General features: G+C 51.6%; 5 protein-coding genes and 1 long non-coding RNA gene across 9 annotated transcripts in view; 3 read left to right on the top strand and 3 right to left on the bottom strand.

Annotated features, from left to right (window-relative positions):
- The first annotated feature begins 6458 nt into the window (after positions 1-6458).
- ADAR (adenosine deaminase RNA specific) lies at positions 6459-27479 on the top strand. 4 transcript variants are annotated; one of them, XM_007438921.4, is made up of 15 exons: positions 6459-6575; positions 14846-16430; positions 17273-17465; positions 18142-18299; positions 19257-19392; positions 19481-19692; positions 19906-20065; positions 20995-21166; positions 21849-21942; positions 22110-22229; positions 22510-22643; positions 23116-23298; positions 24110-24222; positions 24938-25065; positions 25432-27479. In XM_007438921.4, exons 2-15 carry the CDS (start codon positions 14941-14943, stop codon positions 25670-25672), a joined length of 3534 nt encoding a protein of 1177 aa, XP_007438983.2. In that variant the 5' UTR covers positions 6459-6575; positions 14846-14940; the 3' UTR covers positions 25673-27479. The 4 variants fall into 4 exon arrangements, with proteins under 4 accessions (XP_007438983.2, XP_025029378.2, XP_025029376.2 ...); XM_025173610.2 differs by lacking the exon at positions 6459-6575 and adding an exon at positions 8434-8514; XM_025173608.2 differs by lacking the exon at positions 6459-6575 and adding an exon at positions 12690-12928.
- LOC112541988 (uncharacterized) lies at positions 10687-12521 on the bottom strand. Its single transcript, XR_003085905.2, has 3 exons — positions 12354-12521; positions 11542-11826; positions 10687-11410 (listed from the first exon to the last, which is right to left on the bottom strand). It is a non-coding gene; the product is annotated as an uncharacterized LOC112541988 (long non-coding RNA).
- Positions 27480-29008: 1529 nt separating the features above from the next.
- On the bottom strand, positions 29009-37118 carry CHRNB2 (cholinergic receptor nicotinic beta 2 subunit). The gene is made up of 6 exons (XM_088137527.1): positions 36937-37118; positions 34097-34242; positions 33592-33636; positions 33052-33161; positions 31325-32327; positions 29009-30168 (listed from the first exon to the last, which is right to left on the bottom strand). Exons 1-6 carry the CDS (start codon positions 36992-36994, stop codon positions 29998-30000), a joined length of 1533 nt encoding a protein of 510 aa, XP_087993653.1. The 5' UTR covers positions 36995-37118; the 3' UTR covers positions 29009-29997.
- A 4611-nt stretch (positions 37119-41729) lies between these two features.
- On the top strand, positions 41730-47892 carry UBE2Q1 (ubiquitin conjugating enzyme E2 Q1). Its single transcript, XM_088137238.1, has 13 exons — positions 41730-41937; positions 42535-42639; positions 42740-42844; positions 43146-43196; positions 43363-43503; positions 44403-44487; positions 44619-44679; positions 45015-45105; positions 45207-45265; positions 45722-45770; positions 45872-45967; positions 46369-46435; positions 47359-47892. The coding sequence occupies exons 3-13, from the start codon at positions 42815-42817 to the stop codon at positions 47388-47390; spliced, it is 762 nt and encodes a 253-aa protein (XP_087993364.1). The 5' UTR covers positions 41730-41937; positions 42535-42639; positions 42740-42814; the 3' UTR covers positions 47391-47892.
- A 1024-nt stretch (positions 47893-48916) lies between these two features.
- TDRD10 (tudor domain containing 10) lies at positions 48917-57318 on the bottom strand. The gene is made up of 13 exons (XM_007438919.4): positions 57253-57318; positions 56693-56731; positions 55999-56075; positions 55170-55225; positions 54648-54718; positions 53614-53764; positions 52578-52620; positions 52323-52386; positions 51792-51939; positions 51431-51576; positions 51036-51190; positions 50342-50412; positions 48917-49343 (listed from the first exon to the last, which is right to left on the bottom strand). Coding segments are annotated over exons 2-13 (1035 nt in total). The 5' UTR covers positions 56695-56731; positions 57253-57318; the 3' UTR covers positions 48917-49292.
- A 1126-nt stretch (positions 57319-58444) lies between these two features.
- SHE (Src homology 2 domain containing E) overlaps positions 58445-67195 on the top strand; it is a 10445-nt gene continuing 1694 nt past the window's right edge. The window contains exons 1-7 of the mRNA XM_088137237.1: positions 58445-58630; positions 59056-59974; positions 60486-60612; positions 63941-64195; positions 64663-64837; positions 65449-65568; positions 66501-67195. The exon at positions 66501-67195 is cut by the window's right edge and continues 1694 nt beyond it. Of these exons, the coding sequence (XP_087993363.1) occupies positions 59489-59974; positions 60486-60612; positions 63941-64195; positions 64663-64837; positions 65449-65568; positions 66501-66693 (1356 nt within the window). The 5' untranslated portion in view covers positions 58445-58630; positions 59056-59488 and the 3' untranslated portion in view covers positions 66694-67195. The remainder of the gene's footprint in view (positions 58631-59055; positions 59975-60485; positions 60613-63940; positions 64196-64662; positions 64838-65448; positions 65569-66500) is intronic.

Genomic DNA, 67195 nt, shown 5'->3' with positions numbered 1-67195 from the left:
TAGGGCCTGCGTCCAAGTAACTCAATTCTCGGATCTTAGGAATTTGGGTATCAACCCATCGAGACGTTGCGATATGGCCCAAATGGCCCGTTTGTCTTTCAGAGCCGCAGCGGAAGTTGAAATTCGGGCTCCAGAGGGCTGCAAACTCTCATCTCAGTCTGGGCCCAGCCTGGACTCCAATTGGGAGGTTGCAGGCTCAAAAGCCACCGTTCGGCTGTGCACCATAGGCCCAACTCCTTTCGTAGCTTTGCAAGGGATCCTGGGTAAGAACCTGCTGAGCCTTCTGCAAAAGCCGGGCTTTGATCAATCAGGATGAGTTTGCTCACTTTAAAAAGAAGCGGGGGGGGGGGGACAATTTATTTTGCTGGAAGCCTCCTGGTTTCCTGAAACCTACAAACCCTCACTCCCGGGAATCGGTTATTCCCTCCAGCTGGTTTTTAAAAGGCGACGCACCTTCAAAGCAGTCTTGTTTCCAAAGGCAACGCAGACCTGGGTTTCCCTTCCAGAAGGCAGCCTTCTAGTCCTCATGAAGGCTCTGCTCAACTACCCAAAAGGAAGCCTGCGGGGAAAGCCAGGTTTAGAAGAAGGCCGAATCAATCTCGTTTCCAGATTCTAGTGCTCAGGCCTGAAAGGAGACATCGATATTGAAGAAAACAGAGGGGTGTGCAATGAGGTGTATAGAATTATACCCAAGTGGCCCACCTTGCTCAGAAACTCAAAAAGCCACTGGAAAGCAGCACTCTGTAGAAATAATAGAGGGAACCCCAAAAGTGAGGTGTATTCATTTTTTTAAATGCAAGGATCTCACTTTAAAGACCCCCTTGGGTCAACCAAAGTGTCATTTCGACCCCCTTTTCTCTGGGCCAGGCAAGTCTAGGCCTCTTTAGGCCTAGATTTTAAGCTGGCTTCCAATCCGTTCAGGCAAATGGGCTAGGCTTAAACCCACAAAAGAGCCTAGCAGGCAGGGACTTCAGAGGTCATCTAGTCTGCTCTGGAACAGCTGTGATCAAAATGCTGCACCCTCTCACGTTGCCTGTCCTGCTTTCCAGCCACTCTGAAATTTTTATTTATTTATATATTGAATTTGTCACCGCCCGTCTCGTTGACACGACCCTGGATGGTTTACAACAGAGATAAAATCAGTTAAAATGCAAGATAAAAGCCATCTTAATAATAAATGCATTCCAAGAAAGATGGAGAATTGGCGAATAACTCAAGGGGCGTTGTCAGGGGGCTAGCCACCCCCTCATCACCCCCTTCTTCATTAAACCCCGGGGACTGGGTGTCGGGCTAGGCCATAATTGTAGTCCTGGTTCATGCATCACTTGTGGCTGTGGCGGGAGTGTGATGTGTGTGTGTGTGTGGACGGGGAGGGGGGGAATCGCACAACCTCTGCTATGCTTATTATTACTGTTGTTGTTATTCAAGGTCCACCCCCCTGCCTGAATCAGAGGTGTCAGTACAGCCCCCAACCCAGCACAGGCGCTGATCCCACGGCCTGGCTGAGCTCGCTAGCAAACGCCGTCAATTGTGGCGTAATTGATAGACCGAGTCCTCCAAAGGTGAAAAGAAAGATAGGGCACTCTTGGCCTTTCTTTTCTGGCGGCACGCTTCCAATACTTTCTCAGCAGCGGCTGGCAGGTCGAAAGTCAATTAGTGCAGCCCCATTGAGTTTCGGCGGCGCTGTTCTCCTGATAATGTGCCTTCTGTCCTGCTCGGCTCAAATGTCACTCCCCCCCCCCTTTCTTTCTTTGTGAAGCTCACGCAAGTTGCCAGCACATCTCAGGCACTGGGGACCACAGACTTTCAAGTGATCCCAGCGACTGTAACCTATTCCAATCTCCCTTTTTCTGAAAAATGCAGCCCTGCTCTCAGCCACCGCTTTTCTCCTGCCCTGACACACACACACGCATCTCCTCCTCCTTTCTCCTTGCTGAATCACAAGCCAAGAACTTTTCATTTTGTTTGCCCAGCAGATTTTTTTTTGCCATAGGTGATGACAGACAGACAGACAGACAGACAGACAGACGATTGATAGATGATAGATGATATAGCTGATATAGAGAGATGATAGAGAGAGAGACAGAGACAGAGATCTTGGCAGGAGAGAAGCAAGGACGGGCCTTCATCTTACCTAAAGACGAGAGAGACAAATTGTATCAAAGCCCTTAAAACCCAGGGCAGAAATAAAGGAATCCCAGGGGGAATTTCGAAAGAATTGGGAGTAAATTTAGATCCCAGCACCTTCTCAGGATGCAGAAGAGTCCCCTCTGGATGCCTGCCTGAGTCGCCAAGGAACCGATGGGTGCTTTGGCAAAGCTCCCCTATCCCATCCCCTTGGCGTGGATTTCATAGGGCATAAGATTTCCACTTATCTTAAAGTCGCCAAGGTTGAGAAACACTGGTCTAGACTCTCTCTGGGGATCGCAAATCCCATTTTTCTCTGCTGGGGCGCAACACGTCTTGAAAAAGATTGCTAGGTCGAGGGAGCCAGGAGCAAGCTGATGCCTCCCCTATCAGCCCCAGCCAGTCCAATCCTGGTCAGGGAGGATGAGGGGTGTAGTCAGACTGTTTGAAGGGGGCCAGGTTGAAAGACCTTTGACACAGCCAGGTGAGCAGGGCCACAAGGGGCCGGTTGAACGTTGGCCAACACTGCCACCTGGTGGCCAAAAGTGGAAACACAGAGAGTAGAGCCATCTAACAGCTGGGTGTCCTTAAAGAGGCCTGGGGGTGGGGTGGGGAGGGGAGGGGGCACACACTTTCTCCTAGACCCTGCCCCAATTCTGGGTGAACTGGCTTTAGAGCAGCCCTCCCATCGAAACCCAGGCCCCCCAATCTGTTGGGCAGTTTCTCCGATCACATCATCAATTGGGGGGCCCAGCTAGACGAATTATTATTATTATTATTATTATTATTATTATTATTATTATTATTATTATTATACAAGCAAATATTTCACTGGATGGTTGTAAGACTTCTCAAGGGCTCTCTTAGATTAGCCACAACAGGGGATGACTTTTAAAAACGAAAAGATGAGCATTCTGGGAATCTCTGGAAGAGGGTGCCTGTTGCATCACTGCATGAAGATCCGTGCAGACCTCCTTTCCCCATCCATTTACTGGTGGGGAGGGGGAGGAATTTATTGTACCTCTGCACCAGGGACACTTGATCCCTTTCACAGCCGAGGAGGAGACACAACACACAGTCCAGCCTTCCTGGGAGGTTCTCTGGTGCACCCCTGCATGATTTCCAGCTCAGGCTTTTCCCTCTTTGCAATGAACTCCCAGCAGGACTGAGGTTTGCAAGCAAAGAGGAGGGATATATCAATGTGAGTTAAAATAAAACTAATTTGGGCTAAGAACAGCTGCAATGTCGATTTGGTTCAGATATCAACAACATCCTGTCTGTCTGTCGGCCACTTTGCTAATGTTAGTTCCCTGTTCCCTGGTTGGGGAGTGAGTTCGAGTGTTATTAATACCTGGCGGTGACAACAGCATATAAAAGATTTATTTTATTTTCCTTACTAAAAGAGATTAGCAACGGAGGTGCTCGGAGAGAGGATTTTGATCTCTATGTATCATGAGAATTGCCAGCAGGTTTTTGATTACTTCATTTGGAACAAATGCTTTATTTTTATTTTCTGCAAGGAAACAGAGGCTTATTAAATCGTTCCAGGAAGATCCGCAGGAACGACAGGAAATCAAATCACCGGACGCAAGTTTAAAACTGGCTCAACATCCCAAATCAAATCAAAGGGGGAGCCCAAGGCAGTCCTTGAACACCCACCATTTGCAACATGCACTCCTAATATGTTATGAACAGCAAAAGCAAAGGTGAAGCAACCTCTGAACGTGGCTGATAATCGATTAAAAAAAAAAAGAAACAGGAGAACTGAAGTAGGACAGTTCCAACATGCAAATAATTATTGTTTTATATTTTCATAATGGTTGTATTTTAATTGTTTTTATTTGATTGTTGTACGCCGCCGAGAGTCACTTCTTGTGAGATGGGCGGCTGCACAAATTAGATAGATAGATAGATAGATAGATAGATAGATAGATAGATAGATAGATAGATAGATAGAGGAAGGAAGGAAGGAAGGAAGGAAGGAAGGAAGGAAGGAAGGAAGGAAGGAAGGAAGGAAGGAAGGAGAAAGAAAAAAAGGCAGGAAGGCAGGAAGGCAGGAAGACAGGAAGGAAAAGAGAAGGAAGGAAGGAAGGAAGGAAGGAAGGAAGGAAGGAAGGAAGGAAGGAAGGAAGGAAGGAGAGAGGAAAAAAGGCAGGAAGGCAGGAAGGACAGAAGGAGAGAAGGAAGGAAGGAAGGAAGGAAGGAAGGAAGGAAGGAAGGAAGGAAGGAAGGAAGGAAGGAAGGAAGGAAGGAAGGAATAATGGAATGGAAAAGGAATGGAATGGAAGGAAGGAAGGAAGGAAGGACAGGAAGGAATGAAGGAAGGAAGGAAGGAAGGAAAGGAAGGAAGGAAGGAAGGAAGGAAGGAAGGAATGGAATGGAAGGAAGGAAGGAAGGAAGGAAGGAAGGAAGGAAGGAAGGAAGGAAGGAAGGAAGGAAGGAAGGAAGGAAGAGAAGGAAGGCAGGCAGGCAGGCAGGAAGGCAGGAAGGCAGGAAGGACAGAAGGAGAGAAAGAAGGAAGGAAGGCAGGAAGGCAGGAAGGCAGGAAGGCAGGAAGGCAGGAAGGCAGGAAGGCAGGAAGGAAGGAAGGAAGGAAGGAAGGAAGGAAGGAAGGAAGGAAGGAAGGAAGGAAGGAAGGAAGGAAAAGAGAAGGGAGGAAGGGAGGAAGGGACAGCAAGCTTTATTCAATTGTTCAAAACAGTTTAGTTCACACGTTGCCCCAAGTTGGAACCTGGTTTCCTGGGTTCCTTCTGTTGGTTAAAGTGACCAACCCGCCCCCCCCGCCCCACTTATGACTTAGCACCATTGGGTGAGTCTGACTAATGGGAGTGTTTTGTTTTTGTTTTAACTAAGCCACACTTAATCCAAGCAGGCTTTAGGATATTGTGTGAACACTGAGCGAAAGGCCGGCCCCATCGCCTGCATCCCGTGAAAGACCCCTGTGGGGAGGGGGGGCTACGGCTGTGTTTCAGGACACGCCCCACCCGGTTCTTGGTTCACCCCACGCCGCCTTCACAGACCTCTTTGTGGGTCGGGCAACCAACCCAACTCACCCGCGGGGGCCACGGGGCGTTCTGCCGACAAGCCACGATGGGGTGCCCGGAAGATCAAGGGGAGGGTTTAGCCCCGGAGGGGAGCCACGATCCACAACCATCCTTCGGACTAAGAGCCAGATGGTGAATTACACACTTATTTACAGGGAAATGAGCCGACACCCCCAATCTGCTCGGTGCCAGGCGTCTTCATGCTAATCCAATTAAGAAGGATTTACTGCCAGGGGAGGGAGAAAACAAGTGCAAATGAATTGGGGGCGAAGCCCTTGGGGCGACCCCCCCCCCGCTTATGTTTAAATCAAAAGAAACGGCTTTGCTTCCTTCCGCGTTCCCGGAAAGCAGCAAGAGAGGAATTTAAATCAAGGGCGGCTGGGAGTAAACCTGGCTTGTTCGGAAGCGGAAAATGCATTAAAAGGATGCGTTCCACATGGGTGGCTAGATTGGGGGGCCTTTTCCCCCAGAGAAAAGCACTTTTTTTCCCTGCATAAAAGGGATAGAGGAAGAATCAGGGGCTGAGGGGGATTCCCCCCCAAGTTCGGGCGATGCCAAAGGGGAAAACTCTGGTTAATTGAAACAAGCCAGGTTCAGCCCCAAGGATGCTGGTTTGGTCTGATTTTGTTCGATTTAAAAAATAGACGGGAAGCAAGCAAGAGAGCGGAGCCTGCCCCGCGGAGTTCGTAAGGGGCTGCCAATATGGGCAGCCTGGTGTGGAGTACAGCTCCCATCAGCCCCAGCCAGCTTGAGCATTCGAGATCCGTCCTTGGCCCCTCTGTGGTTTTATATGCTTTTGGTATTATTTTTTATATCATTTTTAATTGTAAGCCACCCAGAGTCAAGTCTGGGAGAAGGGTGGCTACATAATCAATCAATCGATCTAGAGAGGACAGTGGTGGGATTGCAAGTCCCATCATCCCCAGCCAGCGGAGCTATTAAACTTGCCACTCCTCTCACCCCCATCAAGGCCACTGGGCTTTTTCGCTCTCGGACTACAACTCCCAGCATGTCCCATCTCCAGAGCCAAAAGCCAGACTGGCTGGTTGAGGGTGGAGGATGGATCTCCTAGTCCACGCGATCTACACTCTAGACGTGTCGGTGGAGCGCCACCGGGTTTAAAAATCCTCTTTCCCCGCTCTCCCCAAAGGTCTGAGGTACACTGCTCCTAAACCTAGAGGCTCAGGCTCAAGGCCTGCCAGCAGTCGCCCAAGCGCTCTGCCGTTGCCATGGCGAAGGGCCCCGCCTCGTGACGTCCGGCCCGGCGAGGTGAAGGGGTCACGTGCCCCGCGCTGCGCGTGACGCAATCTCTCTGCGCCCGGGCACGGCGGGGCTGAGAAAATTAAGAGAAAGCGGGCGGCTGTCGGCTGCGGCCTCCACCGGGACTTGCTCCAGGCGGAAGAGGTAAGGCGGCCCGGAGGGGCCCGGAGGACGGCGGGGAAAGCGGGGCGGCGGACGGGCGCGGGGAAGAATCACGGGAGAAGGGCGGCGGGAGCTGAGCGGGAAAGCGTTCCCTCGAGGTACGCATGCGCGATGCCGGGAGAGCGAGCTGCCAGGCTGTGGCGCGCATGCGCGCTGGTCCGGGATATATTTTTTTTTAATCCGCGCTTGGGCCGTCTTCAGCTTCGCTCTGATGGACTCGGCGCTCCCTGCGTCTCTCGCGCATGCGCGCCGGCGCCGCCCGTCGCTCTGCGTCTCGGAAGCGGTCGGCGAAGGGGCGGGGATGCGCCCGCCTTCCTCCTGCTGCCTTTCCCCAACCTGGCGCCCTCAAGAGGCGAGGGGAGCAGCTCCCACCCTCCACAGCCTGCCTGCTAGCTGGGGTGAGGGTTGCAACCCAGCTCCTGGAAAGGGGGCGAGGCTGGGGGAGGCACTTCATTATGGGGGTCTTCGTGCCAGAACGGTGGAGTTGCACTGCGTGCGTGTTGGAGGGAGGGGAGGCAACAGCGCTGGGGCGGCCCACGGGGCCATTGCATTAACCAAGCCTAGTTCTTCATAGAAAGAATAGGTCCTCCCCTTAGGAACGTTTGGTTCCCCCACCCTCCCAGATCAGGGAGCTTTGGGGATACACTTGCCTGACATGATGCTCTGCTAATTGGACAGGGAGGGGTGGAAAAAGGGCAAAGAAATAGCTGCAAAATAAAGCAAGTTCCTAGTCCTCATGGATGCTGATACAGTTATGGTGCGTCCAGAACACAGGCGGCTTCTCAGTGGATAAACTGGTCTTTTCCCCCCTACGACGAGGCAGACCAACCAATGCAGATTAGCCATTGCGATGCGCTTGGCTCGGGCTCAGCAGGGCTGTGTGAATTTCAGGGCTGGCAAACGCTGATGGATGGCGCAGTAGCGTGAGACCAGGTGAAGCTGCCGTAACTAAAGATGAAAAAGCCAGGAGTTTTGCCTAAAAGATCCCTTCGGGGAGATGGATAATAATCGATAACAGATCATAACAGCAAGACACTAAGGATCGCCCATCCCCGCCTTGCCGCCGGCAAGTTCGCAAATAATTTTTTTTTTATTTAATTCCCCCTTAAAAAAAAAAAGTCTAACCCTCGTGTTGGGTCGTGTGAACGGCAGCATCGAAGTGGAAGCTTGGAAAAGAGTTTTCCATAGGCTTATTCCTATGGCGTTTACAGCAAGGCTTCAATTCTATAAGCAGGAGTCGAAATCCCGGATGCTGCTTTAAAAAAGGAGGGAGATCAGCTTTGCTAAATCAGTCTGTGGGTTGCCCAAGAAGATATAAACGTCTTTTTTAGACTTAGCTGCCCCCTGAATTCGGGAGCTCGAGGCGGCGTCTGCCACGCCCCCTGCTATTTTTCCCAACAACAGCCCTGTGAGGTCGGTTGGGCTGCGCCACGCCGGCTTCTCCCACACCCCCCTGCATCTTATGGAGGATGATGGTGTGTGGGGCCCCGGGCGGCGGCTTCAGCCATGCATGCACACGGCTGTTCTCGCTTCCCTGCGACGCTTTTCGAAAAGGGAAGTCCTAGAAAAGGGGTTATTTAAGGAGCGCAGGGCTGCAGGTCCTGCCTGGGCTACAGTCCCCACCCAGCACGGGAGTGGGCTGCCTGTGGATGATGGAGACTGTAGTCCAGCGGCGTCCGACCCGCAGGCGGGAGGAAGCCGGTGCCTCCATGTAGATCCAGCCTGAAAACGCCATTGCGTCTCTCCTGGACGGAGAAGACCGCTCTGCCCTCTCCAAAGATGGCGCCGCCGGGCTCGCCAGGGTTCGGGGAGGCCGCTCGTCGCGCTCCCGGGGCGTCATCACGGCTCGCCGCCGCCGATCCCGCACAATAGAGGCGGCTTCCTTCGGCGGCGCCAGTCAAACTGGTGAAGGGGGAGGGAGGTAAGGCTGAGCCCGGCGCGGCTCGGGGGGAGGCGGCGGGCGCACGTGCCCGCCTGGGAGTGGGCGGGAAGCAGCGGCCGCTGCCCGGGCGCCCTGGGGGCGTGTGCCCCCCTCTGCCAGGCCTGCGGCGGCTCTGCTGCTGGGCGGCGATGCAACGCCACGCCGTGCAACGAGGAAAAGGACGCGGTCTAGGCGCCTGATCCTGCCCGGGCTTGTGTTTTTTGTGTGTTTCCCCCCGATGGAACCTCCAGCTCCAGCAGCAGACTATCTGTCGATGGAGGAAGGAGGCTTCCCTCTCCCCCCCCCGAAAAAAACGGGCAGGAGTGTGGTTAGCGACACTGCCTGGCAAAGAAGACAAGTTCCTGCCTCCCCTAGCAATGGTACAAGGGGAGGGGCAGAATGTGTTTTCTTCTGAACGTGGATTGATCTGCCTCATCGCTGATGGTCCCGGTGCCCTTTTCGCCTCTGGCCTCCCGAGCTCCTGCTCCTGGCACCCTGCCGAGGTTTGGCCTTGTTAGAAAAAGGTCGCTGCGCGCTGGGGGGCCCGTTGGAGCGATGCTGGCCGTGTCTGACTGTCCCCCCCTCCCACCTTGAGCATCTTCCTTCTCTTCCCTGTCATCGCCTGCCTCTGCCCTCTGGGGCTCAGGAAAGCAGCACTGCCCCTTTTTCCTTTGAATGCCACCCTCTGCTTATACCTCCCCAGAAAAGCAAAATGTTGCAACACAGCCAGGAATGCCTTGAATGCTGTAGACTTACTTTGGGTTCTCTGTGCTTTGTTTATGGCTATCTTTTCTGCAGGCCTGATTCCCAATAGTTAGCCCATGTTAAGGTCCTTTTGCGGAAGGAATGAAGTTTTCTTTTTATTCCTCCTCCCTTCTTCCTAAGTGGCCCACCAGCCCTGCAGATCTTTGTATCACCAGGACTCCTTGCAAAGCCACCTTTGTTCTGGAGCCTCCTGTTGCTAGTAACACGTTGGAAGCCCTGCCCCATCTTGCTCAAACCAAATACTCCAGCCTTCTGCCTATTACAGCACCAACTAACTACCTGTGGGAAGCCCACAAGTGGCCTTTATTTTAGGTTAGCTCCTAGCAACTAGTTTTTCAAGGTAGAGAGCCTCTACACCTGGAGGTTCCATTAAGCAAGTGTGAACTGGATTGGAAACAACTTGAAGTTGATTATATTGTCGGATGGTCTCTATATCATTTCTTTCTTACAGTTGCCACACATGCCAAATAAATAAGACGAGATGCTTCTTGTCTCAATTTCTCCACAGTATTCTCAACTTTGAAGAGTTATTTTATGTTGTCTTGTAAGCTGTTAGTGTTACTCTGGATGAATTTTCCCTAGATCAAGGAAGACTCCCTCCTAAAAGAGGAAGATCTTTTTCCTTTGATAAGAAAATGACAACTTTGGTCTTCGCAATGACTCCAAGATGCCAAAATGTGTTTTGGGAAGTGCCCTGAATAACCGGCCTGTTTCTTCCCTCCCGGTTAGAGTTACCCCACTTGAACCTTGAAACAAGGCACCGTGCATGAACTGAACTGTAATGAAATTTCATCTCCCCAGCTCAAGTAACTGAGCAGTTTGGGCCAAGCACAAAAGCTGTTCTCGATCGGCCGTGTTAGGCAGGTGCAGTGAACTGTAGCTGGGAGGTTTCTGAGTGTGTTTCTCTGGGTGTCTGTCTGTGTGCGCGAGGCTGGAGGTGAGAGAGAAAAGAAACAAGCAGGGTTGTTCCTTCTCTTGCATCTTGCAAACAGACTTACGAAAGTCACCAGATAGTAGATGCCTTTTGCATGTAGTGGTTAAGTCACCAGGCCAGCCCTAGGAAGAAAGAAGGGACACCCTTCTAAAAGTGCTGGTAAGAAAACTGCAGGGACTTGCCCAGACTAACTCGAAGCCCCCCCCCCCAAAAATGCCTTTTGCATTCTATATGAAAAACCTGTAAATGCATGCATGCCGAAACAAAATTGATTTGATGGGCCAGTGCTAATCATTGTGATCATCTTCTTGCCGGTTAAATTGGGTGGCCAAGCTAAGTGGGTATTCCCCCTTCATTCATTTTTTTACAGAAAATCCAGTCTGGTTTCATGGATCATTTGGATCAGTTCAGTGAGGCCCTTGGCATAATTCAGTGTTTTCTCAACTCCGCTGCTGGAAAAGGGGGGGGGGTATATAGCATATTTAATCACTGCTTTGGTTGTTGGACATTATTCTGTTTCCTCTGAGCATAGAATAAAATCTATGGAAAACAAAGCCCTGTTTGAAGCTTAAAATGCATTCCTTGCGTTAGGGAGAGGAGGAAGCCAAAGATTTACCTTGTCGGCCTTTGAATTGCATAACACTCTGCCCTCCTATTTTTCCCCACAACAACAACAACCCTGTAAGGTAGATGGGGCTGAGTGATTGACTCAAAGACCCCCAAGGACCTTCCCATTATAGTTATTGTAGGAGAAGAGCCATGTTCATCTATGGCAGCAAAAAACTGGAGCCCCTTTTCTGACTAAGCTTCTGCCTTTTAATAAAATTTGCGAGCCAGAAAGTAGCTACCAGGCTTCCGGGAGTGGTCTTGACCCTAGATTTTCCTGTTCCAGCATCTTGTACAGTACAGGCAGGATGGCTTGTGTACGCACTTAAGTAAGATTGTTGGGCTTTGTTGTGGCTTACGCAAGTCCCTGGCAATTGGTGAGATCTTCTGCAGCAATCTTTCCCGTGTCTCGTTTTGCACCTGGAGAGGTGAGCCTGTTATCTGAACTTGTTAACCAATACCCGGGAAGAAAGTTTACGCTCTTCTGTTTACAGCCTGTCCTTGACCTGCTTTGATGTACCTCTGGATCAGTTCCCGAAGAGCTGCTGATGGGCTCTTGGCGCCTTGAGGCTGCGATCTTTAGATCATGGTCTGTGTTAAGAAGGTATTGTTAGGATGGGGTTCTGCAGGGAGCCTGAATGCCAGGTTGTGTTTTCTGAATTTCAGAACGCTGAATCCAAGAACGCAATTTAATTTTTTTTATCCTAAAACTGAAGACTTACCTCTCCAAGACTGAACACTCAGTGGGTAAAGCATAAGGGATCTTCTCAAGCTGGGGGGTGTCTTTTCTTGAACTAGCACCTCCATGATCTGGTTCAGTCCATTCACATATCACGTATCTAGGCTTACGGCTAAGCAGGGAACATCTCCACCAATTCAGCATCTTCAGTCAAAGTTGTTCTCCCTGTTTGCTTAGCAGGCTGTCCGAATGATGGTTTAGTCTCATCTAAACATCCAGCTGATGTTTCAGGAATGATATGACTGTGCCCGGTGTCAGAATAGCTGGTCTGAAGAGAAGCCAGTTGCAAAGTTAGATCAGTTTTCTGCATGGCTTGTTTCAAACGTGTTACTTTTATTTATTTATTAGATTTCTTTCCCGCCTTTATTTTGTACAACTCATAATGCTCCCTCCTCCTATTCTCCTACAACAACAACCTTGTGAGGTGGGTTGGGCGGAGAGAGGATGACTTGGCCCAAAGTCCCCCCTGTGCCTAAGAGCAGTCTAGATCTCTCTGTTTTTGTCCAGCACCTTCACCCCTACACCAGGATCCCTGCCTTGGCCAGGGGGTTGGAATAGAAGACCTCCAAGGTCCCTTCCGTTCTATGATCCTTTCCTGAACGAAACTCATTTTGGTTAGCTCGAGCAAAAGCAAATAAACCCCCAGTGAGCTCCCCGCAGCGTGTAGACGTGGTTACATCGATCCAGGGTGTCACCAAAGCTTTTACAAAACAAGCTATCTGCTTCTTCCAATGCCACGTACGGTTTCCCCCAATCTTTTCCAAGCGGGTGCTTTCTCTAATGTTTTTCCCTCACCCTCTGGAGGTCCTGGACTGGCCCATTTGGCCAGGCAAACATCTGACAGAGCTGGCAGGATAATACTGAAAAAAGCGTGGAAGACAGTGATCCAGAAAATAGGTAGTTGGGCACCTGGCAGATGGCAACAAAAGCCAGAACGCTGTTTGGAATTTGGGTTGCCTCCTTATCCACAGCCATAGCCCTTCTGCCTGGAAGGTGATGAAAGAGAATTGAAATCTTAGCTTGAAAGGGGATGTGCTTCTAGGAACAAACCCCACCCTCTGGGCGAAAGAAGCCGCTGAGCAGAGCCAGCCAGGGCAGAGAATAGAAAGTGAAACTTAATTCCCCCCCCCCCAGCTATGCTAAAGAGGGGAAGCAGGTTCTCGGCCCTGAGGGCTGGAGTTCAACTGGCAAAGTTCTCCCTTCCCATCTCCCCCTGTGCCCCTGCAGCACACTTGCTCTTTGCGTGTGTGTGTGTGCGCGCTTCTCAGTCCCTTCCCTGCCGTTGAGATAGGGAGTTTCTGTTTCAACCTTTTGTTCTTCCCGTGCCGTTGATGCAATGCTCAGATCTCACCATGATGCAATGAAAAGAGGTAAGAACACCCCCTTTTGCTCCCCACTCCTCTGGGGAAAGACATCCAGCCCCCTTTTCTACTGAAGAGGAGATGCAAACAGACCCCGTTTGGATGGATGGCTGGAAAAACCGATCCCATCGTAAATATTAAAGACTTGACATGGGTAATTTCACTTTTACTTTTAAATGGAGGGAAAACTCTGACTCGAGGTGTCTCCTTTAAGAGAGCACAGTTGCACTCCTGTGTCCATTTACCCAGGAGTAAGTCTTGTACCATTTGAGCCTGAATTGTATTATGATATAACCTAGAATTTGTTCCTCGCCTAAGTAAGACTTACGGCAATATTTTGATGTCAAAAGGAGTATAGGGGCAAATGTTTTTGTCTGTGTGGTTTACTAAGACACAGTATGAAAGATACTGGAACTAGTTTGGTTCCCAAAGCAATTGAGAACCAAATGCCTTGGTTGTGTGTCTGAATGTGTCCGTTTTCAGGATCCTTATAACCGAACCACATTTTAAGTGGGCCGAATGAGAAATGTTCCATCGGTTTGCCGTGATTGAATCCTTGGGTCCAGAGTTTTCAGTCTCTTGCATCTACCTTTATAGCAGGTCTGTTCTTTAAAAGTGCAAAAGGCTTTCAGGATTTGGACAACATTTTCCAAGTTTGAAACTGCGTGTAAACGGATATCTTTGAGTATTTTACACTGCAGTTCAGTTGCCACGGGTCAGTTTCTTTGCAGGGATCCCTTTTAGTGGCTGACGGTTTAAGGGAGGGGAGCTGTATGATTGAGAATTGCACGAGAGGGATGTGGGAGAGCGTTAAGAATGATCTGATCCCCCTGAATAAGTAGGGATTTATTAGCTGATAGGAGCATTCCATCAAAACGTCCACCGATGTATTTGTAAAATAGTTTTTCTTTGCAGCGGTCTTATTTTACAGGGAGTGAGGAAAAGAGCCATGATCTCAGGCTGAGTTTATGACACCAGGCATGTTTTATTTGGTTGAGATTTAAGATGGTGTCCAATCCAGCCTGTGGCTTACGGATTAGCATTCTGGGTGAACCAACCTTTGCGGCTTAATCCACAAACTATGGTTAAATTAGCCCGGCTTAGGGCAGTATATCAGAGTCACAGATTAAAGAGTCCTTGTAATCATCTGTGTGAGAAGCAGGGTTGTTAGACTGGATCAACTTTCCTTTGGGGCTGGAATGGCCGTTTGGGCTATAGGTCAGCCTGTCCCGAAGGAATGGGCGGTGCCTTCCAGATGGGCAAACTTCAACTCCCAGCATTCCCAGTCAACATATTGAATGTACTGGAAGTTACAGCCGGTGCATCGGAATCGAGGCCCGTGTGGGGAAGCTGTTCCAGCCGTACGGATTCCCTCTGAGTCCAAAGCTATTGTTTATCTGTTCATCCCATCCCATCCCATCCCCAAATATTGCCAGAAGAAAGGGCTGATGGTAAAAGCTCAACAGCTAGGAAACGAGTCTCATGGACTAAAAGATTTTTTTTTTAAGCACAAATATTTGCCATGCGAGAAGTAACACTTCCCCTCGGCGTTTGTGTCCTGGGAAGCCCAAACCCAGCAAAATGTCCCTTTTTTTTTTTTTTTAATTGAAGAGCAAAACTAGCTGTGTTTGGGGAGGGGTTATTAGTCTCTGGTTCTTGCAGGTTTCCATAAAATAGTTTTTTAAAAAAGCAGGCACTAACCCAGCTTGGCACTAACCCGACCAGGGGTTCAATGTCATTTTCTGTTGCGGTCTGGAAGATTTTGAAGCAGATTGATTGATTGGTTATGTGCCATTGAGTCATTTCTGACTCCTTGTGACCACATTGATGGGTTTTCTGCATGACGGGGTGCACCAAGTCGGACCTGCGGAGCTCTGTTCCGCCGGTAACCCTGGTCTGGAACGTGCCTTCTTTTCTCTTTGCCAGACTCTTCTGCAGCAGCTCCTAGAAGAGCCAACCACAGCCGCTTCTCATCTAGGATAAATGTCTTCACCCCTGCTCCTGTACCCCATCAACATGCTATGAGCAAGCTGCCTGCTTGTGAAACAGGTTCAGACCAGACTCCCCCCGAACACAGCAGACTTGAGGATTTTCACCAGCAACAAATCCTCTTCCTGAAAGGACAGCTTCCCGAAGCTCCACTGTGGAAGCCTGATGTGCAGAGGTCCCAAAGTCCAGGAACATCCTTTCCACCCCTCCGTGCGAATTTATGGTACCACCACAGAGCTACGGCCAGAAGATCTGCCTGTAACAGTAGCTGGCAGCCACAGAAGCAGCCATTTCATCTTACGCCGAGCTACCCTGGAGGTTGTCAGAGGGGTGGAGTTGACAGGCTTGTCTCCAACTTTCAGGGGCTGGCTCTGAGCGCGCAAGGCGTGGAACAAAGGCTTCTGGAGATCTTGGGAGATCTGAAACCTGGGGAGACAGAATCGGCTTGCCGGCTTGCCCGCAAGCTGAACGTCAAAAAGAAAGTGGTCAACCAGTCTCTCTACAAGCTTCAACACCAAGGGCAGTTGCATAAATCAGAGACAACTCCGCCATTGTGGAGGTTAGCAGACCACCACAAGTTCTTGGAAACAAGAAGAGAGGGACGTTCGGCTGGCCAGGAGGACCAGAGGCACCTTTTAGATTTGGGGGTCAAAGAAGAAGAAAGTTCTGCCTCTGATCAGGAGGACTGTCTTAGTTCTCCTGACATGGCTGAAGTCAGGGAGAAGATCTGTAGCTTCTTGTTCGGGGTGGTGGATTCCACAGCCCACAACCTGGCCAAAAACATTGGCTTGACCAAGGCTAGGGATGTGAACACCACCCTTGTGGCCCTGGAAAAGCTGGGGGAGGTGCACAGAGAGAACGCCAACCCTCCAAAGTGGTCTCTCACGGACAACAAGCGGAAGCGGATGCAAGTCAAGATGAAGGCTGAAGAGGTCAGGCAAATGGTTCCCCCTGCTCCAGGCCCAGACCTCGAGCCCCCGACTCCTTGTGCAGAGCCAGAACCACCTGCTGGTGTGCCCTCTCCTCATCTTTCTCCTTCTCCTTCTCCTTCTCCTTCTCCTTCTCCTTCTCCTTCTCCTTCTCCTTCTCCTTCTCCTTCTCCTTCTCCACCTCCACTGCTGGAGAGCGAGGGGGAGAAAATTGAGAACGGGCAGCAGGCTGCCGAGCTGGTGGGACAGAGCGGCGGTTGTCCTCCCTGGACAGGACCCTCTCGCAAGCGGCCCAGGTATCACTGGTTCTCCCATTATGACAATTTTGAGAACGGCAAGTGGGCAACCGACGACATCCCGGAGGACTTGAATGCCATCAGCAACCAGGACGAGTCGAGATGTATTATGGAGTCCCCTCTGTCCCCCAGCTACACAGCCCAATTCGATACCGCCTTCCAGTGCACCCCCTTGGAGAAACTCATGGCGTGCCAAAAGAAGAACCCCGTGAGTGGTTTGATCGAGTACACGCAGTATATGTACCAGCATTGCGAGTTTGTCTTGCTGAAGCAGAGCGGGCCGTCCCACGAGCCACGGTAGGAGACCTTCTTGGGGCGGGAGTCGATCGGAGGAGGAGAGGAGAGTGACTTTGGGGGCTTGAGGGGTGAGCTCATGGAGCCCCTCAAGGCGTTATCGGTCCATGGTGGGCTAAAATGCCCCCATGACAACTCAACCTCCAGCCTCAGAAACGCGAGATGTTTTTCCCTCACTTGTAGCCTGGCACTTACATGATATTTACTCCAAAATTAGGGAGATTAATCGGGCTTCTTCCCAGATAAGTGGGTCAAGAGACGGGTGCTTGTCCCTCAACCACATGCGCAATTTGCACGGCTATAGCTCATGAAAACAAAAAGAAGTTTTTTCCCCCAGGTTTCCTGTGAAATGCATATGAAACGTGGTTGTTTGTCCCCAGAAACAGACTATTCCTTGATTTTCCTCATTTCCTTTCTTCACTGCCCATCCTTACACGATAGCAGTGGGGAAACCCGTCAGAGGCCCCCCGTTAAATAATCCAACCCCATCCCACAGGACCTGCCAGGAAGTATTTTCTAAATATAGGCACAATGTCTGTGGATTTGCTTTCTGCTTGGAGGAACACAGTCCCCCGCCTTTGGGGCAGCGAGCTCAGTTGCAGTATTAAAAGTCTGAAAAATGGGTGCTGGGGCAGGTGGTGAACGGATGAAAATGCGGTTGGAATTGTTATCTCCCTGAGATATTTTTGGACGCTGTACCTTCCTAATGACTTTTGTCTTTTTTTAAAAGATCCGATGGGAATGTTTTAAAGAAGCCACTTGGCTGCTTCCCCCCATTGCCCCCCCCATGGGGGGGGCTTTCTAGGCAATAATTCTCTCTGTCTCTCTCTCTCTTGCCTGCCAAGGTTTAAATTCCAGGCCATGATCGATGCCCGCCGGTTCCCTCCGGCCGAGGCGGGGAGCAAAAAGCTCGCCAAACAGGAAGCTGCGGCCAACGCCATGAAAATTCTCCTCCATGAAGCCGAGCACGAGGGGGAACACGGCATGGGGCTGGAGAAGTCCCTGTACGAGGACAGCTCCCTCAGGGAAGTGGAGATGGTGAGGAGGGAAGAAGGCCGAACCGAAGGGAAAGACGGGCTGCATCCGAAGCTGTGGCTTTGGCGACTCGGTGGAGGCGGCCTTGCGCTTCTGCAAAGCTTGGTGTCGCCCAACCTGGCGCCCCCCAGCTTCCTAAGTTCCATTCAGCCATGAGCGCCAAAGGCTGGTGGAGCTGGGGCCCGTCAGTCTGTCCCTCCCTGAGGCTTAAGACCGGGCTTCACATCCTCGCCAGCCGCTGGGTCCACGGAACATGCTGCGCCCAAACCAAACGATTCGGGTTACAATTTGCTGCAGTGTCTGAATGCAGCCAGCCAAGATGAACGAGCCAAGGATGTTGGGGTAATGCGTGACAGGGGAGACTCTCAGGCACCCTGAGTTTCCATGAGATGCCAGCCTTTATGTGGCAGGCGGAGGAAATCAAAGCAATGGCGGCCCCCCACTTTTCCACCCGTCCTGGCCTCCAGGGTTTTGGAGGTTTACCTCCCCTCCCCTTTTGGCACGCTTTGGAGCAGCAAAATCTTTCCTGTTCGTTTGCAACCCCCAACATGGGCCCTCAGCATAACATAAGCATTTTCACATCTGAGTTAGGGAGAGAGGAATCTGGTTCCTGTTACTGCTGCTGCTGTTATTATTATTATTATAATTATTATTATTATTATCCCTTCCTCCTCTCCAGCCTGAAGAAACAGACCCCGAGCCCTCGTCCACCACGCCACAGCCAACCCTCCTCTCTGGGAAGAACCCCATCAGCGCCTTGATGGAATATGCCCAGAAGTCGGGGAGCATCTGTGAATTCAAGCTGCTGTCTCAGGATGGGCCGCCCCACGACCCCAAGTAAGCTGTGGGAGGGGATTTGCTCCTAGTTGCCTCCTTGGGGGCGGGGGGAAGCCCTGCACTAGAGGAAGGTGACAGAGCAAGATCCGTTGGAAGGAACAGTGAGTTACTCCCTAATGCAACTTCAGGCTGGAAAGGTTTCTGAGCTTTACATGCACGTGCTGTTAGGCGCTCACCCGCCTTCAGGAGAATTGATGTTAGTTGAGAGATTTTCCTCTTTCTTTGTAGGGGTATCCCCTGAAAAAGCTGATAGCAGCTGTGTGGCTGTGCGTATGGGTGTTTAGTTCCCATCACTGGTTCAAGCAGGTGGACAAGATCCCTAGGAGAGATCCCAGGGAAAAGTAACCTGGACTCTCATTGGCCAAAGAAGGATTCCTGGCTGAGTCCTTCCCTCCCTTCCCCATCCTTCTCCCCCCTCCACTTCCCTTCTCTTTTCTCTTTCTCTCCTCTTCTTTCTCAGATTGTGAGACTGGTTTTCTCTTCCCCTTTCAGTCCTTGCAGCGTTCCAAGCATTATAGGTTCTTCCCAAGCCTTCAATAAAAAGCTTGATAATTTATACCTTGGCGGACCACGCCTTCTCCAAAAGGGAAGCAGGTGGAAAAAAATCAATCTGTCCCTCTCATCCCGCTGTTTCCTGCTGGGTCGATTTGCTTTGCAAAACATCTCTGAAGTGTCTGAGCATCTTCCTCCCCCCTCTCTCTCTCGCTCTCAAAATCTTTCCATAAAATCTGCCACAGGATTTTTGATACTGTGCTCTGATCTATAAAAATTAAGCCTCCATGCCTCAACCCAACATTTTCTCTTCCTTTTACACCTGACTCAGTTTCCCCCTCTCTAGATTGCATAGCCTCCGGAGAGGCGCTCGTCTCTCATTCTTTTTACGATGCACAGGGTTACTGCTAACACTGCTAGGTCTGCAGTCGCACATTAATTGAATGTTGACTGGCATCTGTTCAGGTTTAGATACTGCGTGAAGGTGGACGAGCGCGTCTTCCCTGCCGTGGTCTCTAACAGCAAGAAGGGAGCAAAGCAGATGGCTGCTGAGGCCGCCATGAAGGGCCTGTCTGGGGACACGAGTGGCTCGTCCGAGCAGGTAGGGCGTTCCCGCAGCTCCCTTGCATCTTAGAGTTTCTCGGCTTCCTTCGCTCACAGTCCAAACCTCTTTGTTTGCTCGACTTCAGATGGAAGCCCAGGGTGAGCAGACTGTGGAGTTACCAGGCGGCCAAGCGGGGAACCTGGAAGAGCCCAAGGCAGTGAGCGCCAAGGGCGTCGGCGAGTTGATCAAGTACCTGAATTCCAACCCGGTCAGCGGCCTTCTGGAATATGCCCGCGCCAACGGCTTTGCTGCTGAATTCAAACTGATCAATCAGACCGGCCCTCCCCACGACCCAAAGTGAGTCGAGGGTCTGCGGTTCATCCTGCTTGCCCCAGGGATCCCAGCCCCGTGGTTTGGGTCTGCCGGACAAGACCGGCCTCTCTCGAAACCTGTCCAACCTGGGCCATCACGGGCTGAATCATTTTCCTGCAGCCGGTGACGGGAGCCCTCTCCCCCACCCCACTCCCCCCCTTGAGACCCGAGCTTTCTCCAGCTGATTCTTCCCAACAGGTTTGTCTTCCAAGCTAAAGTGGGGGGGCGCTGGTTCCCGTCAGTAACAGCACACAGCAAAAAGCAGGGCAAACAGGAAGCAGCAGACGCAGCGCTCCGAGTCCTCATTGGGGAGACCGAGAAAACTGAACAGACGGCCGAAGGGCTGGGCGTCACAGAGGTTAGGCCTTTTCTAGCACAGGACGTTCATGTTTGCTTCCTTCCTCCGCCTTCCTATCCGAACAGTTAATCCAGCCCCGGTTCGCTGATTTGCGTGACCAATTAATCCATAATTTTTTTTCAGAAAGCCTCTCGGCTTTATCTAGTCAAAGCTGGATTTTGTACCTTGGGTGAAGCCATCAGCAACAATTTGCAAGGGAGTTAGCGAGTTGCAGGAAGCTAAACTCCATTTGCTCTCTTGTAGGGCTTGAACTAGGCCTTCGTATAGTTGGGGGGGTTGCAAGGAGGGGGTAGGAGGAGCCTGGATATATTTCTTCTCTTTCTGGCCCCGTTGAACTTTTTAAAATGGAAATGGAGATTGCCAAGAAACTGGGTTCTCTGTTCTTTTGGGCTCCTGTGGAATTGGTGCAGAGAGCCATGGATATATCGGCATGTCCGGGAATATCTTAATGGTTATTTGACAGTAATTGGGGAACCTAAGCCAAACCTTGTACCAGCTTGTTACATGAAAGTTTGCCCATGATGCACATCACACCTTGCTATCGCTCCGTGTTCCCACATGCTACAACCTTGAATAGTGTAATGGCATGTGGGAAAGACCTTGAGAAACGGGGTGAAGAGACGCTGCCAAGGGAACGGTCAGATAAGAGACGGCTTAGCCCTCAGCTGCATAATGGGCGGAGAAAGAGACTCAGAAGGGACCTCCCTAGTTCTCGGGCTGTGAAGGAGATGGGGGGAGATTTGTACTTTCAGACTTGCAAGATTCTGTCAATGTCGCTTTACAGCAAAGTAGAATCAGGTCATCTGGTCGTGTTGTCTGTCTGGCCTCCTTAGTAAGGCTGACCCATAGAGACGCAAGCCTCCTTTTTAAGTCTTTGAGACTGTGTAGCCCGGAGGGCCGTTCCTGATCTCCCTCCCCTCCGGTTGCAGCTCCCGGTGAGCGGAAGCACCCTGCACGACCAGATCGCCATGCTCAGCCACCAGAGGTTCAACGCCCTCACGGCTCGCATCCAGCACAGCTTGCTCGGGCGCAAGATCCTGGCCGCCATCATCATGAGACGGGGCCAGGAGGGGCTGGGGGTCGTGGTGAGCATCGGAACAGGTAAGGGAGGCGACTTCTTGCCTGAAACAGGAAAAAAAAAATGTACGATTGACGGTTTTGATGGTTAGACAGAAGATTGTAGAAAGAAGAGCGGTACATTGTAATCCTAGGGTAAGAGGCAAACTTAGAATTGTACTTAGAACTCTTGTAAAGAAAAACCAGAAGCTATTCCTTTGTATTCCTTCTTTTCTATTTTTCTGCTACTTTTCTTTTTCCTTTCTTGCACTTTTAGCTTTGTCTTGGTTTTCTTTCCCTTACTTTATATTGGTTTGCATTAGTTTTTACTTCCTTTTTAAAAAATCTTTAATAAAAACTGTGTATGTATAATTTGCCCTTTCGGCTCCACGTTGCATCTGGCTTTGGAGCAACTGCCAAATAAATAAATAGATAAAGGGACAGGAAAGGGAGATTGCTGCTGCTGCTGCTGCTGCTGCTGCTGTTGCAAAAGCAGATGCAACGCGGAGCTGAAAGAGCAAACGAAAGTCTCGGGAGGAAGCTAGATCTGGGGTTGACCCTGTTCTCTGGCTCACGGCGTGCCTTGAGAAAACTTGGCGCTCTCGAGCAACGGTCCCTCCCATTTCCCCCAGATTCCATCTTGCCACTTACCTGCAGCTGCTTGCATTTAGGCTCCATCACGTGGGGCGTCCCTAACTTTTTTTTTTCCTTCCTCCTCACCTGGCAGGGAACCGCTGCGTGAAAGGGGAGGAGCTGAGCTTGAAAGGGGAAACGGTGAATGACTGCCACGCGGAGATCATCTCCAGGAGAGGATTCATAAGGTGAAGGGAGGCAGTGGGTTAGGCCCTGCAACCGCCCAGGCTGCCAGGAAGACTGGGGGAATGGGAAGTTGTGACACTCGGTCTTCTTTATTTGGGGAGCCCCACTGCCTTCTCGGGCAGCATTCATGTCCCAGCGCCGTCGCCCTTCCTCTTTCCTTTGTTTCTAGGTTTCTGTACAGCGAGCTCATGAAGTTCGACCCCTCGGCACCGGAGGACAGCATCTTTCAGCCGGCGGTGGATGGCAAACTGAAGATCAAAGATGACATCACCTTTCACCTGTACATCAGGTGAGTGCTACCTGAAGCTTGGCTCAGCCGTGGAAAATCATAAGGGGGGAAAGATAGAAGTTCCAAAGGGGCGAAGGAGCTGCGTTTTGGGGGACTGAAATAGGAACTGGGAGATGGAGGAGGAGGCCCCCCCAAACTTGGCCGGCTGGAGGTAGGAAGTTGGCATCCAACTGTATCTCCCCTTTCAATCATCTTGCAAGCAGGTCCTACGGGGTCGGGGAACTTTAAACTGGGTTCAGATTCAGCCTCACAGCTTGGTATGTGTGTGTGTGTTCTCCAGCACGGCGCCTTGTGGAGACGGTGCTCTCTTTGACAAATCCTGCAGCGACCAGGCCAGCACAGCCGGGGAGGACCAGCACCAGCCCCTCTTTGAGAATCCCAAGCAGGGGAAGTTGCGCACCAAGGTGGAAAATGGTAATTTCCTTCAAGAACCGAGTCCTCCTAAAACCGAAAAGCCGAATCTCACGGTCTAGTCCCTTTCCTTGAGATCCTGGGATGCTCTGATTTGTGTGGCTAAAGCACAAAGCGTCTGTTTTTGCCTCAGGACTGCAAAAACAGCAGGGCGGAGAGTAAATCTATCTTTGCTCGATTAATTGGCGAACTGGGGATGAATTACCCAGGCTGGGCGCAGAGGCGTTTGGAATAAAAGTGTCTTCCGAGGGAGCGGCCCTGTTGATTTCTCAATTTGCGACAATCCGGTGGCTGCCTGGAGCCAAGGAAGAGAACAACCTTCTCTCCTGCTGAGTGCAATTGTCACGGCAGCCAGTCCCCATTGCTCTGTGAAGGCAAGAGTATCAGCTGCCAAGAGGGAGTAGGAGAAGGTCCGCAAGGACTGGCTTTAATGTGCATCCTTTGGGCTGATCCGGGGCCTCGTGCTTTTCCGCAGGAGAAGGCACCATCCCGGTGGAGTCCAGCGACATCGTGCCAACCTGGGATGGCATCCAGCATGGCGAGCGCCTGCGCACCATGTCCTGCAGTGACAAAATCCTCCGCTGGAACGTGCTCGGCTTGCAAGGCGCCTTGCTGTCTCACTTCTTGGAGCCGGTCTATCTTCGCTCAGTCACACTCGGTAGGAAGGTCTTCTCCTTCTCAGCCAAGCTGGGTGCGGGGGGGGCATGGCTTCCTCAAGGTCCTGGTTCTAAGCCCTGGTTTCTCTCAACCAACCCTGCTTTGCTCCACTTTTACCCCGCTTCCAAGCGAATGCGTCTCCAAGCATTTTGCAGAATAGAAAAAGGACCTTCAAACAATGTGGAACAATAGTCATTGATCAGGTTGTGGGAGGAGGTGAGTCCAATTTATGGGCATTTCATGCGAGGAAGGCCCAGATGATCTTCCCCAGGCCTAAGTTTTAAAGAAGCCACAGGAGGTGAGTTCCCCAACCACACCACCAGGAAAGCAAGCCAAACCCCCCGTTTTACCTTAGTATGATACAGGTCATCCTCATTTAGCGACTGCCTCATTTAGTGACTGTTTAGAGTTATGACAGTGATGAAACAGTAACTTTGCAACCAATCCTCGCATTGATGACCTTCGCAGGTCTGTAAAGCCAAGGAAAGCAGAAGTCAGATCGTAAGCACAGTCGCGGTTTCACTGAGCAACTGCTTCGCTTAACGACCAAGTTGCTGGTCCCCATTGTAGTTGCTAAACAAGGACTGCCTGTATCTGAGTTCAACCGCTGTCTTTGCGCTATAGGTTCCTCCAGGTGGGAGGAGAACGTGCCTTAGAGACGTGTGGCTGCGGCGCCATGTTTTTCTGGTTTTATTTTTATGGTTGTCGGGTTTTATATTATTTTATACAGTTTTTACAGTGCTTTATTGGTGGTGTTGATAGCTCTGCTTGCAAACTTTCCCTTGGTACATCTTTCCATTTTCTCTCTCCAGGTTATTTGTACAGCCAAGGTCACTTGACCCGCGCCATCTGCTGTCGTATGTCCAGAGACGGCAGCACGTTTGAGACAGCACTTTCCGCACCCTATTTTGTCAATCACCCTGAGGTATCTCTTGCGTCCACATCGGCCTCTCTCTTTGATTCAATTAATAGAGAAGAGTCAAGATGGATGATAGCACTTACTTAAGAGAGCAAAAAAGCGGGGGGGTGCGCGTTTGTGTTGGTCTCTCTTCTGTCTTTTTTAAGACACAAAAGATAGCTTGCATAGAAGTGGAGATCTGTGTGGGCAGGTGGTCTCCCACCCCCCATTCTCCCCAAATGACCCCCCAGCAACACAGTCAGATGTCTTAAGTTATACAGGTAGTCCTCATTTAGCAACCACAATGGGGTCCATCAACTCGGTCGTTAAGCGAAGCAGTCGCTAAGTGAAACCACGACCATGCTGATGATCTTACTTCAGCTCTCCTTTGCTTTACACACCTTTGAAGGAGATCTGTGAAGGTTGCAAAATTATTTTTCATCCCCGTTGTAACTGTGAACGGTCGCTGTGCAAGGCAGTCGCTAAACGAGGACTCCCTGTACATTGCTTTTAGTCCTTGAGGACAATGGCCCACCATCTTTAGCTTCCTGCTGATAAAACTTTTGTAAATCAAAGCTTAGCAAGCCGTGTCCCCACCCCGGAGACACTAGACCGTTCTGTGATTTCTAAGCATCTGAGGAATAGGGTAAATGTGCAGAGTGATACGTGATAAGCTTGAGGGGTGGCCGCTCGTGGCTCTGGGTCCGGCAAAGAAATTCAGGCCCTCCCCGTGTCCCTGCAGGTTGGCCGAGTCAGCGTCTACGACTCGGCGAGGCAGACAGGCAAGACCAAGGAGTCAAGCATCAACTGGTGTCTCCCCGACAACGCCAGTGTTGAGGTGCTAGATGGCACGAAAGGCAAGGTGGACGGGTAAGTCAGACTTGAGCGCGTTCAGTCTATGCGCCTGCCGGCAGCCCCCCAAAAATTCTGGGGCTGTCGCCGAGATCCTGGAGCCCTTTTACGCACCGGCTCGTGGGCCATCCTCAGCGTGTCGCCATGGGGGAACCAGGTCCATTTTGGCATCGGAACGGCAACCTTTGTCGTGACCCAGTCCTGGGTCTCTTCTGTTCCCCCGCGTCGCTTGGACCCAAAAAGTTGCAGCACTGTCCCCCCTCTCATTTCCTTTGGAAGCAGCGGGGCTTTGCTCTAAACGTACAAAAACTCCCCCACCGGTTTTTTGGGGTGTGTTTTTTCCCCCTGAGTTGTTTGGGATCACGGGCCCTTCCTCTTCCCCAGGCCCAAACTGGATGTTTCGCGAGTCTCCAAGCAGAACCTCTTTGCACTCTTCCGGTCGCTTTGTGCCAAGATGGGTCGGGAAGACCTGCAGAACTTCGCCGTCTACTCGGAGGCCAAAGCAGGTGCCCTCACATACCAGAGTGCCAAGCGCCAATTCTTCTGGGCCCTGCAAGAGATGGGGTACGGAAGCTGGATCTGCAAACCTCAGGAGGAGAAGACCTTTGTTCTGCCAGAAGTTTAACAAGCTGCACATTTCATTTGATTTTTTTTTTTTTGTAATTTTCTGCAGATGTCGGGAAAAGGGAGGATTTATTTTTTATTATTTTAGATTTTGGGTGGTGGTTGTCATTTTTAACGGAACCAGGAATGTTCACATAGAGTTACAGGTTTCCGGAAACTGGCCATTACTTCCAGTTTAAATCAACAAGGCATTTTAATTCGGTTGGGAAGGCCAGGGGTCTTCCCCACTCCCTTTTAATCCCCCCTCCCTTTTTCAGCAAAGATTTGCAGAGACATGATCCAAAACGTTGTGCTCGAGGGAACAAGAGATCCACCAGCATTCCTTTCTCCCTCTCTCCACCCTGCAACTTTTCCTCCTTCCTTCCTTTTTCACTTTCTGGGGGGGGGGCAAAAAAAAAAATCATTGTTTGACCCTTTGTTTTCAAGCGGTGCAGTCGGTACACTGGTCACTTTGTGCTCACACATTTGTTACTTTGCCACAAGAGCTCTGTTCTGTCCAGGTGGCTTCCGAAGAGCGCCGGGACGATTTCCCATCTGTTTAAGCGGATCGGATTGTTGAGGAACGTTTCGGCTTTTCTCCAAGTCTTTCGAGCGACGCCTCTGGGCCAAAGGACGGTGTCGAGATCTGCCTGACCGGGTGGATCCAATCAAGCCGGGTGGATCCAATCTGCCTGACCGGGTGGATCCGAGGTGGCCGTTCTGTGGTTAAGTCTTTCCCGCACAGCCCCACGTGAGCTGCACACTCAATTCTCCCAGCAGAGCTTGGCTCCCATTTCCCCTTCGGCCGGCAAGCAGCCTTGGGGGTTCTTCTTTTCCCTGAGCCCAGGCTTTGCAGAAAGGTGATTTGGGAAGGCTCGGGGGGCCGGGGAGGCTGAAGCTACATGCTTGGCGTGAATGCGGGCTGAGGAATGCTCCCTGCCAGCCAGCAGGAACCGAAAGAAGGGGTGGGATTGCGCTGGGGGAAACCAGGGAGGTCTGGTGGTCATCCCGAAAGACGGCAACCGCTTCGTGATGCCTGCCAGTCGTGTGGCGTGTCTCTCAGGCAGGCAAGACCCAGCCCTCCAGCCAGAGAGGGAGAATGTCTTACCTGGGTTCCATCCCATGGATGTTGTCTTAATGCAGAGAGGTTGGAGAATGGGCATTTCCTCCTCCAAGTCTGAACAGGCACATGGCTGTTTGACAAGCTTGGAAGCGGGAGCGTGACCCTGTTCCAGAGCTCCCTGCATTCAAATGGGCAATTTGGGATGGGAGCGGGGGGGTGTAATGTGGCCAAATCACATTCTCCCCCTCGGTCTTCCCTGCACATAGCCAGCGTGGCCGTACGAAGGCTCTAGGCTAACGTATGTGTAAATTTAAAATAGAGAAGATATTTATGCAAGGTCCCTCCACGGTCTCCTTGGGTGCTGGCCCCCAAAATTACTTTCTTGGGTGCTTTTCCCCTAAAGCAAAAAGGGAAAGTTGCCCCCGGTTAGATATTTTCTAATACCTCTCTCCTTCCCTTCAGCCCTGCTTTGTGTTTCATTCGGCCCTCGCTCTCAGTTGGCGTTGCTGGAAATCCACTTTTCGTCAAAACAAAAACTGAAGCCTTCCATTCCCAACATTTTGCCCCCGTGGTTTGTTCCCCCTCCCCTTCATTGTGATAGTCCTCGCAAGGACACCAGCTCCAGATTTGGCCCTTCTCCTCTTGTAACACAGGTTACTTCTCCCCCCACTTTTTTTATTTGGCAAGTCGTTTCGTTCCCCCACTGGGTCCCCTCATTTGACGGACAAGTCATCGCATTCCACCTGAAATAAAGAGATTTTCTGTATCGGCTCCCCAGCGTGTGGTTCTTTCTAAAGAAGGCGAGGAGGTTCATCATGGCGGTTTCTCGGACAGCTGTGAGAAGGGATCTCTGGTTGGGGAGCCGCGGCAGTTCAAGTCAATGGGGATGCATTTTTTTCCTGCAAAGAGGCCTTCAACTAAACAACATGGGCGCAATTCGGTCCACATTGATCTTCGCCCGCAGCCATCCTGATCTTGGGAGCACAATGTAGCCAGGGTTGAGTTCGTGCCATCGGTGCGGAGTTGCCCAATTTGCATTTCCGGGGGAAAGCGCGCATCCCTGCTTTGATTCAAGAAGAGCGCGTGCACAGCACGTCTGCCCATTTAGCTGCTCCGGGACCAATCAAGGCAGCAGGCTGGCCCAGCCTATGGTTAATGTGGGGCTGAGGATTGATATGAGCACAGCGGCTGTGGTTTGGAATCGGATTAGGGCTCTGTGGAAAACTAGCCTTTTATCCCCCCCCACCCTGAAAATTGTGGTCCTCAGAGCCTGGAACCAGGGAGAAAGTTCCCCCCACCCCCAGTAAGAGGGTATCTACCCTCCTATCACAGCATAAATTTTAAGTTCTTGGGGAAAAGACCTGGAATTTATACATTCTAGTCAACCTGTTCCTTCCCCTGAAACTTCCCGTCGTCTTCCACTGAACTGCTCACCAGGTAGTATTTACCAATAGGTGCGTCTGCACACAGAGGTTTTGTTTCACCCATCAATAAACAAGCATTCTTCTGCAGGGTCTTGCATCTTCCCCACCTCCCCCCTGCCTGACCACCCCACAGCTGGGGAAGATGGCTTGATGGCCCATCGGAGTTCAAGAAACACCAGGCAAGGAAAGAGGGCAAGGAAGGGCTGTGTGTTCCTGGTGGCTCATCTCAAAAGCCGAACGGCTGGGAGTGAGTCCAAACTTCTAATTTGCAACACGAGGGTTCAAGGACGTGCGCCGGACTCCGAATGTGCCTCACTCAGCTTGTACCTCGTGAACCGAGTTGCCCCTCCAATGCGCGGCTGTTGTCGCAATTAGTAAGGCCTTAAAGCTGGAGGGTTTTCTTGTCTGAGATGTGAGCAATTTTCCAGGGGGTCAAGGCAAATTTATCTTACTGCAGTGCCCTCCCACCCAATCCCCAAAGGCCAGCATATGGACACCCTCCTGTTAAAAGGTGGGAGGTTTACCCTGAGCATTGAAATCTTCCTTTCACAATCCCTTTGCGCTTTTTAGCCTGAAGTCCTAGAGCAGACTTTCTCAACCTTGGCAACTTTAAGATGTGGGGACTTCAACTCCCAGAATTCCTGGCTGGGGAATTCTGGGAGTTGAAGTCCACCCATCTTAAAGGTGCTAAGGTTGAGAAACACCGTGCTAGCGATTAAACAGGCTGCAAAAAGTCCTCTTTCATTGCAAGCTGAGTGCTCCACCACCAATTCCCCCTTCTTCCCCCATGGCCCCAGAATACCCATCCCGTAACAGCTTCACCGAAAGACAGACCCTCCGATCTACGTGATGTATTTTATTGTTGTTTCAATGTTAACAATGGCTTGAGACAGTAGGACGACGGGAAAACAGTCAAGGAGGTTTCTTTGACCTCTGCCCAAACCACTTTTTCTCAGACATCCGTCCCCATTAGCAGGTAAGGGAGTCTCATCTGCCCTACAAGACAGAATGAACAATCATTCTTCAGCATAGACTGGCTGTCTGGTTGCAAACTCCCCTCCAACCAACCTGGTTGTGCAGACCTAGAGGTCAGTATCCTGCACAGGTCCTCTGCAGGAGCTCTCCTGCCCACAAACAAGGATTGTCCAAGCCACCCAAATCCAATGAATGGTGTTTGGTTGCTGCAAAAGCCCGTTCTTCTTCTGCTGAGGCTTCATGGAGACGTACTGGAAAGATGGATGTACAGATACATGTCTCTCTATATATATTTTCCTGAGTTGGAAGCTAATACCCATAACTGGCCTAACCCACAGTACATTTAGGAGAGAAGGAGGAGAACTAATCTAAAATGCCCAACGGCAGTGAAACTCTGCAGAAAGTCCCACCATCCTTGGTCCGTCACCTTCTTCTGCCCCAAGATGGAGGACTTTCCATCCTTGTTGGAACCAGCTTGTCCCTGAAAACGTTTGGGAAAACTGGATATCATCCCAAGAGCCACCCCTTGGTAGGACCTCATGGTAGCAAAGGAGATGATTTGGCCACCTTGGGTAGGGAGAACTTCCTCTCTTCGCTTGTCCCTTGCTACTGAAACTGGTCATAATGAGGCAGGGAAGTCTGGTTAACCTGGTTAACCGTATCATCCCATTGGCCCACAGGCTTTCCAAAGCAACGAACACCTTCCAAGGGGATAGGACTTATCGAGGTCTTACTCCTTCTCAAGTCATCAGTTCCTGGGATGGATGGGTTAAAGGTCTTCTGTCACCTCTTGGTAGCACTGTGAGATGATGTCCATAGAAGGAGCCAAGGTGTGTGTCCCCTTTCTCTCTTCCTCCTGGTGCAGAAGAAGACCACCCTTGGCCACTATTTGGAGCTGGGCAAATCATGATTGATTTGCAGGAGGGAATTGGTGGCATAGTTCTGGAAAAGGGGCTGGAGGAACATGCCGATGGTGCCGAAGACGCAGACGAAGATGAAGATCCACAGGAAGAGGCGGTCAATCACCATAGCTACATATTTCCAGTCCTCGCTTACCTAGAAAGGGGACAAGGAGCAGGGATTAGCACCCTCAATTGGATCTGCTTGGAAATGGCCTCATACTGCCCCCTAGTGGTGGGGATGGTCATCATCCTGATTTGTTTTGGCCAAAGTGAGACTAGACTAATCGCAATTTTTTTCACCCCTCAAGGAATTCTGCCTAGTGTGGCTTGCTGGTTGGGTTTGATCCTCCCTCTCTATTTCATTTAATTTAATTTTCATGGTGTGCGCAACCCAGTGACAAGGGGGAGATGGGCAGCGACATCAATTTAATAAATAAATAAAAATAAATACATTGGCTTGTTTGCCAAAGTCCAGGGAAGCGAGCCCTGGAAAACCTGAGTGAGAGTGATTATCCACCCCCACTTAACAGAAAAAGCAAATAACTGTCTAAGCTGGAGGGGGAATGATACAAAGAACAGGTTCGTAGGAGAAACAGAGAATCAAAGGCACTTTTTCCCGGACTCACTGCTGGCCTGGGTCTTCCACCAACATCCTCCGCAGGTTGAAATGAAAGCCACCCTCCCATCTGCAGCTTTATGCTGCTTACTAGAGACTAAATCCCCTTTGAACCTTCTAGAAGGTTTGGAACAGCCCCCAGTGAATACAAAATGTTTCACCATAAAACATTTAGTGCCTATGATGATATGTGGGAAAGACCTTGGGAGACGGGGCCAAGAGACGCTGCCAAGGGAACAATCAGATAAGAGACGGCTTAGCCCTCAGCTGCATAATGGGCAGAGAAAGAGACTCAGGAGGGACCCTCCCTAGTTTCTCGGGCTGTAAAGGAGATGGAGACAGAGGGAGAATTGTACTTTCAGACTTGCAAAATTTACGTCGGCCTTGTGGGGTAACCCAGACGGGAATCACAACCAGATGAGCTAATTCTACTTTATTGTAAAGCGACATTGACAGAATCTTGCAAGTCTGAAAGCGCAAATCTCCCGCCATCTCCTTTACAGCCCAAGAAAATAGGGAGGGTCCCTTCTGAATCTCTTTCTCTACCCATTAGGCAGCTGAGGGCTATGCTGTCACTTATCCGTTCCCTTGGAAGAATCTCTTCACCCCATCTCTCAAGGTCTTTCCCACCTACCATCACAGCACCCTCTCAGCGGACATCCTCCCCTTCTGCCACGTCCCTCAGCTGACTCACACTCTGGTCGTTGTCTTCGCTCTTCATGTGATCCGCAATGAAGCACACTCCATCGATCGCCTCCTCCAGTCCGCAGCAGCAGGGATCTGCCTGGGGCACCGACTGGCCCAGTCTCTCCCGATAACCATTGACCCCGTCGGAGGTTTCCGTGAAGGTCCTGCCGCTGCTGCTCCCTGTCCCAAACTTCTTGACGGTGGAAGGGTTGATGTAGCAGGTGCAGGAGCGGGCCCCTTCTCGCAAGAAGAAGCTCCCCGTTGCCCGTTCCTGGCTCTGGCGTTTCTGCCGCAGCTGCTGGCGGGCACAGCTCTGCCGGGGCTGTTTCAGGAAAAGTAAGGTGGGCAGCTTTTCCAGGAAGACCACCTTGACCCAAGGGGGCATGGTGTGCGTGGTGGGGGAGCGGTGGTGGACGTTGAGCACACAGACGCTGGTGACTATGGAGAAGGTGACCAGCACCATGGTGAACATGAGATACTTGCCCACCAGGGGAACATCCAGCGAAGTGGGGGGCACGATTTTGGAGATGAGGAGCAGGAAGACGGTGAGGGCCAGGAGAACCGAGATGCAGAGAGTCATCTTCTCACCACAGTCGGAGGGCAGGTAGAAGACCAAGATGGCCAAGGAGGTGATGAGAATGCAAGGAATGATGAGGTTGATGGTGTAAAAGAGGGGCTTTCGGCGGATGATGAAGTCGTAGGTGATGTCGACGTAAGTGGAGTCATTGGGGTTCTCATTACGTCGTCCGGGCAGAGCGATAATGTCCCACTCCCCGCTAGGGGTGAAGTCATCCAGGCTGGCAACCTCGCTCTTCAGCACCAGATCGATCTCCGTCCGGTCGTAAGTCCACGAACGGAACTTCATTGTGCAATTTTGCTGGTCAAAGGGGAAGTGCTTCACCTCAATCTTACACGCGCTCTTGTAGATGGCTGGCGGGAGCCAGAAGATGCTTCCGTCATAGGACACCACTGCGTTGGAGTAGAAGGACACCTCGTACATCCCGTCCGCGCTGGAGACAGGAGATACAAGAAGCTGTTGAATGGGATGAAGCCTGATTTTGGGGTCTGGCTGGCTAGATGGGGAACTTGTGAAACTCACTGCCGCAGGACATGGCACTTCTGAAGGGGCCTGACGTGGGTTTTAAAAACTGAGCAGCCGTGTTGGCGTACAACAAAACTGAGCTGAGATACCAGATTTCCTATTTTCTTATTCAAGACACTCCTGTGAGTGTTACACTGATCTTTGTTCCTTTTTAAAAGAACGCTACCTCATCCTTAACGCTAGACAATTTTTTGGGGGGGGGGTTACAAGGAGAAAAAAAAGGGGCTATAGGTCGTGGGGTAACAGCCATGAATGCTGGAGTAAAAGCCTCTTCTCAGATGTGGAGAATTGGAGGATCTTTTGGTTGCCCCCATTTAAAAAAAAAAAAATCTGCCACTTTCAAAGGTAACCAACATTGGAGGAGAAATGAATCCAAGCAGTTAACAGCACTGTGAAACTGACTAGACAGGATTCTGAAATGGACTAGACTGGGCTGTGAAACCGACCAGAGGGGCGCAGGGTGAGGGAAGAGATGCCCCAATCTCTGAGACTCAATCTTTAATGACCTACATCCGATAAGCAGGAGTGATGGAGTGACACTGTCCTCTTCCCAGGGGCTGACACAACATTGTGGTCCCAACCTCAGGTTCTAGCAACTCCTGGATTGGGAATGACCATTTTGGGGTACCTACTTGTTGTAAAGCACCACGTCCGGAAGCCAGATGTGTTTGGAAGGCAAGCGCACCTTCTTCATGTCGTCAAACTCTTCCGGGTTCCACGTCAGACGATAATCTTCCCATTCCTGTCGGGATGTAGACCCAAGAGTGCTACTCCGAGGACAAGGCCCAATTTAGATATGGATTCCACCCACCCAAATCCAGCACTTTTTTTCCTGCCCTGGCTTGGATTCCCTTCCCTGACTGTCGGCTTAGACAAGAAAGACTTACTAGAAGACCTTCGGAAGGATGACAGTTGCCGAACAATGGAAGAGATATCCTTTGGCAGGTCACCTCCTCCTCCCTGGAGATCAATCGTCAAGCTGGGAGGACATCATTACAACTCTGCATTGTGGATCCTGCCACTGAAGTGGGGGCTCAGCTAGATGGCCTCCTGGTCCCCCATTAATACCCTCTGGCCCTTAAGAGTCCTTGATTGTTCTAGGCAGTTTATTTACCCATCCTCTAAATATAGATGTGTACGCATGAATCCGCAAAGGAAGGAATGAGTCTTACCTGTGTCAGCCATACATTCGTGGTCATGATCTGTTCTCGCTCGTGCTACAAATAGAAATGGGAGGGAGGACAATAAAGACACCCGAAAGAGAGTGGGGTGAACAGGCCTGGTCTGGGCAAAAGGCAAACCGCATTAGCAACTAATCTAGCAGGTTTCTGGGGGCCCTAATCCAAACAGAGTGGAAGTTGAAGTCCACACCTCTGAAAGCTGCCAAGGCTGAGAAACACTGCTTTAGAAGGTCTTTAGAACCTCCCTTCCCTGTGAAATAGGAGGAAGGGCATAATGGGGAGGGGGCTTCATGGATGAGTGGCGGGTCTTAAAATTGCCCCTTTCTTGGGCTCCTTGCTGGAAAGCAAGGCCTGGAAGGAGCGGCTGATCCCATCTTCCCACCCAAAGCTGGGCCTGATGGGCAAGAGAACTCAACTTCATCTGAAGGTATCTCGAGAGGAATCCGTTGGTGGCTCCAGGGGTCCCCTCAACCCCCCACCCCCTCTTCATACATACCACACTTATCAGCTGGGCCAGAGAGACCATCAGCTGGACCGTGACCAGCTCAGAGCCATTGGTGGCTGGGCGGATCAGTTTGTTGTAGCGCGTTGGGTCGAGGAGATGCTCCACCAGCCGTTCCTCGGTGTCGGTTCCAAGGCTCCCTGAAGAAAACCGGTGTCTGTTAGAAACCTTTTCCTGCCCAGAAAAGTTGCCTTGTTCACGCGGGCTGTGAACCCAAACTTCCAAAAGCGGGGCACGCAGGCAGGGTAAAAACTCAGCTAGTGATAGCAGATCTCTCCTCCTTTTTTTGGCCCTCCCATTTCTTCTCTAGAGCCAGCCCCAACGGGGCAAGTGTTTCTCTAAACTGGGGTCGGCGCAGCCCTCCAGCGCTTGAACAGGCTGTTGGCACCCAGCTTCCCCCAGCGGTGAGACGTTTCTTCCTGATCAGGTTTTATTCTTTCTTTTCTATTTTTCTTTTACTTCCCCCCCCCCTTCCTTGCACTTTTACCTTTCTCTTGGATTTCTTTCTTTTTCCTTTTTCTTACTTTATATTAGTATGTGTTTGATATATATATGTATCTCTCCTTGGCAGGCTGTTATAATAATGTTGTCAGCTCTGGCTCACTCAGAATCACGATCCTCCTGTTTGTCCGTCTGTGCGTGTTTCCTGTCTGATCCCCTGAAATCATATCAGAGGCCAATGCATTCCAGTCCTCAGTCTCCCCACCTCTGTTGGTTGCTTTACAGGCAAAAGAACAACAGGTGAAGTTCTATCTGCCACGTTTTCTGCTCGTTGGACAAACAGAGGAATACCCCTGAGTCTTTTCCATCTCTCTGGGGTTGGGGATTGTTAGCCATCCATGATTCCTTCTTTCTTTGAAGGGAAGGACTCCAGAGAAATTCACCTTCCCCTCCAGAGGTCAAAAATTCCCTTCTCAACTCTGGGAGTTTAGACAACTCCAAGTTGTGTAACTGAAGAACAGACAAAGGCCTTCTAGGCCTGGCATTTTTGGTATCATCTTGTGGCCCAAAAGAGAATCCTGGAGGCTTGCCAGGGAGGAAAAGTGGCTGAGAACACTCTCTTCCTTTTGCTTTTCCCCTGGAAACTGGTTTTGGGAGGTAGACTGCCTCTGAAGCTGGAGGTTTCATTAGGCATGTTAGTGAAAAGTCTGGTGGAATCAGGCCAAATTCCCTTCCCAAAATAGCTCATCAAATGCTTCTGGGAAGCCCATGAGCAAGAACAGCTCATTTGTATTCTTCAGCAATCTGTTTCTGATCTCGGCGTCCCCAAAGGCCATTGGGAGTAATTTCTCTCTCCTTTGTTTTCTTGCATTCTAATTTCAGGCAGGAGTGCGGAGAAATCCACCTCCTTGGACCAGAGTGGCCAACCCCTTCTTTCTACAGCCCATAGAAGCCTCTCTGCCTGAAGAAATTTGGCTACGCAATGGCCACAAAAATGAGCGGTGTGGTTTCCTATCATTCTGAGGCAGGAAACATTTAAATACTGTAGTGGAAGACCTCGAGCAGCTTCCAGGCGGTCTGGAGCACCGAAACCAAATCTGAGCCTCTCTGATCCAGTTTTGGTTGCCCCAACCCAAGGAGGAAGCTGAGGAATTGGGAAGAGGGATGAGAAGGACGGCAAAGAGGGTGAGGGGCTTGGGGGCTTCATCCTACAAAGGTCCAAGGAACTGGGCCCGTTTAGCCCAAAGAAGAGAAGGTGGAAGGGAGATACAATAGCAGGTTTACTGAGGGAGATTCAAGCTCGAAATATAGAGAAATTTCCTGACTGGGAGAGCTGTGAAGTGCTGAACAGCTGACTCCTGGTGTCATGGGGGATCCATCGCTGGAGGGTTTCAAGCAAGATTGGGCAGCCATTTGGGATGGTCTGAGGATCCCCACCGGGGGCTGGACTAGAAGACCCCCAATGTCCCTTCCAACGCTAAGATTCTAGGATTCTCTAGGGTTCTATGAAATGTCGAAGAGGGGGAAATCCCACCCCTATCCACCTGCACAATGCAGTTCTGTTTTCCTTGCGTCTACACCATGGATCACTTATCTTCCCCCCAAATATTAAGCGTGGTCTCTGGCTACCAAAACCTTGCCTCCTTCTAATTCAGTTTATTTAAAGCAAGGAGGGATGTTACGGGGGGAGGGGGCTCCAGAAAGGATGAGCTACAAATCTCATAATTTCGTAGCCAGCAAGACATCGTAGATGTTGTAGTCCAAGCTCATGTGGGTGGCACCCGTTGGGTTAACTCTCACCTAGGGGATGTGGGCAGAAGGACCACAGGAAGACCCATCTCCAGGAATGGGGGTGTGATGGGGTGGGAAATCTTATCAAGCTTATACATCTTTAGGTCACAAATCCAGAATATCTCTTGGCAGGTAAAAGATGCAGTCTCTTTAGGGACGTAATGGGAGGGGGTCCTTAACTGCTTGGACATATCGTGATTTTTTTGGAAGGCAGCGATCGGAAGATGTTTTTCTTGGATCCTTCTAATTATTTTTAGGGAAGGGGGAAATGAAATCCTGATTTGGCCTTCTGCAGAAGGGGGATGTTAAGGTGGCCTAGCAGACAGAGGCCTGTCACACGTCTAGTTCATTGAGTAGCTGATGAATTTCTGAGCTCCCGATATGGAGGTACAATAACAATAGCAGTTCTCTTCCAGCTGGGAGAAGCCACCCTCTTCTGCTCCCTTTGGGGAGAAGAGTCAAAAAGGGCCCTCATCCTGTTTCAGACAAAGCCCTGGATCTCCTTTATGGGGACAAAGGGGAGGTGACAATGATCAGCTCCATTGCTAACGCCGAGGAGAACACCCAACGGCCCAGAGGGGTACAGAAAACCATCCACTTACTTCTCAGGATCCCCAAGAGGCAGAGGCAGATGAGAAGGGCCATGGAGGCGGGGGTCATCTTCGCTTCTCAGGAGGGAGGCATCTCTTTCTCCCCCCCTTCTTTCACCCACCGCGAAAGCGAAGCAGGTCCTTCAGCAGCCAGTCTCCGATAAGCCGGGGGCGGGGGAAGGGCTGGGAATGGAGGCGTATCCCGGGGGGGTGGGGGGGTTGCACTTCCCCGCTGCCCCCCCCAACCTGCCCCAAAAGAGGGGAGCTGGGCGGCCTCCTCGTCCCGATCGCGCCGCTGTCCGTGGTGCTGAAATCCAAGCTCCCGGGCTACTTCGCGCGGCCGCTGCGCTCTCCGTGGTGCTGAATCGCTCCTCGGTCAGCTGCGCCGGAGAGCAGGGGCAGTGCTCTGGAGACCCCTCCTCCTCCTCCACCCTCCGCCCCTAACTCATTTGCAGAGGCAATGCGCAGAAAAATGGGAGGCCAAGGCGCCCCAGATCACCTGGACTTCTACGTTGGGCATCGCCGCCTCTCTTTGACACAGCAAGGAAGATGCCATCCTTCTCGCTCTGGAAGGGGCAGGCTGCGGCAGGCCCCTTTGAATCCTCCCAAGAGCAGGCTCTTTTCTCCCCATTGAACTGGAACTGTGGGAGTGGAGAAATCTGAAAGAAAAGGGAGGAGAAAGAGGTGTCCTGCGTAACACAGCCAGATGAGATTCAGATAGATTATATTCTGTTTGGTCATAGGCAGAACGGCGCATCAGAGAGAGGAGGGCAGAGTAGCCCCCTTTATGCTGTATATTTCTTCTCTGCTTGTTCATGAGTAGGGTTCGTGGGTTCAAGAGAACAGTAAGTGAGAGAAACAGGCCCTCAAAGAGAAGAGGGAGGTAAGCACATAGGAGACACTCCATGGCCACATTTGGGACTATGGTTCCCATGAACCCTCACCATTAGCCATGCTGTCTGGGGTTGGGGGGATGTCCAAAGCATCTAGAGGACCCTGGGAAGCTTCAGTATGAAAGGAGTGTGCCCTTCCCACATTTGGAGTGAGTGTGTAGAGGTGTGACTCCTTCCCTGGTTATTTTGGGAGCTGATTTTCATTGGATATTCACAAATATACAGTTTTCCACTTCGATAAGAGACATCCAACGTGTTCAGATCTTGGCTCATACGTGCAACTGCAGAACTTGTGTGCAGATGGGTGTGTAAGGGGAAGGGAGATGGCTCGCATCTGGCTCTTCCTTTCCCAAGGAAACTCCCAAAGGTTGTGTAACATGCCTCCTCTGCACTTCCCCTCTTATTGAGTGTCCTATTTTAATTCTCAATCCATAAACATTTGAAGGTACGGACAACAGGAAAAAGGTCTCCACTTTGGCTGGAGAAGCCAAGCTGATTTGGTACAAACCAGTATCCCTTCCGGCTGTATCTGTCTAACAAGAGTAGGGACATTGCTCCTGTCTTGTCGAAAACCACCAGATCTTCCAACCAAGCAGAGTTATCTAAACCATCTCACCTTCGTTGCTTCAGTTTGGTTCGTCCCGCGTTTCTATTCTCCTTCCTCGATTCATTCTTTGGCTCGCCTTTCATCAGGGTGAACTCTACTGTTCAGTCTGCTCCTTTAGGAGGCCAAGGTTCACTTTTCAGGGGTGAGGTGAGCAACCCACACCCCTGCGGAAGCAACTCACCGGAAGCCTGCCAGCCCCCCCAAGTTCGTGCTGCCAAAACTGGGTAACAAAACAGCCAAATTTCCATAGAAAAAGGATCAGGAAATCTCCGTGAAGCACCCATGCACACAGCCAAATATTGCAATTCTGCAGGCTGGTTTCAGCCCATGTTTTCACCTCAATAGGACGGTAGGAGCCAAACTGCTTCTCTTATTCACCCTTAATCCAACCCCCAAATCCCTAAAAAGGGGCAGGTGGGCTCCGTTGACTTTTGTGACCCTGTCCTCACAAAAGGACGCCCCACCCTTTCCCCAAAAAACGAAATAGGGAAGCTCCTTCTCATCGCTGTCTTTAGTTTCCCTGGCCAAGGATGCTCTGCGTTGCCCCAGCAAACCTTGGTCTTCTGTGGCAGATGGGTGAATTCCTCCTAAATAAAGTGGCAGGCTGCCTCCCCGATCTTTTTTGCTTTTGAAGAATACCCATGGGGTTGAAGGGTGGCCCTGAGGAACTAGAATATTCAGTAGAAATGGGACTTGCTTAGCTTGATGTTCCTTCCTTGGCTCTTTTGCGAAAGGCAAGGTTTGCTGATCGTGCGCCTCTCCGGAGAATGTTGACAATTCATCTGTCCTTCTTTCTTTCTTTCTTTTTCTCTGGATCTACACTGCTCCGGCATTAATCATTGTTGGTTGCTATTTGGTTTAAAAGCCTTCCTGGCCTCCATAAATAGAGGCAAAGCCACTAAACAGGAAAGGCCGTTTATGGAGCAAATAGTGCTGCCTTAAAATGGTGCAAAGGAGGGGATGGGTTGTAATGCAGATTTTGAAGCAGATGTGGAAGAATCACGCCTTGGGGCTCAGGCCTGTTGGGGAAAAGAGTTTGCATATTTCTAAAGATTTCCAGAGATGAACTGCATGGGCCGGTAACCACAACCAGTCTGGCCAGACTATTATTTGTCTCTGCACTTAAAAAAAACCCCAAAACCTGGGGAAAGGCCATTAAATCCATATAGTGGAATTCTCACTTGACTGTCTCTCCTGTGCAATAATTATATTAATTTTAGAGTACGTAAAAGAGAGCCAGTTTGGTGTCAGGGTTAAGTCATCAAGCTAGAAACCGGGAGGCCATGAGTTCTAATCCTGCCTTAGGCACGAAGCCAGCTAGGGGAACTTGGGCCAGTCCCTCTCTCTCCGCCCTAGGAAGAAGGCAAGGGCAAACCGCTTCCAAAACCTTGCCAAGAAAACCGTGAGGACTTGGCCAAGCAGTTGGCAGGAGTCAAGGCTGACTCGAAGGCGCCCACAAAATTAAAAAAGGATATAAATTATATTCCGCAAGTGATATATGAAGGTTTAACTCTGTTGCATTATATGGAAGGTATCTGTTCACCTTTTCATTTGCAGCCTGGCTTCGTGTGGCCTGTGGCGTCCTTCCTTGGGGTCTCGGTTATTTTAAGAACATCTGAAGAGCCTCCGGGCTGGATGAGGCCCTCAGGACGTCTAGGTCAGCCTTCTGTGTCCCAGTGACCAGGACTCAAGGATGACTCCTGTCTGTCTTATCAACCGGAGCAGTGTCAGCGGCCGGATGGTCCGGAAATTTACAGCTTGAGTTCTCCCCCAAATACGGGGCCGACGGGTTTGGGGTTGGTGAGCTGAAATCCCCCTTATTTGGGACGGACCTGTAACAGCTCCCCGCAGCCCAAACTTTTAAAGGTTCCCAGAGGCTTCCTATCAGTTCCTCCTTTGGGACACTCAAGGGGTTGGAAAACCACAAGCCTTTCTTTTCATCCTGCTCGGACTTGAGCCCAAAATTCTTGCGGGGGTGTGTGCGTGCGCACACATGGGTGTGTTAGACGTTTTTGTGCTTTTAAGTGCACTTCAGAACGTCTCCCTTGGATTTTTTGCTTTCCCAGGAGTTCCTCCGGCTGTAGGTAGCCTCCAGGAAAGTAGGTCATGCGCATTCAGTCAGACTTTAGGCTTTTAGCACTTTTCCTTCTCTTTTAGGGGCTTGAATCGGAAAAGCTGGCGCTGAAAGGGCATTTCCCAGGAGAGCTGCTGAGAACTCTGGCTTGTAGGATTCAAGCCTGTGAATTCAAAACCCCCCATGGAGTGATTGCTGGGGGGGGGATTTAACAAGGCCCCTGGGGTTGTGGCTGAGGTGTTAGCTCCGAAAAGGTGTCACCAGCAGCTGTTGCAACACATCAGGCTGAGCACCTCTTGGCAAGGCCAGAGGGTGTAACTTTCTTTTTTGATGCAAAGCCAGGACTTTTCACTTTGGAAGGGTGTGGAGGACGGACTGGAGGTGTTTGTGGTCTCTCTACTGCTGAATTCAGAATTTAACTGGGCAATTCTTCATACAATGCAAGAAAATCCCTCTGCGGAACGGGAGATATGAGCTCCTGGCTGCTGCTTCCCCTGAAAGCCAGTGCGGTTTATTATGTTGGCTTTGGCCACTTTAATTTTTAAGGTTGTGTTCCTCGTTGCATCACACAATCAGTCAAACATCTGATGCAAATCGTTTGGGTTCTCTGTCAACAGCCTTAATCTGAAGGCGTATCATCAGGTCCCCAGTCAATGTCCCCAGTCAATGCACCTCTAACTCAGCACAAGCATTTATCCGTAAATATTTTAGCAGCTCAGGGGACATGAGGCATCCTCGGCTTGCTCCCTGCTCAAAGCTGAACCATCTTCCAAGATCCAACTCAGGCTCCCTCAGGCTCCACTTCGGGGGTGGATTCTTCCGATGCCCAGCAGGGGCCGCTGTAAAACGGCGGTGCCCTTCTGCCCCCGTTGAGATCGGTTCTCCATGATTACCCAACGCTGGGCCGCTCTAGAGTTTGACGCTCCGGTAGCTAGGGGCGCCTCTATGGTAGGGCCGGCGTCCTCCCTTCCGCCCAAGACCGGAAGCGCCCGTTTCTATGCCGACGGCGTCGCGAAGGGCCCCTCTCTCTCCTTCCCCTGCCCGGGCTCCGCCTCTTCCTCCTCCTCCTCCTGCTCCTCCTCCTCCGCGCGGGGGTGCGCGCGCCGTCTGGGGCGGGGCGGGCCGCGTCTCGTCATTTCCGGCTGCGGGCCCTTCCCGGCCGCCATCTTGCGGTGTGGGGGGACGCGGGGGGCCCCGGCGGCGGGCCGCTCGATGGGACGATGCAGCGCGTGGGGCCGGGCGGGGCGGGGCCTGGCGCCGCGCTGGGGGCGGGGCCGGGGCGCGCGCTGCTGAGGCGGGAGCTGCGGCTGCTCGAGTCCATCTTCCACCGCGGTCACGAGCGCTTCCGCATCGCCCGCGCCTGCCCGGACGAGCTGGGCTGCGAGTTCCTCCCCGGCCCGGCCGGCGGCGGGCCGGTCCGTATCCATGGCAACATCACGGTGAGACGCGGGCTGGGGGGAGGGGGCGCGCGCGGGAGGCCTCGCGCTCCGCCGCGCCGGCTGGGCGGGGCTTGCGGGGCGCCGGGGGCGGGGCCTGGAGAGGGCGGGGAGAGGACTCCAGCTCCCATCGTCCCCAGCCGAGGCGGCCCGGCACTGGGAAGGGGGTTGATCGCCCCGCCACGTAGGAGCTGACCCCAGAAACTATGATTCAACAACCAGGATGTACTTGGTTTAATCACAGTTGGTCCCCTGCTCCGCCCACCCAGCCAGCTGGATCCTGGCTTCCCCTTCTCCCCTTGAATCCCCCTCCCGGCACCCCTCCCCCTCCTCTCTTGGACTACACCTCCCATCCCAGGCCCTCCCCTCCTCTCTCGGACTACACCTCCCATCCCCCTGCAGCCCCCCCACCTTCCCATCCTGGGCAATGGGTGTCTGCGGCCCCTTCAGGCCACGGAGCTGCCTGTGTGGGCAGGGCCATGCCAGCCTCCCAAGAAGTGACTGCCCTCTGCTCCCCCCCCCGCTCCCCATCCCCACAGCCCCCAAGCCTCTTCTCCCCCTTCATGCGGGGCCTGAGACTCCCTCCTCCTGCTCCCCCAGGAGGCCTATCCAGCTGTTCCCCCTATATGGTCGGTGGAATCGGACGACCCCAACTTGGCAGCGGTCTTGGAGAGGCTGGCCGACGTGAAAAAAGGCAACACGTTGGTGAGCGAGGGGCAGCGGTGGGGGTGAGGGGGGGCCGGTGGGTGGGTGGGTGCACAGCCTCCCTGGACTGATTCCTCCTCTTCGCCGTCCCCTCGCGCAGCTCCTGCAGCACCTGAAGCGGATCATTTCGGACCTCTGCAAACTGTACAACCTTCCCCAGCATCCAGATGTGGAGATGCTGGATCAGCCCTTGCCTGCTGAGCAGGTGAGCCCCCCCGGAGGCCCCGCTGAGCGTCGCGGGACCTGGAGGCAGGGGGGGCTTTGAAGCCCGCCAAAGAGAGCGGGTTTTGCTTAGGGTTTCCCTCTGAGTCAGACTTTGCCTCTGCATCATATTTGCTTATAGATCTTGCCTTGGGGCCTTTAGTTAGGGGGAAATCTGGGCAGCGAGGCTTTAATCTGCTGACGCTGCCGGGAGACGAAGTTCAAAAGGCCTGTTTGAATGGTCGGCTTTGCTTCGGCGGCTGCTCTCTGAAAGAGCTGTGCCCATCTTTTCTGTTTGTTCACAGAATACGCAGGAAGAAGTGTCCTCAGAAGAGGAAGATGAGGAAATGCCCGAGGTACAGACTCTGTTTTTCAAACCCGGCCCAGTTGAGATTAATCTCCAGGGTTCCCCCTCCTGAATTCCCCCCAGATCCCCCAACGTTTGGCAGATTGGCTCATTGGAATGGCTGAATTCCAAAATTGGAATCTCTTTCTCTTGTATCCTTCCGACCCTGCGCCCAGGACACGGAAGAGCTAGATCACTACGAAATGAAGGAGGAAGAGCCGGTGGAAGGAAAAAAGGCGGAAGATGACGGGATTGGCAAGGAAAACTTGGCTATTCTTGAGAAAATCAAAAAGAATCAGAGGCAAGATTACTTAAATGTACGTGTCGCCAGGTGGGAGGGCAATGGGGGAAATGGGTGGCTGGGGCTGGGAAGGAAGTTACCAGCACTAAGTCTTGGATGTTCTGATTCTTCTGTATTGTGCTAATCCTCCATTTGTTTTAGCAGTGGTTAGTGAGAGTAAGCCACCATGGTCAGCTTTACCGACCATGCTAAGCCGTCAGCCACAGGCTGGGTTTGCGTATAACGCAAAGCCAAGATCGTACAAAGCAGCTGTGGACAAGGGGTGCTCCTGTCTTTCTTGAGGGGAGGAGGGAGGCCTGAAGGAACCAGATTCATTCCTAAAGTTCCCCATCTTCCTTTCACTCAGGCCAACTAGCTTTTTTCGTACACGGGGTTAAGCAGAGGCCTAAAGATTTCCGTTTGCTTTTGATAAAATGTTTGTTTCAGCCAAACGTGGAGGCCCTTTGATAGGCCACATGAAACTGTCTGTCAACTGGACCAAGAAAATCCTAAGAATTCTTTAGCCTTCATCTGATTTTGTGTTTTTTTTCCTGTGATTAAATTGTTAAGGGAAGGTAGAGTTAGTTTCTCTCTGGTTTTCGCCTGCCCTCGGCAATTTTCTGGAGGGAAGAAGAGAAACTCCCACCCCCATCTTTTGGTTTCACCCTCGAGTATGCCCAAAATCATGTCATGCTTTTGCCTGACATCCCCCCAGAGAGTTGGAACCCCCGGTTCCATGATACCCAACCAGGGCAAAGATAACAGCTTTCCCCTGCTGTGGCTGTCCCAATTTTATTTGGCTCACCCATGGCCAACAGGTCTTCCTCCCCGCCCATTTCTTGAATGGCCCTTTGGAAGTATCTAAAGGAGTTCTTGGAACCCCCTGAATGGAGCCCAGTGGGGTGGTGAAATGCCGCCTTCCTCTTCCTCTCACAGGGAGCGGTTTCTGGGTCTGTGCAGGCCACCGACCGGCTGATGAAGGAGCTCAGGGATATCTACCGATCGGCAAGTTTCAAAGGTGGTGAGTATCAGCTGCTGCAGGGGAGGGTCCTCACAGGGTGGGGGACAGAGAACCCTTGCTTTGAGCTCTCGTGGGGCTGAAGGGCCATTTCAGCCTGCCTCTAACCTCTGTCTTCTTTGCCCCGTCCCCAGGAAACTATGCAGTTGAACTAGTGAACGATAGCCTCTACGACTGGAATGTGAAACTCCTGAAGTAAGGGCTTGCCACATCTCAGAGCTTCGCAGCATAGAGTTATCGTATCCTCCCGCAGCCACCAAGTTAGGGAAACTGGGGAGGGATGGCCCCATAGGCTGGGGAGACGTTGTCATTCCTGACAGTCACATCCTTCCCTTCTCCCAGCAGCATCTCTCAAAAAATACGCAGAAGAGTGCCCCCCGCCCCAAAATCCACGCTTCTCAAACGCAGTGATGCCCAAACAACCTCTGAGCTCCGAGCCCTCGCACGCGGCCTCGGCTGCCTCAGCCCCACGGCTTTTTCGCCCTGCCTTTTTCTCGGCTGCTGGTCAGCCTCTGCTCTCTTTCCCGCAGGGTGGATGAGGACAGCGCCTTGCACAGTGACCTGCAAATCCTGAAAGAGAAAGAGGGGACCGACTTCATTCTTCTCAACTTCACGTTTAAGGTCAGTCTGGCGGGCAGGCAGGCAGGCTCCGAGGAGGGAAGAGAACGGCCAGCTGCTCTTGGTAAGCTGGAGGGGCCTCACCTCTTGCCTTCTCCTTGCAGGATAACTTCCCCTTCGACCCCCCCTTTGTAAGAGTGGTGTCGCCTGTGCTCTCGGGAGGGTAAGCCTTTCCATCGCTCGTCCATCTGCGTTCCTGCCGGATCGGGCTGCTTCTGTGGCTTCACTCCTTGAGTCCTGCTACCATTTGCTCCCAAGCCTTGGAGATTCCCCTGCTTCTTCTCCTCATGCAAAGGAAATAGAACTCTGTGCAGGCTCAGAGGTGTTGGGTTCAGCCGTCTTTTGCAGGGGCTGGTTTCTTGTCCAACCTTGAGAGGCTCCCCCAGTTGCTAATCTGCTGCTTGGTTCGGATATTGACGTAGTTGTAACCAGTGTGTGAGGTTTTTACCATTTCAAATTGTAGCCTTCAATCTAGCATCTAGAATTTACTTTCCCTGATCTTTAAATCTGCTTTGGCTGACAGCCTTCCACTGCCAAGGGGTTTGGCCACTCTTGACTCAGAAAGGCCTGGGCTTGGAATGAGTTTTTTCTCTCTTTCTCTCAACTTCTTTCTCTTAAGGTACGTCTTGGGTGGAGGAGCGATCTGTATGGAGCTTCTGACAAAGCAGGTGAGCCGGGGGGAGCACGTGGGGGGAAATCACACACCTCGTTGAGTTCCCGGAGAGATCGGGGAGCTTCGTACGGGAACGACTCCATTTTCCCTCTGCAGGGCTGGAGCAGCGCTTACTCGGTGGAATCTGTGATCATGCAGATAAGCGCCACGCTGGTCAAAGGCAAAGCCAGGGTCCAGTTTGGCGCAAACAAGGTAAGTGACGGTGGGGAGGCCGGGCTGCCTGCCCCACGTTGGGCTGTCGGGTGGGAGAGGCCAGAGAAGGAAAGCAAACGCTTAGGCCGTCCCCTCGGATCTCCGCTGGCTCTGCTGCGTTGAGAACGTCGGGATTACGGGCGATCCCCCTCCCGGCCCGTGGTGGTTTCACGCTCTTCGGTTTCGAAAGGACCGCAGTTTTGTCTCTGCAAAGAGCCCTCCGTCCCAAACGAGAAACGCGGCACGTTAAACTCGCCTCCCAGGTAGGCACCTCGATGCCCTTTAGCTATTTTGGATGCCACCTCCCGTGATCTCCAGGTGGCATGGCCGGTGGGTTTCAGTATCTAGGGAGTCCTGAGTTGCGACTCGCCATCTAAAAGGCGCCGTTCTCTTTCCCGCAGAACCAGTACAGCTTGACCAGAGCTCAGCAGTCCTACAAGTCCCTAGTCCAGATCCACGAGAAGAACGGTGAGGACTAGCAACATGGAATGAGGGCAGGGGTGGGGGGAGGTTTGCCAGGACCGTTCGGGCACCCCTAAGTGTGGGATGAGGGATAGAGCGTAAAACAGAGTAAGCCCGCGGTCGTGATTTTTCTGCTTTTTTAAAAAATTGATTGTGGACAGTTTTTTAAATGTTTGCATTTTGTTTCTTAACTCTGCTGGATTGCTTTTACCTGTTTTGAGCTGCCCAGCGCTGCTCAGATGAGATGGGCGGCCGGGCAAATCAAATAAATAATAATAATAATTGAAGACCTGGCTCTGCCATTTGGCCTGGGGTGGGGAGAGAGGTCATCAGATATGGGGTTGGCTAGCTCCCGGCGGCCTGGTGTTGCTTCCATCAGCCTCCTGGATTTTTCCTCTTCCTTTATTCTGTTAATGTGTTTTCTTATAAATGTTAACTATACATTTATTTATTGTTTTAATCTGTTGTAAACCGCCCAGAGTCCCCCATTGGGGGGAGGTGGGCGGGAATAAGATGGATGGATGGATGGATGGATGGATGGATGGATGGATGGATGGATGGATGGATGATCACCATCAAAGTCACCATCTGGCTGACTGTGCGAACAACATCAATAATAAAACACCAGAAAGAAGCAGTAAGGAAGGAGCAGGGCTGGTGCTAAGCTGGTTTTTATATCGAGCGGGCTGCTGCTGACTTAGCGCTTGGGGAAATGTAACCTCATCCTTCCAGTCCAAATTCCAGCCGAAGGCCCACGTCCCCCCAAGCGAGGGGTCGGCTCGTTTCTTTTCTCCTTCCACGTGTCGCGCAAACCCCGTTATTCTGGGGGCACCTGGCAGACCCAGGCAGCGGCTTCGAGCCAAGCCGCAGCGGTTGAACGATGGGCTGGCGTTGATCTTGCTGAACCTGTTCTGATTGCCCCCCCCCAGGCTGGTACACGCCCCCCAAGGAAGACGGCTAGCCGTGGGGCCGACGGAGCAGCCCCCCCGGACCCCCCGCTGGACGCTGTGCTCGGATTGCTGAGGACGCTTTCCTTTCTCCCAGGACAGGACTCCGCCAGCTGTTTTGCAGGACAGCACAGAGCAGCTCCGACCGCCCTTTTACGGAATTATAAACACTCGTCGTGAGCAGCCAAGGCCTCGCTCGGACCCGCGCTGGCAGGCAACTCGCCATCACTCTTATTAAAAGGAAAAAACACACACACACACAACCACACTCACACAAACGAAACTCCTGAATCTCTCCTCTCGCTGGAAGCTTCCGGCTCTGCTGCAGTTCTAAATCGCCTCTCTCCTCCGCTATGGATTTAATTTATTTTCTTATTTTCATGTACACTGCTTCCCCCCCCTTCCCCGCCCCACCCCACCCCCCTTTTTTTTTGGTTTTGTTTTGGTTACCGTGTATGATGGATGTCTATGGGGAAAAATGTATCTTTGGAGAACAATTACATTTGTTAATTTGAAGGGGGACTGGTCCTGCCTCTGTCCACGGAGTTGCAAAGGGGGCGAGAGCGGTGGCGGCGGCTGACGTAGACTCCCCATTCTGCATTCCCCCCCCAAAATCTCAAGCAAGAATTTCTTCCCTCTGGGCCCCCTCATCCCCATTCCTTCAGTGGGGGATCTGTGGTTCATTAGCACCGTTTTTTCCCCCCTGGGATAAAGTATTTACAGCCTCCCAATAGAACTGAGTTACATCTCTGTGAGATGATGCAGAGAAAAATTGGGAAGCAGAACCAGGTCAAAATTACCCCGGGTGGTTTAGATACCTGTCTTCCACCTCGAGTCCTGGGAATCTGGGAAAAAAAAGTCCAGAAAAGAGATGATACAAGGATCATCTTGCGGGTGCCGGAAACTCTGTTTCCCAAGGACAGACGCAGGGAACGGCGCGTTTAGCTTAGGAAAGGCCGTCGAGCAAGTGAAGAATCGTCACGCAGCGTGCCAAGCTGTTTTCTTTCCTCCCAGCCTGCAGAAACGCAGGTGACCGGTCCTTCAGCTACTCCCCTTGGCTCAAGGCTGATCTTTCTTGAGGGCTAGAAGCTTTTCCCCCCCAATCTAGCCATTTCCATAGGCAGCGCCTCCCAGAAAATGGGCTTAGTGGTTCTTCTGTCGGGTTCTGCATCGTTTTCAAGCCTGTTCTAGATTAGAGGTAGCCTAATCTGTTCAGGCTTTTCAAACAAGGTTCACGCGCACAGATCTGCCAAGATCATCTTAGGAGCCAGGACCCCCATACACCTTTTATCAGAATTAGACATAAATTTCTAGCCATCCAGCATCAGACCAGAGTAGAGACGCGCTCTCAACATACCCCAAATTCTCCATCTTTCTTAGGGAGAGCTGAGCCTCTCCTTAAAATGACGCCCCGGTTGCCCACAGGGAAAAGCAGAATTTTAAAACCGCAGCAGCTTCTCAATTAATCCGATCGCCTCTGCAGAAGTAGCTGGAAAGCAGAGTTTTAAAATGGAAGTAGGGGGAACACGCCAACTTCTGGACACATGCTGCATTTTAATAAATTAACTGCCATCGCAAACACGGAGGACAACGTTGCAACAGAAAAGCTCAGCCGGGACACAGATTTATGCGTTTTTCCTCCGGGCCACATACCACGCACACAAATCCAGCCGTCTGAGACACATAACGCGGTAGGAAAAATAAGATTTATGCTTTGCCTCTTCAGCAGCACAGAAGGTTAGAGGGCCTCAACGAAGTGACCAAGCGAACGACACAAAACATCTTTAAACCAGCTTTTCAACATCCTCAACAGGCCTCGGTTAAAAAAAAAAAAAAACGAATTCGAGTTTCCGGGAATGACCCGCAAGTCTTCGTGGAAGAACATCGATCGGCTTCAAGCTTTCTGTGGGGATGCCTCACTGAACAACTTTGGAGTTTGCTTTGAGAGCAAACGTTAAAATGTGGAGCTGCAAAGCGAGAAAAAAAACCCTGTTAAATAAAGAGACCTCTGCGCGTAAGTATCGCACCCCCTTCATGCCACTCCCATCTTTCGTGGCGGAGAACCGGACGGCACCGTGGCGCGGCTTGCTTGCATCTGGCTGGGTGTATCGTGCAAACCCGCTCCTATTTTAGAGCTTGGCTTTCACTCGGTAAGAAAATTCAGCCAACTGTGGATTGTAAAAGACGGCTGTGTGTTTGCTGCTCTGATTTATTTTAAACTTCTTGAGATGGGAAAGATCCGGCCAAGGAGAATTGGATTGCGCTACGGGATTATCTGCAGAGGGTATTTTGAGGGTTTTCCCTGCCAGTCGGCTGGAAAAGCATCCCAGACTTTTTGGCACAGGACTCGGACGTAACTTGTGCAAAAGGCAGACCCGTGCACAACCCAGTCCACAATTGGCAAATGTGTGCATTTGCGAGCGCGAGAAGTAGTGGGTTTGTACTCATCAATTCTCCCCAAACTCTCGAGGATTCAGATAAACCCCAAAGAGGCCGGCAGTGAAATTGCACCAATGCTGGGTTATTTTGGACCCGCTGCCCCGCTCCCATTATTTGCAAAAGTATCCATCTTGGGAACAAGCACCGCAACTCTAAAGGGGGCCCTGATGGGATTTGCACCCAACAAACCAGGATTCCAGGAGAAAGCTTATCTGAGATCAAGCTCAGCCTGTTCGATCCTCCCTGTGACCAGCAATGCTTTTTCAATGCCACTCTGGTTTGCTTCTTTAAAACAAGCCAGGATTGGTATCCCAAAGATCGGTTTGCAATCCGGGTTTATGAGGACATAGCAAACCAGGAGACTTGGTTCAGATATACAATACTTAAGTTCCTTAAGTGTGCATCTATTTCATTGAACCCAGAAATGAATTCTTGGGTGATCAGCATCAGGGAGACTTCTCAACAACGCTTCGTTTTCCTCCTTGTGTGAAAACATAACAAAATACTTTTTCTTTTTCCTGTTTACCTCCCCTTGAAAAGGACCTTTCACTTTTCCTTCCAGGATCTGCCTCCTGATTACTTGCGGGCTAAAAACGTCTGCAAAATCAAGAAAGCGTCCTCATTAAAACCCCGTCTCCAAAGGGAACATTTCAATCCCGTTTCTCTAGCTCGGGGTTACTCAACCTTGGCAGCTTGAAGTTATGTGGACTTCAACTCCCAGAATTCCCTAGCCAGCATGGCTGGCTAGGGAATTCTGGGAGTTGAAGTCCACCCCTCTTAAAGCATGCTGGCTGGGGAATTCTGGGAGTTGAAGTCCACCCCTTAAAGCATGCTGGCTTGGGAATTCTGGGAGTTGAAGTCCACCCATCTTCAAGCGTGGCTGGCTGGGGAATTCTGGGAGTTGAAGTCCACCCCTCTTAAAGTATGCTGGCTGGGGAATTCTGGGACTTGAAGTCCACAAATCTTCAAGTTGCCAAGGTTGAGAACCACCGCTCTAACTGTATTCATCAATATCCTCCCATTCCAATATATTTCCATTCCAGCTCCCAAAATGATGGCCACTCTCCTCCTGGCATGACAAGGAGGCGGAACGAGTCTTGCCCACCCAAAGGGGTGGAGGCTGGGCATCATTCGAAATGCCAGGATCCAACCGGGCATCGGCTGCTTGCAAATCGGAGGGTCTCCCTGCCGGCGCAGACCCCGGCGTCTGCCAGCCCTACCTTCTTCCAGCACGAAGGGCTGAGCCAAGGGGCGGATTTGCCAGAATTCATCCCCCTCCAGCTTTCGTAGCGAGCTCAGAGGGATGTTGGCGCAGTGGCCAAAATCCACGAAGAAAACCACCGCCACGTTTTCCAGAGTGTCCAAAACCCAGCATCTGGTGGAGGGACAGGACGGGGGGGGGGATAAAGAGAGAGCCAACCAACCACGTCAGCTTTTTATTCCTCTTTTTGCTCAAGTTGGCCTTCCGAGCCGAGGACAGGCCGACGTCTGTCTCCAGCCTCTCGCGTGCAGCATGTAGACTGCTACTGCACCTGGAGGCTCCATCTGTCGACCCTCCCCCGAACATCCCCCCTCGCTGCGGCTGATCCCCAAATGGAGCACTGATTCCTTTAACCTGTTCCAGGCGCTGCCTTCTTCCCCGATGTTGCATTCGGCCAGGCATCGGATCCCCCGCCGTACGTCCTGCTTCGCCAGGAAGGGCAACTGAGTCTCGGCTTCGGCCAAGGCCGAGAAGAGTCTCTGCATGGTTTGGAGACGTTCCTGGATTTTCAAAAGTCCCCAAAACAAAGGATTTCAGCCTCAAACAAGGATTCTGCCCCCCAACGGCACACATCAAGGTTCTAGCCCTCATGAGGGTTTAGCAACGGTGCCTCTGTCAACCGGCGGGGGGACCCTCGGCTCCTTCCGTGTGGAAGCCAAACTGCCTGGGCACTTAATCAGAAATGCCCTGCACGGCCCATCTTGCTCCCACGAACCTCGCCGAGGACGATAGCCCAGAAATATGGCGTCAGCGGAAACGTGTCCGTCACCAAAAGTCCCACGTCCCCCACCACGTTGGCCACGGAAAGAAGCCACCTTGCGTCTCCGAAGCAGTCGTTCAGCACGTGGAGCAGGAACGAACTCCTGGAAGGAAAACCGAAGTCGAGGGAGAGCCCGAAGAACGAAAAACCGAGAGCTGCGGGACCCCCCCAGGTCATCTAGAAGATCCCTGGCGATGACCGGGGATCGCCGAGAAGCTTTTGCAGAAGCCACGAGCGAAGGAACTCACGTGAACCAGGAAACTCGTTAGGGACTCGCTGACGTTCCCGTGCGTCCTGGGTATCTTGGTTTATTTAGCCAAGATGCAGTGACTTATGTTCCCCAGACAGCGAACGGACCACCCCGTGCAGAATATTGAAATAATGCAACAAATCGGTCACGCCAATGTCGCATTTCCTGCGCAGGGAGGGTCCCCGTGTAGCAAAATGAGTAATATCCCATTTTCTCCCACCAGGATTGGCACCTACCTCATTTCCATGGGGACCGCATAGAAGACCCTCGGATTTAAAGGAGGGGAAAGGTAGGGGTCACCTTTGGGGAGGCGAAAAAAAGCAGATTTGAGCCTTACATCCTTTCCAATCCTCGGATCCTGCCCCAAAGCTGGATTTTCTTAAACCAGCATGAAACAAATAAATTAAATTCTGGTGCGATCCTGCCTTGGGCGGCAGGCTTTTTGCAGGATCCAAATCACACCAAACGAAACGAGAAAATCTCTCTCGTACCGCCAGGCGGTCCAAATTCTCTGTAGGGGATCATCTCCAATTCCTAGAAAAGCAGAACACACATTTGCAAGGGAAACACCCGCCAATATAACCCTCAGTTGCCCTAAAAGCCTAAATCGCATTTTATTTTTGACTTAGCAGGCTGGGGCAATTACGATTTGTTGAAAAACGATGACGAAGCAAACCATGATTACGTGCAAGAACTAAAACGAGCTGGCAGGCCTGGGTTAGCCCTGTTCTCCCTGAGCTACAGCGAGGAGAAACGGAGGCAAACAGGTCAATGAAAAGTTCTGGGCTGATAGCAAAATTGACATTTAAGGGTTTGAACCAAAAGCGCTCAGGAAAAAAAAATATGTTAAACGTTGACCTTAAACATTCTGCCCTGTTTGTAGGGCTTTACAGAAACCGGCCTCAAATTCACGATTTATCGCTCTATTTAAAAACGGAGCGTTGTTGTAAGTATAGAGAACCAAACGGTTTTGCATTTAAAAATCAAAGGATGTTTGCAGAAAGTTTCTTTAAACCACCGATCCCGGGGGTGCGAAGGAGGCACGGTGGTTGAGCTGGTATCTTAAAAAGAAGATTTTTTTTTAAGGGTCTGGATTAATATGGATTCCTGCACGCAGAGCTTTTATTAAACTTCAGGCAAGGCTTTTGTTGCTGGTTGTTTCATCCTGAAAAACCGGGCGCACCTACCCATGAAATTAGGTTAACCAAGGAAGGCTAATTTTATTGTTTTTTAACGTAGAATAAACCTGCAGGGGAGCGAACTGGGATTTAGCACTTTGGGGGACGAGGAACACCAGCGAAAGGTGAAAAAGAAAAATGCTAACCAATGTAGAGGTCAATTGGGTGCTGAAGGAAAGGCTCGAAATCCCATCACTGAATCTCATTCGCCTTTCCATAAATCTGTTTAAAGAAGACTCCGAGAAACAGGTTTTGGGGGGAAAGTGAGCTTTTAACGACTAGTTTGGGGAGCCCCACGGAAGCGGGCTGGCTGAGCCGTGTTGTGCGCAGCCCGTGAATCGAGGTTTACCGGCATCTGAGCGCTGGCTTTCGGAAGCTCGTGAGGTTTCCTGCTCTCCGAGAAGGCGACGGTTATCAGCTGCCCCTTCACCGGGTGTCCGTTCAAGAGCTGGACGGCCAACTGCGCGGCCTCCGGGGACACCATCTCCAGAAACGCAAAGCTATAAAGGGGAAGGACGTCGAAAATCAGCCGAAGACCCAACGCCAATCGGACGCCCTTCGGAGACCCTGGACGATGCCCATCGTCCCCAGTCAGGGAAAGCTCCTCTTGAGCCAGCAGCCTGGAGAGAGACTCAAGTTCTGGCCGCTCCTTCTCTCAGCGCCTGGCCTACCTCGCAGGGCTGTTGTGGCGTTAAACAGGGAAAATGGGCTCCTAGCCACCTCGGCTTCGGCTCAAATATTGCCAGTGGCGTTGGGGCACCTAGGAGCCCAGGAGGCACCCCACTTTTACAAGCCTTTAAAAGGAGGACACTGTGGCCCGTTTGCTAAGCAGCAAAACGTAAAAGCTCTAAAGCAAATTCTTCCCTCTTTCTCTACGTTTAACCGGCGCCTTTCAGATCACGGCTTGGTTTCCCGTTCCCGCTGCAGGATCCTGGCCAAAAGTAACACCCAAGAAACAGGGTCAGTTCTTTGATGCAAGGGTGCCTCTCGTGCAAACCTAGGATTGCATTTGCTGTATTAGCTGCAGCAATACGGGCCTGGCTCAGGGTGGGAGGGATGGAAACCTCGACCTGCTGCTGAAATGATCTCAAAGCCGTGAACTGAAACAAGCAGACATGTGGGCCAGAGATGGCGCTGGGGGCCAAACGGGACCATTTGCAGAGATTGGGGGTGCAGACGTACACAGCATCATTGCTGGGGTGAAGGAAAACAAAGTGGGTAGGGTCTCAAGCATTCTGGTTAAGCTCAGTCTCCATCTGGCCTGCCTTACAACGTCCCTGTTGGGCGGATCTAACAGCCCGTTGTGCTCCTGGAGAAAAAAAAATGGGATTTCTAGTCATCCAGATGCAAGAAATTAAAAAAGTCAAAGAGCCACCACCTTACCTTTTAAAGGAACTGTGGTGCTTCTTCACGGACCTGATCCCAAAGTTCTTGAATAAGATGGCGATCTCTTCCTAATCAAGAACAGAGGTGAAAAATAAAAGTTTTACACGGCATCCTTGGTGCTGGAGAAGGGAAGGAAATCCAGTCTGAGGACCCTGCAGAGGGCCAGGCTGGAAAATTTTAAGCTTGCTCTTTCCAAGATGGCCTGGAAAAAGATTTCGACCCGATCCTGCTTTTTAAAAGAGATTTCCATCGCCCTCCCCAGCGATCCCTTTCGTGCAAAGGTGCATCGATGGTTTTATTCCACTATTACCATCAGCTGCCTCAAATATTTGATGCCATGGTATTCTCTGGCAGCTTTGGCTAAAAAACATTTATAAAGATGTTTGCACCAAGCCGTTGTAAAATAAAGCATTGGGGTCTTTTTAATTTCCCAAGGGATCGCACACCATTCTCTCTCTCACACACCATTATTTATATAATATAACATATTGATATGATAAATATAATATAAAAACCCACCTCTTTGATATCCAGGGGGAGATTTCCAACGTAGATTTCTTTTTTCCTATAAGGCCCTAGAAAAGCAAATTTCTAATTTTTATATCAATACAGATATTAATATCTCTAAATAGATATTAATATCTCTATATCTAATATAGTATAACGTACAGTATAGATCTAATATCTCTATAAAATCCCCATTAAAATAAAATTCAGGACAGAAAAGATTTAGCAAGGTCGATTTCTTCAAGAGGAAGAAAAGCAGGGAGGAAAACATCTGCGCGTGCCCAGATGTTGACACGGGGAGCCCATCTTGGATAGAATCACTGAATCGGAGTAAACCATAAGGAATCCGCTTCCAATTTCCTTCATTCCCATCGGGCACGCTGATTAGGGGACGATGGGAGCTGGCGGGCATCTGGGCTGGGGAAATCCACCCCTCGCACCCAGGCCCCAACGAACGTCTTTGCATTCCCGGGAAAAACCCCCCAACATTATTTTTCTGCAGACCCTTTTGTCGCGGTCATCCTCAGCCATGGGGCTTGGTCCTGTTCCAACTGACTCCTTCAAGCAGCAAGAAATGCCCACTTTCTAGGGATGGGCAGCCCTTTTTCCAACAAACGGCTCGCCTGGCCAAAAGATCCGCTCGCCAATGGCGAGCACTGGAAGGAGGGTGCATTTTTGGGGGTTTTTTTTTGCAGAATCGTGAATAGGGCACGTTGCCACACTTTAGGGCAGCCCCCACGCGGCTTGTGGCCCCTTTTATCTGCCCGTGGTTCAGAGGGCAAAACTCCCAAGCACCGGGGAATTGCACGCCGCATTCAGACATTCGATTGCACAAACTCACCTGAATGTTTCAAAGGGTTCGCCTTCACCAGTTTCTTGGGGACCTGAGAAACGGACTTCCCGTTGCTGGGTCCTGACCTGGAATCCAAGTCAGAACAATCCAGGTTTGCAACCTTGTTTGGCACTTTTGCACACTCTACCAGGCTACGTTGCACATCTCAGCCCCCTTAGTATGCGGTAACCTGGTTAATTGTGTTTGCAACCTTGTTTGGCACTTTTGCACACTCCACCAGGCTACATTGCACATCTCAGTCCCCTTAGTATGCGGTAACCTGGTTAATCGTGTTGTGGGAACCCAGTTGTGGGTGACCCCGCCTTCTTTCAGGCTCCACCCACCCCGTGCTTCAGCCCCACCCCCTGTAAAGCCAAGCACACAACTTTAAACAAACTCCACCTTGAAGGGAGAAGACTCACCCACCCTAAACCCTAGTTTATTTCCAGCCAGTATTCTTGCTTTGCTGCTAGGACTTTGGGAAAAGAGTAAGAGATCGGGGCAGCCCAAAAAAGGGGGAAAATATGGGAAAACAGAGGGTCACCCTCTGTGTTAAGTGTGATGTCATCCTCCGCAGGCTTTGCAGGGTCGTCATTTTTCGATCAAACCCACAAATGTGTGAAAAACGCATTCGTCGTTCACAGCCGAATCCTTCACAGTTTCCTTTTCTAAAATATTTTCCTCTCTGGTTCCGGCTACTCACATCTTGCTCCGGCTGCTTCACGGGACTCAGCAAGGCACCCTAAAATCACCATAAAAAACATTAAAATAATCATCACTGTATTCTTTGCACGAGCACCGAATGCCACGCGAAAAAAGCAAAACACTTTAAAAAGCTAAATGCAAGATATCATAGCTATAATGGAAATATTTAACTTAGATGAGTTTAGTATTAAGCATCTCCCCCCCAAAAAGAGGGGGAACAGGACATCAAAGCAACTAAGGCTTATCCCAGTTCTCTCCAGGAAACTCCAGCGGCACAGGCGAGAACGATGGGAATTGTAGTCTTCTGGCTTGGGAGCTGGGAGGGCAGGCAAGTGAGCCCACCTGCAGCACGAAGCGGGGTTCAGTCCCTATCGGTGCGTTTCTTCCCCCCAAAGGTCTTTTTTTCCGCATCTGGACCGTTTTTGGGGAGAAAAGTTTGTTTGGGGCGTTTTAGGTATCGGACAAGGCGGAGGGGAAGGCGCCCCCCGGTCCCTCCCCCTGCAAAGGAGCGTCTGCAATGGGCGCGGGGGAGAAGGGGAGTCGCTCCGGATTGCTCACCTGCGGAACGAAACCGGCGCGGATCCGCACCGAGCGCCAAGCCCGCGCCAGACTCCAGCAGCGCCGCTTGTGCGCCGGCGCGGATCGCGCCCCGCCTTCTTTCCTCCCCCCCCCCGGCAGAGCCCCGCGCTCGTTTAATTCGGAGTGGATCCGAATCGGAGCGCAGGTCCGCCGACGATGCCTTGAGTCTTCCCGTCCTCTTTCCTCCCCCTTGAATTCCCTTTTGGATTTCGTGCCAGTTTGAGTCGATGTGTGTGCGTGTGCGCGCATATAATGTGTAATGCACATAATGGGTGTGTGTGTGGGTGTACAGTTTGTGCAAATATATACACACACACACTATTATACACGTAGTTTGTGCCTATGTGTTTTGTTCCCCTTTTGTTTTTGTGAATGTGAATGGTTGTCGGTTGTAATGGTATATTTATTGATTGTTTTAACGTGTTGTGAGTCCCCCGTTGGGGGGAGATGGGCGGGGGACAAATTTAATTAACTAATTAATTAATTAATAAAATATACACGCACACACTGTATATTATACACATAGTCTGTGCATATATACACTGTATATAACGTGTGGACGTCTTTATGCATTAGACAGGTAGGAATGTGTATTATACACGTGTGTGCGCGCGCGTAGGCAATGTACGTGTGCATGTCTTTATGTATGCATTAGATAGGCATGAACGTGCGCGTGTACTGGGCTGCGAGGCTTCAGGCGGCCGCCAGGGGGAGCCCCGAGGCCCGGAAAAGCAGCGCCTTGCCGCCCCCTGGCGGCCGCCCGAAGGCCTGCAGCCCAGATCTGCGGTTCGTGTGAACCGCCGACCCTGAAAAATCGCGAACAAACAGAACGGAAGGGAATGAAATAATCTCCTGTAATTGTTTTAGCATCCCATGGCTGGGGGGGAGTCTTTCTGGGGGGGCTCTTTCTTCGACCACCTCTATTAATAGATGCAATTCCTGTTCCTCTGAATTTCTCTCCTTTCTTCCTCCTCCTCCTCCTCCTCCTCTTCTTCTTCTCCTCCCCCCCCCCCCCAGGTAAGGCTTGCATTTTAACAAAAGCGTCCAAATGCCATGGAAATAGTTGATGGACTTTTCTTCCTGAACGCCCCCCCAAAAAAGCATTTCGCTCAGCGCGTAAAGTTGTTCTTTCTTTGCAAAGTTTCCGATTGCCCCGTTGCACCGCGGCAGCCCGCGCGCGCGCGCGTGCCCCCCCCCTGCGCGCCCCCTCCCCCTGTCCGGGCTCCCCCGAGCCGCCCCCTCCGGATCTGGGCGGGGAGGCTGCCCGCTCGGCTCCCTTCCCCGGGCAGCGGCCGCGCAAGCGAGAGCAGCGCCCGCCGGCCGCGCGAAGAGAAGCCTTGCACCGGATCGCGCGGGGGCAAGTAACTTGCAGCTGGAGGAGGGCGCCCCCCGGCTGGGGAAGGAGGGTGGGGCCCCTTGGGCGGGCAGCCCCCCATGCAGAGGGTCGCTCCCTCGCACAGGCGCCCCTCCCATCTCCCCTGCTTTGGCGAGCCAAGGGGGTGTCCTGATGCACCTCTCTGGTTGGGGAGGGGAGAAAGACCCTTTTTGCCCTCCCCACTAGGGGAGAGAGGCCCCCTCCCCGGTGAAGCTTGCTAAACGTAGGAGAAATCTGAACATCTGGAAGAAAGTCTGGGTTGGAAAAGTGGGATTCGGTTTAGCTGGGGGGGGCTACCTAAATCTAATCCTACTATTCCAGCCGGGCCCCCCCAGGGCTCTTTGATCTCTCCCCTTCTCACCTCCCCAGGTTTTCCAATGACCCCCCTGTTGGTTTCTCCGTTGCAGATTCCAACTCAACCCTCCCTGGAAGATCCCGCAGATCCCTTGCCCGGGGCTTGCCCACCTAGGGCGACGCGAGCCGCCTTCGAAAATGTAGCTGCGGAAAAGAGCCTGACGCCCGCCCGGGATCCCCCTTAGCGCCTTTTGTATTCAGTCAGAGGCAGGAGGTCGCCTGGGGGGGCAACAAAAGGCGAGGGGGTCCTCCTGGATTTCATAGTCTGGGGAATGCGTTTCGTAGCCCCCTCGCCTTCTCCTTCTGCAACCGCGGCCAAGTTTCCCGGCTGGGGCAGAGGACGGTGTGAAATTGGCCGGGGGCCCCTTCCCCAAGCGCCCCCCAAAACCTTGGCCAGTCTTGGGGGGGGTTCCTCGTCTTCCTGTCGGGCTACGGCCCCTTTGGCCCTTCTCGCAGCCCCGTGGCCCCCCGGCCTGTTTGGCTTCCATGGCAGCCAAGTGGTTCAAGGAATTCCCCGCCAACCTGAAAACCGTCTCGGATCGCCCCAAGCCGGGCAGTGCCCACCACCTTGGCAAGCCGAGCAGCGCCTCCCGCAAAAGCTTCGGCTCGCCCGAGGCGAGCACGGCTTCGTTGCCCGGGAAGAACCGGAAAAATTCGGCCACCGAGCTGGGCAGCGCCAGGACCCTGCTGGTGCCGGGGAGAGAAGGTGGGAATAGCCGCCTGTCCCGAGACAACCTCCAGGGCCTTTTGCAGGCCGCCGCAGGGAAAATGCGCAAGAATTCCCGAGTGGAAGGGGCCCCGTCGGAGGATCCGGCCTGGGGGCCCCCCAAAGGCAACCCCACCTGCGGGACCTACATCAACCGCCTCATCAGAGTCAACGCCCAGGAGAAAAACGGGAAAAACTTTGCCGGAACGGCTCCGAATCCCAGCCCGGTCCCACCGTCCGAACTGGAAAAACCGAAGCAGGAAACGGTAAGGGTCGAATTGCAGTTTCTGGGGTGAGAAAGGTTGGGGGGGTAACTTGGGGGGGTTGCATTTTCTTGAGTGACCGTTGACGGATTCTCGAGCAACCAGCTTAATTAATCCAGTTAATCTGAAGTTTAAAAACTTGGGGTTCTCTTCTCTCATTTGGAAGGAAGGCCTGCACGACCCAGCGAATCCGCTTTTTAAAAAATTTATCCGCTGCTCGCTTTCTCAAGCTAAACTATGCTGGTCTTTGATGGGAATAAAATTGGATGTGGTCAAGCCAGCCGCAAAAGATGAAATTAACCCGGGAAAAATACAGTGTACTGTATTTTAATCAGGACTGTCGGCTTGCGAAGCTCGAAACGGATCTGGATGGCAAAGCTCCCGACCGGAAGAGCGTCTGGGTCCAAAAGTTGGCATGGAAGTTTTTTTCCTTGGGGGAGTTTAATCCTGTAGACGCTCAGACAGAAATCCCTGTGAATTTCATCCGCTGATGATCATTTTATCATTTGGGAAGGTGATCATTTTGGAAGATTACGCCGATCCTTACGACGCCAAGCAGACCAAGGGCCAAAGAGATGCTGAAAGGTTGGAAGAGAATGACGGTTACATGGAACCTTACGATGCGCAGCAGATGATAACCGGTAAACGTGGTTTGGTTTCGGAAGGGTTGGGGAGAATAAGGGCCTCTTTTAAACTCTGCCCCTTCGTCCCCAAAAGGGTCAGATACACGAGGAAAACAGCAGAGAAGAACATCGTCTTGAGATGTTAGACTACCTCCCCCTTGCATTCAGACATACAAAGCCTGGTTTGCTTAACCATGGTTTGTTAGGTTCACACAAACTCCCAAGCTACCGCTGACAGATCCCTGCGGTTTTGTCTTTGTGCAGGATGTTAAATCAACACCCAGCAAACCACGTTATGGTTTAAATCTGGGTGGGGCTCGACAGACTTGGACGGCTTTGTTTTCAGTTTCAAAGGAAATCACGCTTAAGGAGGGGGGAAATAAACCATCATCCCCCCCCTCTTGTTCCCCATTGGGACGGTTAGCAAATCAACAATTTCTTCCAAAGTTTGGAGGTTGTAGGAAGCGTACGAGAATCGGAGGGGAAAGGGGGTCATGCTGGACGGTGGCTAGACCTGTTGAACTGCCCTGGGCAGGGGGAAATCTGTTGCGCCGTGCAGCTAAACAGGGGAACTCACTGCCACTAGACGTGGCAAGGGTCATGACTTTCAACTGGGCAATGCAACCGATCCATGGGGATGACTGATCATTATGAATCTCTATTTTCTCCAATATCCATTCCAATACGGTTACTCTAAATTTCTAGAATTTATCCCCATCTTAAGCCTTTCAGTGACCCAGGGAATCCGCTTCTGCTCCTGCCCCATAAGACTGGCACAGGATTTACCATTCTCCTCGCATTTCAAGCCATCCTGCTGGGGATATTTGGCCTGGAATCGTCAGAAAATCCGAAATTCCCGAGCGGGATGCCTTGAAACGGGAGGAGAATGGTAAATAGCCACTTTGTAATTGTCATTTTGTAAATTTAAAATGGCACAAAATGGTCCTTTTGCAAGTGGTAAATTGCAGTTTTCAGCCTGGGATTGCACCCTGCCAACATGGAAGTCACTTGGGGGAGGAGGAATTGCATTTGGAATATGGCGGCCTGTCCGAAGGGTCAAGCGGTGTTATTTCGGCCCGAGGCAAAAAGGGCCATAGGAGAAAGGAGACAAAGTCAGAGCAGGAAGTTTGTTCTGTTTCCTTCCTCTCTGCTCAAAGAGATAAAGCAAAAAAAAAAAAAATCTTCTCTTTCTCTCTTTCTTTGTTGGGGGGGAACAGCAGCTGCATTTCCCAGGCACCCCCTCCAATGAGGAGTGATTTTGCAGTAAGAAAATAGGAAATTGGGCACCGGAAAAGACTGCAAACTTTTAATCCCAAAGCATCGAGAAGGTTAGGTTAGGAATCTAAGCTAAGATTCCCCCAAATGCAGAGATTTTGCTCTGCGTTCTTCCAAGAGGGAGCCTAGAATAAAGATAAAAAACCATTATTTGGAAGAAAAATGTTGAATGATTGCACTGTCCAGACGCAGCCAAGCTGAAATTAGAAAACTTCCCAAAGCTTACGTGCCTTTTCCCTGGAGGGGAAAGCTGTGGGTTAGCAATTTCCGGTTATCGTCTTTTGCACAACAGCCTTGCAAAGTAGGACTGGAGTGGAGCAGCGGGGGGGGGGCGTTGTCAAACCTCATTGATTTTGCAACTGAAATCACATTTTAGAGTAGAAAACGGCCTGCTCTGCTGTCCAGCCCCTGAGTGGATAATACCCCAGAATATTGGGGAAATGCATGGAGAAAATCTATCTACGTAGTCGCTAAGAGTCGGCCACGACTTCATGGCCCGTCATCGATCCCTACTGGAAAATAACTGGCCAGGATTCCTCTGCTTTTTCCAATCCGGGGCACTCTGTACGTGCTTAGTGGCACCTTCTTGGACACGCCCTCCCTCCACCCCCAAACTTGAACCACGTCCTGGCCTTCGCTTTTCCCCTCTTCTTTTTACGTGATGGTAAGAGACGGAGACGGTCTTTCCAGATATCCGAGGGTCTAATTTAGTTTTCCGCCCTCGGCTGCCTCGAAAAGCTGCAACAATACAGCGTGAGCACAAAGCCGGGGCGCCGACCGACAAACTGGAAGTTTGCCTGAGTTAATTGGACTCCCACATCCCCACCCAGAGCTGAGACAGTTGTACAGAATAACAGGAAATTTTAGCGCCGGAAGCTGGAATAAAGCAGGGCATTGTTGGCTGGGCGGAGGGAAACGTGGATAGGAGGGAGAGTCAAATCCAAGATTTTCACGGCGTTTCTGCCCCCGTTGACCCTCCTGCGTCGATCCAGCCTTGCCCCCCGGCTTGTGACGGGGTTTCTGAACACGCGCAGAGTGCCCCTGCGGCCCTGCAAAGCGAGCAGCGGCAGGACGAGCCCGTTTTGGAAAGTCTGGCAAAACCAAGACGCAAAGTAGATTTTTCAGCCTCCGGTTCTCCTCCGGAGACGTATTTGGGCGCAGAAAAACGGGGTTTCCAAATAGGTCCGTTTGGGATGCTGGTGAGCAAAGGGGTAAATAAAATGTCGATGTCCCGCAAGCACGAGGCGGGGAGACTCAGAGGTGCCCGCCGACGGTTTGGAAAAGCGTATCTATAGCCCAAAGCATCAAATCGGGGGGAGTTGTGTCGGGGAAGACCACGCTCCAAAAATGCACGCTACGGGAAATTCCGTGCCTTGAGGTTTTTTTGCACGGATTCGGTTAAAAAAAGAACGCCGACGGTGCAGCAAACCGGTTTGCCTGCTGAAGATAGAAATGTGGAAGAGGAAACCCTATATATTTCAAAGACACCCCCCAACCACACCCCCCCCCATGCACAGAACAGGGTAGCAAAGACACGCCATAAAAAGATGGCCAGCTTGACATCTTTGGTCAGAGAAAAGTCATTAACTATGTTTAATGTGGATTGGGAAGCCCTGATGGACTGTTTGTGTGAAACAGAAAAAACTGAATTTATGATTTTGGAGGATTAGAAGAAAATGGAATATAGGAAAAGTGAAATCATGCTGTAACCAGAGAGCAGTGTTTCTCAACCTTGGCAGTTTTCAGATGGGTGGACTTCAACTCCCAGAATTCCCCAGCCAGCTTGCTGGCTGGGGAATTCTGGGAGTTGAAGTCCACCCATCTGAAAGTTGCCAAGGTTGAGAAACACTGCCATAGAGTAAAATAATTTACACTTATAACTGCTGTAAAGAAAATCAGAAGCTACTTTATATTTTCTTTCTTTTTTCTGCACTTCGTCTTTCCCTTCTCTCTTTCCTTCTTTCTTTTCTTTATTCTAAACATTAGTTTCTGTTCATTTTATCTTTGTTTACAATTTTAATAAAGTTATATTTTTTAAAAAAACCCTCCGACACACCATTTCCGCTTGCAGAAATCCGGAGACGGGGCTCCAAAGACCCCTTTGGGGGGAAAACGGTCCTGCTTCTGGATGAACCAGGATCCAAGGGAGACGCGGCTGTCAAAGTCCCAGCGGCAAAACCCCTGCAGCTTTACGATACCCCTTACGAGCCGGCCGAGACGGGCTCCAGGTTCGAGATCCGCCTCCCTTCGAACGACGAGCGGCCGCCGGCAGAGTACGAACAGCCCTGGGAGTGGAAGAAGGACCAGATTGTTAAAGTTCTGTCAGGTAGGAAGACAAAGCCTGGAATTGGGGCGCGAGGGATTGTCTTGGACCAAACGGAGGTTTGGTTGCTCGCCCGCGGTGAGCGGAGGCTTTCCTACAGGCGATCGGTTTTAAAAATGAAAGTAGGGAAGAGAAATCTGGAGTGACACTTCATGAAGTCTAACTTTGGATGTAAAGAGATGCTGAAATTCTGCCTTCTGCCCTCCAGAAGGATAAAGGTGGTTCCAATGCCCAGTTGCTTGTGCTTGGGACCTAAGCAGCCTTCGTGTTTCTGCACAGCCGTGTCTAACTGGGGAATCTCAGCTTGTTCATAGCCTGAGACATCCAGATGTGAACAAACCACCTTGGCTTCACATCCTGGCTTGTTTCCAGAGGAGCAAGCCCAGAGCCTAGTTTTGACAGCCTTTAACCTGGTGGGAGCCAGGTTTTCGCGGCCCCAATCTTTGCGCGTCCTTCCTTTCTCCTTCCAGTGCAGTTTGAGGGATCGGACAAGCCCGTGCCAGCCGCTGAGATGGTGGCCTCACCGCCGCAGCCCCACCCCTGCCCGAGAAGCTGGCCGTCTAAGATGGTGAAGTCCCCCGCGGGCATCGAACCGGGCATGGACGGAGAGCGGGTGGATTCTGCCCTCATCCTGGAGAAACAGCCGTAAGCCGCCCAGGGTCGGGCCTAGCATCCTTGGGGCTTCCTGAGCGCTCGCAAGGTTCATTCTACCTATTCTTCCCCTTTCGAGGCAAGCTGCTAGTCCTCATTGGGTGGGAGAGCTCTTCAAGAAGTGGGGCGTAAGAGAGTTGGGCTGGCTGTTCTGGGAAACTGTAAACTGGGTTTGAAGATGGACTCATCATGGGCAGGGGCTGTAGCAGGGAGCAAGCCGATCAAGAGCACCATGGCACATTTTCCCCCCTTTTCCCTCTGTTTCGCGCTCAGATTTCCTTTCCCATTCCTGCTTCGTTCTCTCCTGACCGGCAATTGAGAAGGAAGGGGAAGATCCCTCTTAACCTGCCATTTTTTGGGGGGTGGAAATTTTGGGATTAAGCCCGGGGCCACATCCAGCCCAGGAGTGGCCCGTCGCTTGCCTCCACACCAAAGAAAAACCTAGGGCTTTTGAAGGGCTTGCTGGAGGGGTTGAGACATCTGTTCCCAGAATCCCCCAGCCAGCCAAACCTCTGCTGAGAATTCTGGGAGCTTTGAGGACCCCCCCCCCGAAGAGGGTGGGCAGGATGACCATCCTAGGAGATCACCTTTGCCCTTCCCTGCAGTTGGTTCCACGGCTCCATCACCCGAGCCGAGGCAGAGAGCCGGCTGCAGCCGTGCCCGGAGGCGGGCTACCTCGTGCGCACCAGCGAGATGGGCCCCAGCAAGTACTCCATCGCCCTCAAGTGAGTGAGCAAAGGGCCGGCTTGGCTCAGGGACAGGGTCTGGGAAGCTGGGAATTGGTGTGCGTTGGCCGGGGCAAGGGACGACGGGCGACCTTCTTCCTGCAAGTCCAGCTCACTTTCCACGCGCTGCACATTTTCCTTCTCCCTCCTTCCTCTTTTATTGGGGGCAGCTACAGAAGGAAAAAAGACCCCCCCACACACATCTTTGCACCCTTCCACCCCTTTGCCTTTTCCAGCCCTGACTCCTCTCCCTGTCCCTGGCTCCAAACCGGGGCTGCCGGCTGGGTGCGACCAGGTTTCCTTCCTCAGGATGCTGAACTTTGAAACAATCAGGGAAAGAAAAATGGAGGGGGGGGGATTGACAATTTGAAGCTCAGCTAGTAGGCTGGGAAGCCAACACAAAACAGTTGGCCCAGCTCTGATTCTCTCCTTCCCTCTTTCGATTCGGGGGCGCCCGTTCTGGATTCATCCCCTCCCCTAGCAACCCTTTCCCCCAGCTTGAAAATAAATAAAAGGAACCGATTTCCACCTGCTTTGAAAAGAAAGGATTAAGGGCCCATGGTGGTCAATCTTTCCCCAAGTTAACAAAACCCACCTACCCTGTGCCACCATGCCTGGGGTGCTGTTTATCTGGCCAGCAAGGGAGAGAACCATTAGAGGCTGAAATGGAACCGTCATTAAAGGAACCGTCGTTAAACCATCTTTAAGATCCCAAAGCTGGGGGTGTGTGAAAATCCATAGGTTTTCCTTGGGAACGAAAAGAGTGTTCTTGTCTTGGTTGGGCAGGATTCTGGAGAAGGGAGCAGATACAAGGATGTGCCCCCCCCAAAGCACCCCAAAATACAACCTGGAAGGATGGATAGAGAAACTGGGCAATCCCAGGACAGTTTTCACAAACGTTCTTGTGTTTTCGCCCCCTTCCTGCCTCCCAGGACAAGCCAGGGATGCGTTCACATCATCGTGGCCCAAACCAAGGATCACAAATACACTTTGGACCAAGCCGGCGGCCTCTTCAACAGCGTCCCCGAAGTGGTGGGCCATTATTCCTCCGAAAAACTCCCCTTCAAAGGAGCCGAACATATGACTCTGCGCTATCCGGTCTCTCTTCCGAGCAAGATTCCCTAGTCTCCGCATTTGGGGGGGCTGTGCCGACTGGAGGAACGCTGCGGAAACCGGACAAAGGGGGCGGCGGATGGGGAGTCCGCCCCACGCTGTACCTCCGCTTCACCTGGAAACCTAGACCCACCTTCCTGACTTCCTTTCCTCGCGTGCCCGAGCGTAGAAGGGGGCTCCCGTCGGCCCACGTTGTACATTACTTCCGTTCTCCAGCAAGACTCGGTGCGCCCCGTTTGATATTACGGGAATCTTGCCACCCTCGAACGTTACTAAATTCTTGGGGAAGGGGGGGGACAAAGGCAGGAGGCGAGCCCCTTCCCCCTTTGCCGGAGGCTGAATTAGCAGGAACAGATGGAGCAAAACCCCTACCTATCGGCGGCTGCCTGAAACCAACACCGATTCTTTCCCGAGCCAGATCCTCGGAGTTTTCTTTAGCAAGATTGATGGAAGGGACGGCGTTTCGAGAATTCCAGCGACTCCGCTCGTCCCCCTTAAAAGCAAGACGTCTCCG

Source organism: Python bivittatus, unplaced genomic scaffold (assembly GCF_059951505.1).
Source record: "Python bivittatus isolate LINGU-HERP-01145 unplaced genomic scaffold, Pbiv_v1 ctg000180_np1212, whole genome shotgun sequence".
NCBI classification, from domain to species: domain Eukaryota; kingdom Metazoa; phylum Chordata; class Lepidosauria; order Squamata; family Pythonidae; genus Python; species Python bivittatus.
Note: the sequence above shows the minus strand (reverse complement) of the source record. Positions and strands in the feature narration are given on the sequence as shown.

Bases quoted from the DNA above. Each gene is read 5' to 3' on its own strand.
- ADAR (XM_025173608.2), top strand. From the start codon at position 12,895: ATGCTCAGATCTCACCATGATGCAATGAAAAGAG. The intron at 12,929-14,845 runs GTAAGAACACCC...TCTCTTTGCCAG, and splicing joins CCATGATGCAATGAAAAGAG to ACTCTTCTGCAGCAGCTCCT. The intron at 24,223-24,937 runs GTATCTCTTGCG...GTGTCCCTGCAG, and splicing joins ATTTTGTCAATCACCCTGAG to GTTGGCCGAGTCAGCGTCTA.
- CHRNB2 (XM_088137527.1), bottom strand. From the start codon at position 36,994: ATGACCCCCGCCTCCATGGCCCTTCTCATCTGCCTCTGCCTCTTGGGG. The intron at 34,243-36,936 runs GTAAGTGGATGG...GGTTTTCTTCAG, and splicing joins CCTCTTGGGGATCCTGAGAA to GGAGCCTTGGAACCGACACC. The intron at 33,637-34,096 runs GTATGTATGAAG...TTCTATTTGTAG, and splicing joins TGGCCCAGCTGATAAGTGTG to CACGAGCGAGAACAGATCAT.
- UBE2Q1 (XM_088137238.1), top strand. From the start codon at position 42,815: ATGCTGGATCAGCCCTTGCCTGCTGAGCAG. The intron at 42,845-43,145 runs GTGAGCCCCCCC...GTTTGTTCACAG, and splicing joins AGCCCTTGCCTGCTGAGCAG to AATACGCAGGAAGAAGTGTC. The intron at 45,771-45,871 runs GTGAGCCGGGGG...TTCCCTCTGCAG, and splicing joins TGGAGCTTCTGACAAAGCAG to GGCTGGAGCAGCGCTTACTC.
- TDRD10 (XM_007438919.4), bottom strand. The intron at 54,719-55,169 runs GTGGGTTTTTAT...GTTCTTGATTAG, and splicing joins TCCCCCTGGATATCAAAGAG to GAAGAGATCGCCATCTTATT. The intron at 50,413-51,035 runs GTAGGGCTGGCA...TTGATTTTGCAG, and splicing joins GCCCTTCGTGCTGGAAGAAG to ACGTTTTTAGCCCGCAAGTA.